General features: G+C 34.6%; 1 protein-coding gene and 1 long non-coding RNA gene across 2 annotated transcripts; both read left to right on the top strand.

Moving 5' to 3' along the window:
- Positions 1-41,124: 41,124 nt before the first annotated feature.
- LOC149572585 (ethylene-responsive transcription factor RAP2-2-like) lies at positions 41,125-44,297 on the top strand. Its single transcript, XM_089813678.1, has 2 exons — positions 41,125-41,459; positions 42,789-44,297. Exons 1-2 carry the CDS (start codon positions 41,222-41,224, stop codon positions 43,799-43,801), a joined length of 1,251 nt encoding a protein of 416 aa, XP_089669804.1. The 5' UTR covers positions 41,125-41,221; the 3' UTR covers positions 43,802-44,297.
- An 8-nt stretch (positions 44,298-44,305) lies between these two features.
- Positions 44,306-52,764, top strand: LOC149572584 (uncharacterized). Its single transcript, XR_016359937.1, has 2 exons — positions 44,306-44,445; positions 50,399-52,764. It is a non-coding gene; the product is annotated as an uncharacterized LOC149572584 (long non-coding RNA).
- Positions 52,765-72,089: the final 19,325 nt, after the last annotated feature.

The following is a 72,089-nucleotide window of genomic DNA, read 5'->3' as shown; positions in this document are numbered from 1 at the left end:
CAATGTCTTCTTCTTTACCTTTATCCTTACTTGAAACTTTAGTACTCAATTGAGACTTGTTCTCAACTGTCCTTGTACTTGCTATATATACACTTGGAATTGTAACAATAGTAGAAATAATGGGGCTAGCAACAAAAGAAGATATTTCACTGAAAAAATAAATAACTTGTTGTTATATTGCCAAACCTAATGATGGTGGAGGCACTGGCTAATCAGTAGATGAAGTGTTGATCACTTTAGTCAATATGGTACTCAGTTGAATAGGTGAAATATTGGTTGGGTGCTTAGTGTTACAATGGTTATCACAACCAACTTGGAAGAAGCTCTCCAAGATTGATGGCATTAAATATTTTATCAAAGAATGAGGAAATGAGGTCATTATTGCTATTGCAATCCTCTTTGGGTCAGTTTCCTCAATACTCTGAATCTTAGGGAGATTCTCCTTTGTAGCTTCTTGTTCTTCCTCCTCATCATCTAGATTTACATCATCTTTTGTTTCCCCATCTTCTTCTTCATCATTTTCATCATCTTCATTTTCATCTTTGTCATCTTTATCACTAACATGTAAAATGAAGTCACCCAGTTGATTAAGGTTTTAAATGTTCTTCCATGTGGTAGTAGTTGTCTCCACCATAGATTCTATGTCTTTCATTAACACAAGACATGTATTGAACTTAAGAGTGAGTTTTTCCTCATTTTTCTTCATGGAATCTTTCACCTCTTTGTCACTGAGACTCAGCATGAGTTGCCTCAAAGTCTGTTCATATATGTCTTTTGTAGTTTTCTTAGAATTTTTCCATCTTGGCTTGATTTCTTGCATAAGCTCATTTGGAATTTGTTGTGCAAGTTGACAAGAGAGTATTTCCATTTACCCAATTTTGACATCATCATGTCTTCAACTTGCTTTTTCTCATTTGTAGTTCTAGTTTCATATCTGAGTGCTTTAAACTTTTCCATTCCAGCTCCTCTTTCTATTTCATTTAACTTTTCTTCGAATGTAGGTGGAAGCCTTTTGAAAAATAATTTCCTCGGCATCCTCCTCACCTAACTTTAATTTAGATATTGATACTCTTCTTGTGAATACTGCAATGGATGACTTAGCAGGTCTAATTATGATAACCTTATCTTTCTTCTTTATTAGCTCTTCTTCAGGTAAAAACACAAACTTGTGTCACCTTTTATAAAGAAACAGGATATTAGAATGTGACAGTTTAACATTAATGACAAAAAAAATGGTATTAGTGTTTAGAATATGAAGATGATGTAAACTGACGAAATGTGTAGAATTGGATGAATTTTATGCCTATAATTTTTTATAATTTTTTTGAGTAAGAATTTATTCATTTTATTTTATTTTGAATTCCCTTTTTAAATTGTAACAAATATAAGGTGTAGTACCTGTCAAGAAAGTATATGGGAATCTTTTTTTTTTTGTTCCAATTTGAAAATATCTTATAGATGACATGTATAGCTAGGGAATAAAAAAAGAAATAATTATTTTTGATGTATATTTTCTTTGTTATAAGTACTCAAGTTCGACCTTATCAGAATCCAACAATTTTTTCCTCCTGTCAAAACTTCCTTATCAAATCTATACCTTCTTGAGAAAAAATTACATATTCATGAAGAGGATTCTCTCCTCTACAAATAAATATGATTTCTTTTACTTTTTTTATATGATTAACTATTTTTTTCCTTTTTTGAGGGAGCACTCTCTAAAATGTTAAAATATTTTGAGATTATAATGTATTATAACTAATCAAAACACTAAAAAATTTATATAATGATGATATTGAATCTGAGATCTATAAAAGGGTATTTTTAGTTTTTGAAAAAAATTAAGTTTTGATAGAGAAAAAAGATTTGACCAAAATAGGTTTTGGTATCCTAAACAGTGACATATATCTATGCTTTTACCCCTTGCTCAAACTTTGTTTCATCTACTTCATCCTCTGCTTCATCTTCTTCCACATCATCTCCTTTTCCTTCAGTCAATACGAGAGTAGAACTTGCTTGCCTCAGCTTTGTTATTCTCTTCTTTCCTTTGCTAACTACTTGAGGAAGCTTGATTTCAAGTTATATTCTTGCCTTGGCTTCTTCATAGGTATCAAAATATGTGGCCTTAGGATCCATCGGTCATTTAGTAGTGTCTCAATGATGTCCTTGGTGTCATCAATGTTAACCTCATAGCTTAGAGGCTTAACCCACACCACTCTAGGTCTGACCGCTTAAATATACATTTTGTCACAATCTACAATGAAACAAACATCATCCTTGTAGTCTTATACAAATTTATTTTGTATTTTATATATGTTATTCATCTTTTCCTTGAATGAATCAAAATAGTTGTCCATGATACTAATAAAGTTTTCACCTATCTCTGTTATATATTCATTAATATGATATAACACTAGTACATCTTTTCTCCATATGACTAAACCTTTAGAAGCGAACAATTTTTGCACATAGAAGAACAAACAAGTCAAAAGTGAACCAAACTTACATAGATTGTTCTTCGAATTCTTGATGCTCTCCATGTTCTTGTTGAACCTATTCAACATTAGCTTGACAAGGTTGAAGGACATGTTGTTCTTCACTACCTTGAGAGCCAGATCAACTGCCTCACATGACACACTATTGAGATGATTGGAGTTGTAGATCATATGAGTGATTGCATGAATTCCAAACTTTAGCTCCATTTTAATTACATTGTTGATCTTCATTCCTCTTCCATCCCACTTGGCAAGAGTCTTGTTTTCTAGTTCTACCCGACTTAGGGTTTTGGTAGTCTTGGCTTTGTTTAACATTGGGAGCCATGTGATTATATGAATCATTTTCTTTTTAATTTGAATAGGCTTCTCCAACTATAACTACCCACTATGTACATGGCTAAGGATAAATCTTATCCACTTTATTGGAAAATCTTGGGGTATATGTGGAATGTGTGTTAAACCCTTGGTCTCCAAATGTTGATGCTCAGGTTTCAACACACCATTCACACATAACTTCTTCAAATATTCATCCATCTAGGGTTCCAATTTCTTGTATTGAACAACAAAAATGTGAATGGATATCACTAATGAGTAATACCTTGGGTGGAATCTGTGATTGAGCTCCAGTTGGGTCAAGCGTTTTTGTAATTTCTAGACTCAACTTAAAGTCTAGTACCTTCCATTCGATTCCTCAAACCAACATCTTAAATCCTTTCCCAGTTTTGCTACTGGAAGATGCCATGCTTGGTAGGGTTTATGAAAACACAAAAATCTTTAGAAACAAACACACAAATTGCTTGGAAGCATAGAAATCACTCTTTGCAAATAGCTCTTTGAAAATTCATGGTGAAAAATGTATTCAATTTCCTCCCCTTTTAATAATTTTCACTTTTCAAGCACCATAAATTCTTGGTACAATCACTCATTCGATGACAGACTTTCTTCCACTCAGTTCAACCTTAATGCTTGGTAAGATCTCAAATTTATGCAATCATTCGGTGATCTCTTTGCACCTTGAATTTGAGATGGATCTCTTCTTCTTGCACGTTGCAACTAATGTGAGATGTCTACTTCAAAGTCTTAGTTCCAATTTTTCCTATGGGAATTCAAGTTGAGATGCTTGAGTTACCCAACTCTTGAGTGATATCTACTTCATGACTTAGATTTGTATTCTCATAAGATTTTGGAATCTATTGTTGTCTCATGTGCTTTCTAATATTGTCAGCTCTAGCTTTATTTTCATCCTCAACTCTTCTAGTGTTCATATAGTTCTTGGTAAGGTGTTCAAGTTCTATACAAATAAAACATCTTCTAGTGGTGTCTCTTTTCCTCATGTGATTTTTTACACAATTTGATCCAATGTGCCCAAATTCTCCACAATAGTGGCATCTACACCATGTGTTGTAGTCCCATCCAAATATCTATTCTCAAGACAATAAACTGAAGAAAGAATTGAAGATATCTATCCATAAAATGATTGAGAGAGTTGCTCCATTACTTTTGATCTTTTCTCAAGACAATAAACTTCTTCTCTAAGAACCATAATGCTCTAATACCAATTGTTGGAAATATGAGGTAGGAAAGGTTACTGAGAGTGAGGGGTGAATCAGGAACCAATAAACCCTTGAACTTATTTCATCTATTAATCCTTCATATAATATTTTGATCTAATTACATGTATGAAAGAATGAAAGTAGAAAACGTTCATAACACTTTGACACAAGATATGTTTACCCAGAAACCTTCCAAATAGAAAGTAAAACTAGGGTGGGGATGATACCCATAAGATTTAGTATTGTAGTATAAATTTGGCTAGTTAAGGCTTACAATTGATCACTTCTAATGATCTGCCCTATTAGGAGCAATAAGAATTGCTAAATCCACCTTGTGAAAGGATTTACAAAACATATAATAAAGTATGCACTCAGTAAAGAGATTTGCAAAAGACTATTAAGTCTACCTTGTTAAAGGATTTAGTTGATACACTAGTCAGGATGAACCAGTGGATGATCTTTGATCTACAACTCTGATTTTCTAGTTGAGATTCCTTTGAAATATAAAGATCACCTTGCTATAATAGATAAATCATCGTTGTCCCTTATATTGCTTGTAGCCTTCTTAATTCACACTTATTATCTTTATATACTTCCACTCCTTCATATTTGGATGTGATATAATGTACATTACATATGTATCAATCCAAGACACACTTCAACAAAGTTGGCTACAATACAAGTTTCCATTAAGATCACAAAATCAACTCAATTGTTGGCACTCAGGTTTGAAGACCAAATCAGTGAGGTTCTGATACTCGGCAATCATTATCAACACTTGGCATTGTCATGCTCTTGGTAGACATAGAAGCTCAGTTCATACTAATCACTTCCAAGTAGTCTGAACTTGGTCAACACTATTGACTCAATGAATACTAGGAAACTCAGTATGTAAGTTGAATCACTTGGTTGACAGTACATGGCTTGATCAACACTAAAACTATGAGCTTGGTATAAAATGAATCACCTGGTTGACACTCCTTGGATTGGTCAACACTAGATTCCCATCACTGATATTGCGAACTCAGTAAGCACTGGAGAAAATGGTTGACACTGTGCAACTCAATTAATACTATGAATCTCAGTTTGCACTATCACTGATGAGCTCGGTAGATACTGCTCGACATGAACTAAATATAGATTTTGAAACTTGGTAGAAACTATAGAACTTGGTAGTAATTGTATTACTCAGTTAACATTACAAACTACTAGATAAGCTCAATAGCTGCTAACCAATTGACTAAGTTTGAATCACTAATAAACAAACTTGACCTTAATGCCAACACTTCTATCTAGCTTCTAACTACAATTTACCTCTAATTATGCAATCATGATGGTTAACCCTAACAAAGAAAAACAATAAGAGGGAGAAAGGAGACACAATCATATATGGATAGTAAATAGAATTACAAGTGATCCCACAATAATGGGTTCCACTTTTTGACCAATTTTGACACTGAAATCAATATTTTTGAAACAAACCTCACATTCGAGTGACTATATCTCTAAAACTATGGATAATTTCAAGATGACATAAACTAGTGATTTCTAGTACTCTACTCCTACTTTGTACCCATTTTAAAAAAAAAAAAATTTAAAAATATTTAAGTCAAATTTTTCTTCTCCTCCGAAAAGTGGTACATATGAAAAATCAATATTTTTAAAGAGTGATAGTCTGTTTGACACACATAACATTTTTTTGTAGAAATGTTAATGAGGTAATTCTTTTGGTGTTGGATTTGTAACAACAATATCCAAGGATACATTTGGTCTAATGCAATTTTGTTGAATATTGTATAGTTTATGAAGTTTTGAAGTGATATTAATTGTAATTTAGACATACGTTCATTTTGACATAGATAACTTGAAATCAATTTATCATAAATCTAATTTATTTTTTAATAGAAATTTATCTCAGCAATCTATTTCCTAGATTTTTTCAAAAAATTTGACCTAATTTACACATTTTCCTGAAGTGTCGAAGTCAATTGATGTTCAACTGTTAATGAACCTATACTGAGTTAAACTCATATTTGAAAGTCTTAATGAATATAATATGTATTATATTTATAGTCATTGGAAAGCTATCTCTGAGCAACAAAAAATGGAATTTTTTATTTTATAGTAGGAGATCATTCACTCTCAATTTTAGGGGTCAAAAGAGCCAATTTCATTTTTTTCAAAAAATAACACCAAAATTTTGTAATTTGACATGTTCACGTGAACACTATGTTCACGCAAACATATTAGACATGTTCGCACAAACATACGAGAAAAATAATCTATCGGTTAGAAATTTAAGTTAACGTGTTCACACGAACATGTAAAATAATTTGTGTTCATGCGAACATAAAAAAAAGAAAATTTATCGAGATCTCAAATAGGAAAATGGAATTTTAATCGTAAAATCACTGTTAAAATATGTTTGCGTGAACATTTTAATAAAGTATGTTCCCATGAACATACCTTATTAAAACTCAATATGTTTACATGAACATATAATTGTTTATGTTCGCAAGAACATAGTTAGTACATTTACACGAACATACATAAAATTCAATATGTGAATTTTTCATCATTTCACGATTTTCTTCATCCCCTAAAATTGGTACCAATATTGTGGGTTCACCCTTACTTGTACTACTAACAATGATGAAACAGAATTCAAATGGAGATAACAGAGCCACACACAATTGTCTTTCAACTCTTCATGCGGAAACTATTTTAAAACTAAGTAGAACAACAAAACCTTAACAACAAACGTAGGTAGATGGAACTACAAGACCAATTCACCATCAAGTTTTTTAACCTTTACATTATCATCAGAAATTACATTTATAGTTTTGTTGTTAAACCCATTTGTCACTAGAAATCCAATAGTCATATTATTACAAATATTTAACTTAAGAAATCTAGGAATAAAATCTCAAATTTGAAGGCCGATTAATCCATTAATATCTCTCTTGATGTTAGCCTTGATCCTATGATGGCCCTGTTCTATTGATTCACTTGGAATTCAAACCCTTCATATCCTCATAAACTTGGAATTTGGCCTTTACAATCTTATGATTAGTTCACTATTGCATGATCGAGGGTTCCTTCAAGTTTTCTATGATATTATGATCAATAGCTTGTCATAAGATCAGAACATCAACTACAATGTCTTCTTCATAGCTATGACCTTACACTCAATAGTTTGTAAACCTTTCTGTAGCTTCATTCCCTTGCACATAGACCCTTACGATCATATGACCCCAACTTTGCAAAGCATTAGGATTTTTCTTTTCTTGCCTTACAATCTTATGATCACAATCAACTAACTCTTATCATGACTTTAGAAGCTTTCCTTTAACTGTTGCTTCTAAATCCTAACCATACATTAGCTATTTATCATGGCTTCAAAAACCCTCACCATTTTCTCCTACAATCTCATGATCCACTATTCTTTGTATCTTTGGAAGTTTTAATTGACATGTGCTCAAATTCTTCATGTTCAAGCATTGAGCCCCACTCAACTTTAACATTTCCCTACTTACAATCTTATGATCCTCACCATTGTAGCTTTGAAAGTCTCTTTATTGGCCTTTACGCTCATATGATCCTCATTTTATCGTAACATCATATCAGTTGTCATTTACCATGAGAAAATTACAATGACATGACAATAGGATGATCGTAAGATTGAAGACTTCAAAACACACACTCACAATACTATGACTACATGGTATATCATAAGATCAGGATACTCAGCACTTGCCTTTATGATCCTTAGCCAACCTTTACTTCATAACTTCAAAAAAGAGAAAACTGCTTAAAATACTTAAGGATATGACTTTTCAACCAACCAATGGTGTGTATTCCTTTTATTGATTGATTTTTCCAACCACCTACATAACTATTAAGATTGCATCCAGATCATTCATGTGACACATCAACGATGTATGTTTTCTCACCTTTATATTTTAGTATATCTGAGGATTTTAACTTTATTTTCTACTGAAACAACTAGTTTTCTTGTATTTTGAGCTTGATCACCTTTGATATCTTCCACTAAAATGCAAATCATTTTAGATCTTGGCCCTTAGAATCCTTTTGAATATTTAGATTATGAATCATTGGAGTTTGCAAACCTTCTTCTCATCAAGGAGATGCTTATAACTAACCCACCAAACCCTAAATCACCTAGCCTTTGACCAGTGCAATGCTTACATGATTTCTGACATAGGTTAGCTTAAAAAGGGGGTGATGAGAAGATATGGTCATCCTAAGGGCACTCTAGACATAGACCCAAAATATTGACACATTGACTTGACTTCAATCTAAAGAAAAATGAGACAAACTAAAAATTGGGCAATAACTAGCTCTATCTAGGGATTTAAGCATGACAATTATTAAAAGGATCCTAGCAATCTCTGGTTTCACAAAACAAGGTGACAACCTAGCAAAAAAAAGAATGGACTAATAGAGGAAAGTAACAACAACTAACTAAGAAAGCAAGCAACTAAGATAAAGCAAACTACATGAAAGAAAAACCTATGTAACTAGCTACTATGTAGGGATTACCTACTTCAATTTTCCATTTGATACAACTTCAAATCCTCACCATTATAAGAACATGGAAGGGGTTCTCCAGTGGGATATGCCAACTTGAAAGAGTTTTTTTGGTTCACTTGTATGATTTGAAATGGCCCTTTCCACAAAGACCAAAACTTGGAGTGCATTCCTCTTGGTTCATGCCTCTTATCCTAGAGGAGGACCAAATCACCTTCCATGAATTTCCTTGGTATTTCTCTTTAATCAAATAACTTTTAACTCTCCTTTGATGTTCAATGATTTTATCTATTATTTCTTCTCTTTCCTCCTGCAACTTGGTGAGATACAAAATCATCTTTTCCAATCCATCTCTGCATATACCATCTTCAATCATTGACTTCCATCTCTAGAGGCAATGGCAAGTGTATTTTACTCCATAAACTAACTCAAAAGGTGAGATACTAATAGGTCTTTTAGATATGGTCATATCTATCCATAAAGCATCATGTATCTTCTTGTGCCAACTTCTCTTATTATCTTAGACCAATTTCTTCAAGATATTAATCAGATTCTTATTGCTAGATTCAACCTATCCATTTCCTTGAGGGAAATAATAAGAGGAATGACCAACTTAGATACCATTATCATAACAAAACTCAACAACTTTTGAGGAAGAGAAATATGATGCATTATCCATTATTAATCTCACAGGAATTCCAAACTTGCCCAATATATGTTCTTTAATGAACTCACATACCACCTCTGATGAGGTCTTCTTCATTGGTTTGGCTTCCACCTATTTACTAAAATAATCTATGGCAATCAATATGTAATAGTGTCCTTGGCTTCAAGGAGGATTAATTGGCCATATGAAATCCAACCCCCATTTGTGAAAAGGAGCTTCAATCACCACTGACCTAAGAGGCAAGACATCTAGCTATGGTTTACCAGTAAACATATTTCATTTCTCACAATTGGAAACCCACTTATATGCATCCTTAAACATACTAGGCCAATAGTAGCATTGCCTTAAGATTTTGAATGCAGTGACAGTGGAAGAGAAGTGTCCTCCACATGCTTCATTATGAAAAGACTTTAAGAGCCTCTCTTTCTACTCCTTATCAACACATCTTAGAAATGTACCACCAATAGCTCTTTTATAAAAAACATCATCATGAATTACATACTTTAAGGATTTTATTTTTATTTCTCTCCTCTGCTTAGTACTTAATCCATCAGGACACTCACCATAAATAAGAAAGTATGCAATATTTGAAAACAAAGGATCTTGAAGGCTAACCATGAGAACCTTTGGAATATCTTCTACTTCAACTTGTTGATCTTCTACCAAAGCTTTACAAAGTGAATTTCCTCTAACAAGTTTGGTTGGCTTAATTTTGATATCATCTTCTTAGACCTTTTCTATCCAAACTCCTCTGTTATTGCAACCAACCTCTTGTTGTGTCAAGATAGTTTTAACTATAGGAGTAGGCACATATATCACTGAATGGGAATGCAACACATAGAATTTGAAATTCTTGAGTGCTCTCACTACTGCATATGCATGTTTCTCCATTTGTAAGATTCTTTAATGGCATACTCGTGAAAGAAATTGGGGCTTGTATTCCTTGTTTGTTTTCCTGCATCAATGTAGTTGACGTGGTATGCTCTGATGCATAACAATATATGATGAACTCCTTAGTATAGTATGGATGAACAAGAACATGGGCTTTGACAATAGCACCTTTAACGTCTTCAAAAGCCTTTTTTCCAATATCACTCCATTTGAAAACTTTATTACCCTTCAACATATCTACTATACACTTAACTATTTCAGAGAAATTAGGCACAAACCTCCTTAAGAAATTTACTTGGCCAAAGAAAGACTTTACTCCAATTTTGTTGAATGGCAGACTTAATTGTTGAATGGTTTTAACTTTGTCTGGATCAATCTTCACCCCTTCTTGAGAGACAATGTGACCAAGTAGTTTACCCTCTATCACACAAAATACTAATTTCTTGGGATTTGGTGAGACACCATGATATATAAACCTTTGTAGCACTCTTTCTAAGTCTTTGATGTGATCTTCTCTTTTCTTGGAAAATATTGTCAAATTGTTAAGGTACACAACAATGATTTTATCCTTCAAATCACCAAAAACCAAATTCATTACACATTGAAATATTGCAACAGCATTAAATAAGCCAAAAGGCATTCTAATATATGCAAAAGTACCTCAAGTTGTGATGAATGTTGTCTTGAACCAATCTACCCAATCTACTTAAATCTTATTATACCTTGAAAAACCATCTAACATAAACATCATCTCTGACCCTGCAACAGTCTGCAAGAGGTGATCCATGTTGGGGAGTGCAAAGTTACCTTTGAGAGAAGCTTGATTTAGATTTCCAAAATCCACATAAATCCTTATCTCTCCATTTGTATTCCTCACTGGCACAATGTTAGCTACCCAAGTAGAGTGATGAATAAGATATATGATCCTAACCTTCAACATTTTATCAATCTCCTTAAAGATTCCTCCTTCAACTATAGGGTTGTAGTTCCTTTCTTTCTATTTGAATGGTGTTTCTCCTAGCTTAAAGGGGGATTTTACGTTTGGATTTCCCATCCATGAAATTTTTTAGATCTTCATAGCTCCAAGAAAATACATCTTGATATTCAATGATTAATTTCTTAATTTCTATCCTCTCAATTTGGGTGCAACACTTCCCTATGTTTATCATTTTGGATTGATTTTTATCCCTATATTTATTCCATCATACTCACCACAAGTTTTTCCTTTCTTATCTCTTTCTCTCTTAATTTATGCATCATTTTTATCAAAAAACTTTTCCAAAGAAATGAGATAAGATGGGATCTTATTACCTTTCGATTGGATTATATTTGGATTTTTTTCCCTTTTATCATATATCAATGGATCACCACTTGGATTAGTGCTTCTTTCAAAAAATAGGCCTACAAAATGTTCTACCCCTTCAATGAATTGATGTATGTGTTTTTCATCATCAAACACCTACCAAGAATCTTCATTATTGGGAACATTGGATCTAAATAGAACTTCCACTTTATAGATTTGATCTTTGAAGTTGGGATGTGGTAGGAGCAAAGATGTAGAGACTGACAAAGAATCAACTCTTGAATTGAATTCACTTGGTACTACTATAATTGAGAAGGAATCCAAACTTTCAATCTCATCATAGTTTTTGAATCTTTGGTTCCTTATTGCATATTGGTTCTTCCCTTGCCTTACCACTAATTTTGTATCTCCTTGAGCTTTGTGTATCTTGACCCCTTTTTGTTTTTCTACAATTATGCCAAGGAGAAGGGCTTCATACTCTACAATATTGTTGGTATTCTTGAAAACTAACTTGTATTCCAAACAAGTCATTTCTCCACTAGGTGATGTCAAAACCACTCTTGCACCTGAACCAACATTGGCACAACTTCCATCAAATTCTAAAGTCTAAAACTATTCACCATTAGTCTTCTATGATTCTTCTTGAGTATTAGGGGTATCACAAAATAGCATATAGTTACCAGAATTCATTTCCTGATATAAGATTTGAGACCTAGGATCATCTGATTTTAGGACAACGAACTTTTTTTTTTCTTCTAGTTCTAGTTTCTCCCTTTTGTTCCTAACTGGGATGATAGCATAGGACTAGTCTAATTTTATCTCTCCTCCCATGTCCTTGCAAAAAAAATCTCTTAGCAGCATTCCATAACTTGTAGGGATGTGTGCCACTAGGATGGTGAGTTTTATCCTTTTAGTAGGATAGGTAGCTAGAGCAACTAGAGAAACTTGAGCATCCTTTATTTGTCCAAGAAAGGGTACTTGTTTTACATCCATTCAGCAACATCAACCAAAATTTTTAGTCAGGGGTAGACCTAGAGCTTTAGCTATAGAGGTAGGCATCACATTATCAAAAGCCCCTGAGTCTATGATGCAATTGCTCAACCTATTTCCATTAACAAACAAGGAAATGTAAAAAGGATCTAGTTTTTTATTGGGAGAAGTAGCTAAGACAATAGAATCTTCTTCTTGAAACAACTTTGGTAGTGCAAGATCTTCATCAGTCAGAGAGGTTCCACTAGTGATAGCTTTGCTATGATAATCAACATTAGCATTCATACTATCATGACCTTCATCTTTATTATTGCAGTGCTCAACAAGTCTTTGGAGTTGATCAAGGTTAGACTTCAAATAATCTAGTTGAGATATTTGAATTTTCACCTCTTCACAATATTGTATTATATCAAAGGAATTAGATAACTTACCTTTTTGTTCCTTTTGTGAGGTTGAAGGTAACATGCCACTATATCTAGCTACTTTTTTTGATGGTGCCTAAATTTTGGCAGGAACTAAATTGGATGTTTGATTCTTATTCTTTAGACCCCTAGTCATGATTGTCATCTAAGGTCCATCTAGAGTGACAAAATAGTCCCCTCCAATCTTTGAATCTAATTTATATTCCAAATAAAAAAATTTAGAGTTGCCACAAGGAGTATGATCATATTCACTTTCTAGATATTCCACTATCTGTTCTTTATTGTCCATGATCTTCCCTTAAGTGGAAATCACACATATTTTGTCTCTTTGCAGCAACCTCAATTGCTAACCTCTGTTGAGCAGGTTGTATTTGCAAAGTCTCTCCATTTGGATGTCTAGAATCTTCTTGATAAGGTTGGTGAAAATAATGAATAGGCCTATTGATTTGTTTCTTTAATGAAATAACCTCATTAACCAAATATTGGAGCATGACATCTATATTATTTGAAGTGCTAGCTATATTACCTATGGTTCTAGATTGAAGATCTCTTTTCCACTTACCAAAGGCTATCATGTCATCTTCCATCTCCATAGCTAGCATTTGGGTAGCTTGTAAATTTTCTACATTTTCTCTCCTAATTTGATATCCCATATTAGGAGGCATAGAGCTGATGTAGAAGGTCTTCTTATTGTCATTTGTTGGTGCACTTGTAGTAGGTATTCTTTTGATGAGTTTTTTAAACCTTGCATCAAAATCCCTCATAGAAATAGATGGTTCTTTCTTTATTTGTGTCAATTGTAGCAACAACATGTGTTCATCTTCTACACTTTTATAGTGTTCTTCAAACCTTTGCTTCATGTGATTCCAATCTATGATGCATCATGTAGATCAATATTGAAACCAATAAATAGCATTATCTACAAGAGTATCCACAAACATCCTGACTGCTACATCTTCATGTTAAGGATTAGCCACACCATAGGCTTTATGAAAAGCACTTAGGTGTTGTTCTATAGAGATTGTGACATCACCATTAAATCTTGGGAAATTTTTTCTTAATGCTCTTGACAAGTCATTATTAGCTCCAAGGTCTAGAGGACCAAATGCATTTCCCCAAGGGACTACCATAGCTATAAGTACAATGATATGACTTGTTTGGAAAGTAACTGAAACAAAGAGTGCTACACCATACAACAACAAAGAATCAAAGATTAGAGGAATAGAAGTGATAGAAATAGGAGGAAAATAATATTGAATTCTCGTTGTTCTAGTAGAAACAATTGCAGGCAAGTGAGTTTCTTGGAATTTATTAGCCACAGATTCCCTTGTAAGTGCTCTTCCCTTTCTAAAAATATATTCTAGAATATGAAAGTTGGCCTTCTTGAGTTCCTCATTTACTGGGTCAATCCTTCTTCTTTCCTTGGCAATCCTGGTATACTTGGGATCGAGGATGAATCAACTACTTAGAAAATGGTGCTTTGAGCTTACCTTAACCCTGGTGATCAAGGAAACTTTACCAGTCTTCAACTTTGAATTAGCTTCTCCTTTTCTACTAGGTTGAGGCTATAAAACTGGTATTAGGTTCTTATGCAAAAAACCTCACCTCGACAAGACCTAGCTTACAACTCATAATATATATGCAATTAGAGTGCAAACTAATTATGAAGAGAAATTCTTCAAAGCTCTTTCATTTTGAATTCTCCCTAGTAAAGTAGCCAAAAACTGTTGGTTAACAATTTGTTCTCCTATTGTGGTTTACAACCTAACTCTTCTGATACCCAAGGTTTGGAGAAACAAAAAGATGTCACCAAAAAATGGGTTAGTGTATGTACCACATTCTATCACTTTCGTATAAATTATAAGGTACAACTCCTTTAAGACTTGCAATGATGTGCAATGAATATGTCTTTCTTAGAGAAAAAGTTTATGACAAAATAAGCTCTTCACCTGAGTGCAATAAAGGATTACCAAATTGCTTGTAGACACAAATGAATCAAGAAAAATGGATTTGGATAACTCACAACCCCTAATGGAATGTTTTTCATGAATTATCTTGCAACACTTCTATCTATCTTCTAACTACAATCTATCTCTACTAATGCAATCATGATTGTTAACCCTAACAAAGAAAAACAATAAGAGGGAGAGAAGAAAAAAATCATATATTGATAGTAAATGGAATTACTTATACCGCTAACACCATGATGAAATGAAATTCAAATGGAGATAATAGAGCCACACACAATTTTCTTTCAACTCTTCATGTAGAAACTATTTTAAAACTAAGTGGAACAACAAAACCTTAATAACAAGTGCAGGTAGATGGTACAAGACCAATTCACCATCAAGTTTTTCAACCTTTACATTATCATCAGGAGTTACATTTATAGTTTTATTGTTAAACCCATTCATCACTAGAAATCCAATAGTAATATTTTTACAAATATTTAACTTAAGAAATCTAGGAATAAAATCCCAAATTTGTAGGTAGATTAATATGTTAATATCTCTCCTAATGTTAAGCCCTGATCCTATTTCTGTTGATTCACTTGGAATTCAAACCCTTCATATCCTGGTAAACTTGTAACTTGGCCTTTACGATCTTACAATCACTTCCCTATCATATGATTGAGGGTTCCTTCAAGTCTCCTATGATATTACGATCAACAACTTGTTGTAAGATCAAAACATCAATTGCAATGTCTTCTTAATAGCTATGACCTTACATTGAGTGGTTGCAAACCTTTTCATAGCTTTTTTCCCTTGCACATAAACCCTTACGATCATAAGACCACAACTTCGCATAGCATCGAGCTTTCTCTTTTCCTGTCTTATGATCTTATGATTACATTCAACTAAATCTTGAAGTGACTTCAGAAGCTTTCCTTTAAATATTGTTTCTAACTCCTAACCATACATTGGTTGTACATTGTGGCTTCGAAAACCCTCACTATTTTCTCCTGTGATCTTATGATCCACTATTCTTCATATCTTGAGAAGGTTTAATTAACATGTGCTCAATTTCTTCATGCTCATGCATTAGGCCCCACTCAACTTTAACATTTCCCTACTTTTGATCTTACAATCCTTACCTTCATAGCTTTGAAAGTCTCTTTATTATCCTTTACACTCATATGCTCCTCAATTTATCATAACATCGTATCACTTTTTGTTTATGATGAGACACTTATGATGACATGATAATAGGATGATTGTAAGATCAAAGACTTGAAAACACACACCTGTGATGCTACAACTACATGGTATATTGTAAGATCGAGATACTTGACACTTACCTTTATGATCCTCTGCCAACCTTTACTTCGTAACTTCAAAAAAGAGAAAACCACTTAAAATACTTAAGGGCATGAATTTTTAGCTAACTAATGGTGTGAGTTCCTTTTATTGATTTACTTTTCCAACTACCTACATAACTATTAAGATCACATCTAGACCATTCATGTGACAAATCAACGATGCATGTTTTCTTAACTTTATATTTTAGTATATCTAAGAATTTTAACTTAGTTTTCTACTGAAACAACTAGTTTTCCTATATTCTAAGCTCGATAACCTATGATATCTTCCATTGAAAAGTAAACCACTGCAAATCTTGGTCCTCAGAATCCTTCTAAATATTTAAATGATAAATCATTGGAGCTCCTAGACCTTCTTCTCATCAAGGATACACTTATAACTAACCCACCAAACCCTAAATTACCTAGCCTTTGACCAGTGCAATGCTTACATGATTTCCCACACAAGTTAGCTTGAAAAATGGGTTATGAGAATAGAAGGTCATCCTAGGGGGACTCTAGACATAGACCCAAAACATCGAACATTAACTTGACTTCAAACTAAAGCAAAATAAGATGAACTAAAAATTGGGCAACACATTGTTTTGTATATTTATTTTTGTTTTGCTTCAAGTTTGTTTATTTTTTTAAAATAAAATTGGTTTCTTATCAAGAAATGTGAATAATCAACCACCAAATCACAATCCTGATCAACAAAATCCTTTACAAAATCAAAATGAAAACCCTCCACAAGATCAAAATGAAAATCCTTCACAAGATCAAAATAAAACCTACCATGAGGAAGTGCAAGAGCCTCTGCAAACTCCACTGATTGAAAGATCTCCTCCTGGCACCCAAGACAATATAATGAATGAAATAGAAAGAGGAAAAACTCAATTAGAAGCAATCATTTGTAGGTTAAAAGCTTGCAAGAAAAATAATCCTATGAGAGCACAATTGACATCCTCCCTTGAGTCTGTTGTGAGCCAAGTAGCTTCTATTAGTGGTCAATTGGATATTTGGCATGTTAAGAAAGAAGAAAAAAGAAGATATTATGTAAATAAATTATCCTATGAAGATGTAAAAAAAAGGACATAATGAAAGGTAACATATGTGCATCATTTATTAAAGTTAGGAGAATAAGAAATTGTTAAAACTACGACTCAAAGGTTCCCCATACACTGGTGCATCCATGATGATATTAGAAATAACTTTTAGGATAGATGGTGGATGGTCTTTGATGCCCCTCCCTATAGTAATCATGAGGTTCCAATATATTTCTTAAAGAAATTGTATTGTGAATTTATCCTTGGGGAGATCCCCAATTATTTTGACATGTTAAATTTTTAGGGTAGAGATGGGGTTTCATCATTTGAGAGGTTAGGTCACATCATGACCCTAATGTAGTTAGGGCATCTACTGTCAAGCCACAGGGTGAACATGTCGTTATTCCTTCAGTTGTAAAGGAACATGTAGAGATCGATACTCTAGGGACTATCAATGCTTTGACACAAGCCCTCATTTATTGTGCTAGTCCATTAGTTGAGGAGGAGCCTTCTTTACACCACGGTCACATGTTCACATCATGTGGATCCTTATGCACATTTGGCAGTCACATTGGAGACACTATGGATGATTAGCTAGTCATTGATGACTTCCTAAGTGTGACATTTGGCATTGACACACTTGTAAATTATAGTTATAATAAACTAATTTGATCACATTTCATATGTATAATGAATGAATAATAAATTAGCATGTGTTAACATTGTTCAAAGTTTAGACTAAGAGTGTTGATGGCCCTAGTACAGATTCCTCGGTCCCTTTTTACATCCCGTCGATGAGTAAATAGGTATGCATTGATTTAATGATTTCAATTAATACATGTATTTATAAATTAATAATATGAAGGATTAACAAAAAAAATTTATCCATGTGCATAAGTTTTCTATTGGACCATCAACATTCACAAGAGATTCTGAGCTTAGGCATGATACGTGCTTCATAGAGGTACATTTGTTTCATGTTAATTTAATTCATTTGATTATATTATATTCTATAAAAACCATGTAAGTTGTATTATATGGTTTGCAGTTGATGAGGTTAGAGACTCCTCCTCATCTTTGCTAGTCCATCGATCATGGAGTTGTTGTCGCAATGGCTAGTTTAGAGCCATTGAATGAGGTATGAAAGAGTTTTCATAGTTTTAGTTGTTATTTATAATAGTTAGTAATGAAAATTTAGATGGCATCTATAAGTATGATTGAGTGATTATATTGATTGAATTGTTGTAGGGCCTTGTTACTCCTTATCATTTACGAGCCTTTGAGGTGGATGTACAGAGAGACTATTTGATGGCGATAAGAAGATAATTAATTTTCTGTGTACATATATTTTATTTCAATGTATAATAATTATTAATTCATATATACTTTGTTTGTATCAACTCTAGTTAGAGAGGAACCTAAACAAGAGGATGAGCGAGCATCTGAAGAAGACCCCATCATCCCCATCATCTCCCTCCATGCAATGATTGAAGACTTCTAGGGATTTGTTTCCTTCCCCTCGTGGGAAGGAGAAGATATAGGGATGGACACACGTATAAGCATTAGTGGACATTTATCTTGGATTTTATGTTAGTGGACATATTCAACATACATTTGATGTATACATGACATTATATATTTGATGTATGACATATATTTGATGCATGACATCATTAGACTTACAACTTTGATGCATCTTTTTGTTCATGTATGACATTATTGGTTATCATAATATATATTTTGGTTTTCTTGTTTATGTTATAAGTATTTCATATATTTCATTTTAAATATATTTGAATCCAAAATAAGGGTAGGAATCATTATAATAAGTTTTGATAGTATATTTTGACATGTGAATAAGGCTATGATATTAATTTGTATTTAGATTGTACAAGTTATGAGTACTTTTGATTATGAATAACTTATTTGGAGTTTTTGCTAGGATGAGAATAGTGAAACTTGAATTCTTATTACTGGTATACAATTAACATTGAAATTTGAATCTTGAGTTGGTTGCATTATGTAAATGTCTAAACTTGAATCTTATTCTCATCATAAACATGTCAAGAGTTTATATATGCTTTATCTTCACAATACAAGAACACTTGAAATAAAGTTTTTAATTTATTAATGGAATTTGATATCAATATTTCTTGCTTACCCATCTCTTCGAGAGCTTCATTCATGGAAACACATTATATATGCTCTTCTCATGGAAACACATTATATATGCTCTTCTTATGATTCCTATAGCTATAGTTGTTGCATTTTTTCTTGCATATCTTTTCTCTATCATTATCCACTATGCATTGACTACACTATCTTTGACTTCCTCTTTATGGTGATGGATTTTATACCCCTAGGATGTCATCTTCAACTTCTTGTATTTTTTTCATTCTTCCAAGTATCAACACACAATATTTAGTGACTCTTAGGGTTAATTTCGTCTGCTGTGCCCAAGAACATTCAAGTGGTCAATGAGATGGGAAAAAATTGGGACTGGGGTTTACCTGACCACTTAGGGCTAATGGAGTAGATAGTTTGATCCCATGATGAATGATTAGAGAGATTCACTAGTTGGCAACTTTGTACTAGTCAACACTACAAGTTTCACCACCATCCGAGATGGGGCAACAAAATCAAAATGAAATCCAATCTCCAAAAAGAGAGAGAGGTTATTGTAGCTGTCAACAACACAATCTTGTATAACCCAACATTGCATCCATACCTTGTGTGAGATCTATGATATGCCTTGTCAAAGATTGTTGCCCTAAGGCATTTAGTAACTCTCAAGGTCAATTCCATTCGGTGTGCTTAAGAATTTTTGAGCAGTCAACAAGAAGGGAAGAGCTTAGGACTAGGGTTTACCTAACAACTCATAGATAATGGAGCACACAGTTTGATCCCATGACGAATGGTTAGAGAGATTCATCAGTTAGTGATTTTGTACTGGCCAATACTACAAGTTTCAACATCACTCGAGATGGGGCCGCAAAATCAAAATAGAATCCAATCTCTAAAAAGAGAGAGAGGTTATTGTAGGTGTTGATAACACAATCCTGTAGCACCCAACATTGTGTCCATACCTCACCCAAACTCTGAGATATGCCCCATCAAAGGTTGCTTCCCTATGGCATTTAGTGACTCTTAGGGTCAATTCCATTCGACGTGCCTGAGAATCTTTGAATGGTCAACGCAATGGGGCGAGCTTGGGACTAAAGTTTACCTAGCCACTCAAACCTAACAGAGCTTATGACTAGAGTTTACCCAGAATCTCTCTCTCTCTCTCTCCCTCCCTCCCTCCCTCTCTCCCTATCCCACCTTCTCCCATACCCTACTCTCTCTCTCCCCCTCCCTTTCTCCCTATCCCATCCTCTCCCATCCCCTGCTCTCTCTCTCTCTCTCTCTCTCTCTCTCTCTCTCTCTCTCTCTCTCTCTCTCTCTCTCTCTCTCGCTCTCCCCCCCACTCTTTTGAACTCTATCTCTATTTATCCCACTCTCCTCCCTTTCTCCCTCTCTGTTCTCTATTTTCTCTTACTTTCTCACTCTACCTTAATCCCTCTCTCTGCATCCTATCCCATGCTCTTTCCCCATTCCCTTCTCTCTCTCTAGAATTCTCTCTCCATTCTCTCTCTCACTCCTCCCTTTCTCCCTCTTCATTCCCTACTTTCCCTTACTTTCTCACTCTACCTTAATCCCTCTCTCTACATCCTATCCCATGCTCTTTCCCCATTCCCTTCTCTCTCTCTAGAATTCTCTCTCCATCCTCTCTCTCACTCTACATCCTATCCCCTACTAATCCCCATCCTCTACTCTCTCTTACTCTCTACCCTCACCCCCTCTCTACTTCTCTTCTTTCCTCTCTCCCTATCCATCCTCTCTATTGAAATACAAGGCTTACAAAGTGTGTGCGCCTATTTAAACCTTGAATTTAAAAATGCTTTAAATAGTGCATAGGTTCAATATAAAGCATTGGATACCACCAAGCCTAAGGCTTGGATTTTCCTTGGGGATCCAATCCAAAGGTTTGGAGTCTCTAAACTGGTCTAAGACATGTTTTACAACAAGCATAAAAAAATGTTTGAATTTTCTTCTGTTCTCTCCTTCAAGTTTCCTCGTGGTTAAGCATCAATAAAATTAGGTTACATGATATTGTAGATCTCTATGTTAGCTATACAACTGTATAATTTATTTTGAATTCATACTATTTGAAGCCATTCAACTATAATTTACTTTGAATGTATATCCATATTCTCTCAAAAACTAACATGTACTAATTGGGGTGTATATTTTAGCTCATTCATCAAATTTTGTAACAAAGTTTTTTAGAAATTAGACTCCATTCTACACACTTTGAAAAAAAGAAGTTTTGATTTTGGATTAGTTTTCAATCATTTCTAGGGGGAGCACACAGATATTTCACATTTTTGGGATGTGTCCTATTACAAAATTCATTAAAAAAAATACACATTAAAAATTACTTTAAAAATTTGGGATAAACTACACGATGTTAGGTAAGTTTTGACCAGAGGAATTAAAGAGTTTCAAAAAAAGAAGTTAAAATTTTAGGGGGGAAACACTTTGCACTATGTTTTTTTCTTTTGAAAAAATAGTACCACTTTCATTGGCCCCTTTTTTTGAGGAACTAAAACTAAATCATTTTGAAAACAAAATAGTAGTTTAGAAACTAGATTCAAAGGACTGCTACTTCTTCTTTTTTGTCATATCTTAAAATTTTGAGTGTAAGTATCTTCAAATTCTTGTCGAAGTTCAAAAATTGTTGATTTCAGAAGGAAAAAAGGTGGCCACTTATACCCCCCTTTGGGCACCACAACTTGGTGCACTTACCCATGTCTTCTCCATGAATTATAATTGATATCCCTTATCAACCAACTATCCAACACTCAGAAGATTATGTTTTAGTCCATCAACAAAATAGACATCATCAATATTAGTTTTACCATCAAGAGTATAGATCATATTCCTCCTCTAAAAATTCCTCCATCACAACTATTGAATTCAACAAATTTATTCATGTCACCAATCATATGATGTGAACAACCACTATCTATGATCCAATTAGAATTTTTTTTTCAACTTGTGACACTAATGCCTTTTCTTCTCTATCTTCTTTATCAAGACTTTCTCCTTTAATTGCAATAAATCCTAGTTCATCACTATCATTATCACTTTCACTCAATAATCTTTCCACACTAGCTTCCAGATCTTCATCATTTGCATAAAGAAATTCTCTAGACCTCCTAGGCTTGAAATTCCTCTTATACTTCTTTACTTTCTTAGGACATTTAGAAGCATAATGACCAAATTCATTAGAAGTGCAATATTTAAATATTTGCTTACCTTCAGGTTCTCTTTTCACAAGTAAGACAATAATTTCTTCAATATTTATGCTGTCTTTAGTTCTTTTTCTATTATTGATAGCATAATCTCCACTAATACTCACACTCCTACATAAGGTAGGTTGAACACTCAATGTGTTGAATGTTGTCTCAATTCTAAGAAAATCTCCACTCTGTCTCAAACTCATTTCTACTACTTTCAATCTTCCAAGAAGAGTTTCTCTTGTAAACTTATCTAAACAAGGTATAACTTGTTCAATAATCTATGCTATTTTCTTATATGTAAGTATCAAGGTTTTCAAGATCTTCCACACAATTTCATCTTCATCCTTCTTCCCATCACATGCTTTAATTCTTGTAACAATCTCTAATATCCTACCAAAATAGTTTCTTACATATTCATCTTCCATCATTTTAGCTTCTTGAAAAAAACATATCTAATTTTGTAATGTAACCTTCATAGCATGCTTATCTCCTTCATATGTAGATTCCAAAGATTTCCAAATTTCATTAGATAATTTAAAAGATTTTACCTTATTATATTCATTATAAGGAAGGGCTAAAAAAATGATTTCATGGAAAGCATATATTACACATGAATAACTCTCTTTGTCTTTATGTACAATCTTCAAGTTTTTCTTCATGAATCACTTCTTAATTTCCCTTAATAATCAACCAATATCCTAGAACCATGATAGAAAATGTGTCTTCATCTTCTCTTTCCAACTGTCATAGTTGGTCCATCAAGCTTCAAACTATACTTTTTGAAATGAGTCGCCATAGATCTCCTTAAGCTTTTAATCTTTTCCTTCAAGGACTTGATGCTCTAATACCAATTGTTAGAAAGTAAATTCAACCAAGATTAATTTGGGTGGGGGGGTTGTGAATCAGTTATTCAATCAAAAGAACTTATTTTATCCTTAATAAATCTAAAACATGTAATCAACTAATGCAATAACCACAAGAAGATAACCATGCACAATAACACCAGATTTGTTAACTAGGGAAACACTTGATCAAAGGGAAAACCTTAGTGGGGATGGTACCCACAAAATAATGGACTAATATATAAATTCCTTATAAGATGATGGACTCTGTTAGGAGCCAATGAAATACATTAAGTACATATCAGTCCCTATTAGGAGACTTTGAATCCCTGTGAGGAGATTCCAACCCAATTAAAAGTTGTGGAAGGCAAAATGACCCACTATCAAAATAGCTTCAAGGGAAAGACCACCAAACTCACTATCCAACTAGCCTCTATATTATTCCTTTTAGAATAATAGCAAACAAGCAATTGTCCACTAGCACTCTCTGCCGAATATAATCTCTATGTTCATTCAATGTGCCTTTGCTACACCAAATGCTTCTCAAATCTCAATATCAGATCTACAAAATCACATCACAATAATCCCTTAGATTGCTTACTCGCATATAGTTCACACTTACTATTTTCTTTCTTTCTTCAACACAACACTTGCATCATATTGAATCATAAGGAAAACAACTTTCCTTTATACCAAGTCCTCAAAACAATTTATTGAGTCGGCCTTGAGGCTTTCCCAAATTACAATTACAATATAACCTCATTGAGATAAAATAATACACATTACATTGCATCTTTTCATAATTACACAACACTTTTGTCTCATAGTCTTCACAAATTTTTCATATGTGCAACCTAAGACTTTGTACATTCACTAACACCATCATTGTGATGTGTTTTATCTTTGTACAACTACACATAACTAGTTCTATTCCTATTAGGAGATATAATCCAATTACTAGAAACTTCTTCTCAAGAACTCTATATGTATATCATCTTTTGTAAATCTAGAATAACTATTACCAATCTTCGTCATTCTACATGTGCTCTTAGCCATAGTGTTAGGACACTCTGTAGAACATGTCCTCAACTATGTTTGCCCTCATCTTCAATACTCAAATCGTATAGTTTCAATCTTTGTCTATTGCTCTGTTAGTTTTCAATATGTTGGCATCAATGATAAACACTGTCATGAATGCAACATATGATTAGACAAAAAATCTACCAAATGCTTCTAGCAATGCTAGGATACTCCGCTATAAGAATATAATCAACATTCATGCTATCACAAGAACCATGTCTTTCACACAAGGAGCAAGCACATTGACGTGAGATTTCATTTCATTAGAGAATTGGTTAGCAATGGAGAAATTCATCTTGATTTTTGTAGATCTAAAGACTAGCTCATTAATATTTTCACCAGAGCCTTGCCTAAAGAAAACTTTGAATATTTAAGAGAAAATCTGGGAGCGATTGAAGTTAAAGAAATTAAGGAGGAATGCTAAAATGTGTTAATTTATTTTTCTCTTTAGTTAACTGTTGAATGCTACACATGCAATACATTCTCCATCGATGCCACAAATACATCACCATATGTGTTGACAATGAATTTGTATATTGATTGCACTATTTAAATAATTATAAAAAAAATTACTTATAGTTAGAACTCATCATTCACTGTAAGCATGATGTTATGCATTATTAATCTATACTTTCATGGGAGTATTGTGTTTAAGTTTCAAATGTTAAATTGTACTCTACATAAGAAGATTGCTGAGAAGTCAAGAACTTTCCCATACCATTAGCAACATTATAAATAAATAAATATATAAATATATATATATATATATATATATATATATAGATATAGATATATTAGAATCAGATTGTATGCCATCAATGAATATAATTCAGAGTTTTTTTATTTTGTTGTAGCAATGTAGTAATGTCATAAACTAGTTCATTAGCTATTGAATAAATCAATAATTCTTTGACACATGGAGTTTTCAAAAAAAAAAAGAGTTGGAAATTTTTCTTTAAAATAACATTAGACAATTACAATTACTTTAGGGTGTGGGAAAATAGGACGTCGCTTATAACTTTATCAATTATTGTAGATAGTAACTGCTTAAGGGAGGGCATGTCAAAGAGATGGGTTTTTCTTTCCAATTCTAGAAAAAAAATGTGGAGGGGGTAGCAACATATCAAAGGTAGTTAGAAATGAAAGGAGAGAGAACACGATTTCTTTTTGAAAGAAATAGACTCTTTAAGAAAGATGCTTCCTTTTAGGTTCCCTTCTTGTCCAACATGTAATTGGAAAATAATGTTCGAACCATTGAGTATAGTAGTGTTTCTTGGTTATAGATCTCTTAATTATATTACTAGCCATTTAAATATTTGGATCTCTATGTTGGATTCACAAATGAATGATTGTTAAGGAAACTTATTAGCATCACATGAGAAATTTTGTTATATTGGATTTTTTTTCATGCTTCCTTATGAGATAGGTAATGATTCTCCTCTTATTATAAAAGTCAAACAAGTCATTAGCTCTGATCTTGATTCATAGTTCAAGATATAATAAAGATTTGGATTGATAGTTGTTGCCTCCAACTTGTAAGACTTACTAGCTCATGTTTACATTTTTTTCTAGGAAGCTCAAAATGCCTTCTAACTATCCAATCCATTGAATTTATTAGGGTATGGGAATGTGTGATGACCCTATTGGTTTAAGCCATGTAAAAAAAGATATTATTTAATTATTATCATATTTATGATGACTTTAAATCTCATCATGATAGCTAAGTGTCTAATAATGATGAGAAATTAAGAGATTTCTATGTTATATATACATATATTAAAATGAAGATTGGAATAAACAAATGCATTCATCATTTGGATTAACATTTCAAAATGATACCTCACTGAACCTTCTAGGCAAATGACCATATTCAATTTTCATATTTAGGCATTGAAACAAAATGATTAAATGTTTGAGATACATTAAGTTGTTGATCAAGGGCTATGTAGTTGACTTTTCTTTGAAATAGTTCTTTCAATATGTTAGCAGTTGGGTGCATTCAAGAAGGGCCTCCATAGACATTATGTTTCAATGTTTCTCTTACTATTTGTGCATGGAAAATGTACATTAGCATAACAACAAATAAAAGAATGATTATTCTCATATCTTTATATTATTGTTTGTTGAGGTGAATAGTGATTATAGTTCAAGATATAATAAAGAGTTGGATTGATAATTACTGCCTCCAACCAATAAGACTTATTAGCTCATGTTTACATTCTTTTCTAAGAAGCTCAAAATGCCTTTTAACTATCCAATCCATTAAATTTATTAGGGTATGGGAATGTGTGATGACCCTGTTGGTTTAAGCCATGTACACAAAGATAATATTTAATTATTATCATATTTATGATGAATCTAAATCTCATTATGATAACTAAGCTTCTAATAATGATGAGAAATTAAGAGATTTCTATGTTATATATGCATATATTAAAATGAAGATTAGAATAAACATATGCATTCATCATTTGGATTAATATTTCAAAATGATTCCCCACTAAACCTTCTAGGAAAATGACCACATTCAATTTTCATATTTAGGCATAGAAACAAAATGATTAAATTTTTGAGATACATTAAGTTGTTAATTAAGGGCTATGTAGTTGACTTTTCTTTGAAATAGTTCTTTCAATGTGTTAGCAGTTGGGTGCATACAAGGAGAGCCTTCATAGACATTATGTTTCAATGTTTCTCTTATTGTTTGTGCATGGCAATAGTAGATTAGCATAACAACAAATAAAAGAATGATTGTTCTCATATCTTTATATTATTGTTTGTTGACACGAATAGTGATTATTGGGGAAACTATTCATATCTATTGTTTCAATTCCATGAAGGTGTCATAAGCATGATAAATGCCTCTTCATTTATGTCATTTTAATTCATAGATGGATAGTGTAGTATACCTTATTTTTGTTTTCCTTATGTTTACCAAATACATGAATTTTTAAACAATCAAAGAAATTTTTGAACTAATTTATGAAGTGATTATGTACTCATTCTTGGATTTAGATCTAAAGACTCTATCACACTATCTCTTGGAAATTACAAGCTGTAGAATAATTTATTTCTTGGGTATTGAAACGATAGAATTGGAGGTATACTTTCATATTGTAACAATATGAATTGTGCATTTAGGTTAAGTTGGACAATAAATTTTGTATGAATTCCATATTGGTTGATAATGAGAAATTTATCTGATGCAGCAATGGACAACAAAAGCCATCAAACAACAAGGAATGGTGATGTTTCCAAATCCCTGAACACCCAAGGTGAAGGGTCCAAGTGCCAAATACCTATCACAAGTATAGAAATGGGCTTTTAAAGAAGTTTATCACAACCCAACAAGGAAAGTTAACCTAATCACTAGGCTTACCAAGGTCCTAAGCACCAAAACTCATAAATGCATTGTAGGATTCCTTCAACAAAAGAGGGATCAAACCCCAAAAAGTGGATACAAAGGCCAGGGGTGGACTAAAATCACTATTATGGCCTATTTAGGTCTTACTCACAAGTATTCAATGGTTCTTTCCATCAAAAACAACCCATGACACCAAGTTGCTTCACAGCCCAGGGACTTGGCTTATAGCCCTTCCTAGAGGGAGTTTTGATCATAAGTTTTAATGTTTCTAAACAAGATGGTAACTTGACCAGAGATTTTGATACCCTTTTAGCTGATACAAAACATACCAAAGCACCAAAAGATGGAAATGCATAGAGGTTGTTGATGTTGCAAAATTAGACTGGGCTGATTGGCCTAATTAGGGCTTCGTTTACACTACAAGTGCTCTTTCTCCTATGAAAAAACTCAAAATAAGGATGGAGACATATGAAAGTATATGAAACAACCAAAAATCCAAGGTTTCACGCTTTGAAGAATCTCCAATCAAGATTTAAGGATGACAATCCTTAGCTTGTTGTTGGTGTACACATAGGGATGCACACCTAGGGTATGGCGACAAATCCAACCCTCTATATTTGAGCACTTATAAACTACATAATATTAAATTGAATTCATAAAACTTGTATTCCACCAAGGGTTATAAATTTCCCATGGTGGAATGTGCCAAAACAACCCAGCCCTAGGAGAATGTTGACTTTAAGGCTGAATTCTAGGCACCAAGAGTAAAAATTTGATATCTCTCAAAATATAGTAGATTAAAGCATGAAACTTGTTGCAAAATGAAGTAGATTCAATGCTCCAACTTTTGGAATCACTAACAGATGCCCTCACATCCATACCAATCCATACAATGGCTTGAAACATGAGTTTTGAAGAGAAATGTTGATTTCTTTATTAATTTGATTTGCCAAAAATACATTGTTCTTCCTACCACCCACCTATGAGGGCTTTGTAGGGAATTCCAAATGGTTACAAGACTAGTTCAAACTATTCTAGCCATTAGGAGAAGTCATTGCATGTTTTTGACAACTTTTAGGAAAGTTGCTCAAAAGTTGCTAACAACTTTTAGAGCAACTTTTGCAAAACTTGCAAAATTGCAAATCTAGTGACCAAACTTGGTCCAAATATTATGAAAGTGATCCAACATGGATCTAAATATTAAAAGCATGGAAAAACCTAGAATCATATGATTTTAGGCTTATTGACCATTTTTTACCTTAGTTACCCAATGGCTCATAATTATGCCTAGTCTCGAAACTAGGCCTTACAACTTGATCAATGTGCCTCACTAACCTAAGTAAAATGTTTAGGACTCTTAGGTCCATTTTTTGATGATTTTAGAGTAGGTTCTCCTGCACCATTATTTCATCAGGAGAACTAATCTTGGTAGATGCATAATATAAGTGTGAATTATTCTCTTGACTTATCATGTTACGATCAGTTATGTAAGAACTTGAATTAGAAAAGAAAATAGAGTTCATATATAAGGATTTCTTGAAAGACTCTAAATATGTTAAGAGCTTGTGTTAATTGCTATTATGTTATGTACTTATATTAGTTTTACTATGATGCATGTTTCAAACTCTAAAGTATTTTGGTTTCAAACTTCCAAATAGAGGGCTAAGTTCCTTTCTTAAAAGTAATGTTAATATAGTATGAGAGTTGTGGTTGAGAGCATTTCATTCTTTTGTCATTTTGAAATGCCATCCTTTGAAATTGAATGATGTTTTGATTGTTAAATTAATATTTGGATAACTTAAGAGGTGGTGTTAAAATTGAAACACCTATGTGTAGATAGGGCAAATAGAGTATGTGTTTATTCACATTTTATTAATTCTAAGTTAATAATCATGTCTTACTATTGAGGATTGATTGCACTATGATGTTTCTTATTAAAATAATTACCACTAAATTAACCATGTGTTGATATGGAGTGGATTCCATTGAATGTTAGAAAGTGGCAGAGATGGTTTTGTTGTACAAATATGGTAAACCATTGGTGGATGGCGACTTTCTGATTATATGGTAGATAATGTGTTGCACAAATTCCATCACTACTTATAGTTTTGCTTGGTTAGTCTTCCTCGATGTTGGGCTGGATATCTTTCATGTCAGGAAAGATTTTGGGGAAGCTTAACAACTTCATGGTAGAGTGGTAAAGTACTCCAACAATATTCTTGCCATTATTTTCATAGTCAAGTTTTGGAGCCTTTATGAAATTGGTTGACATAATCGATACATCTCGGTATTCTGGTAACTAAATTATGGTTTCTTTTAGACTTGAGCATGTATGTATCATTTTTGTTAAATTTAATGATAATTAATCAACTAATTTTGATTAGTCAATATTCAAATGATTTTGACTCTCTTTGACTTCCACATTTTATAGAGATTGTTGATGTGGCATTGGTTTTGCAGGGCAATCTTACATATGGTATCAGAGCAAGTTTCCACACTCAAGCCTTGAGTTCACTATGCTAGACACACACTGTAAGTCAACTAGCTTAATTTATGTTATTTGAGTTGATGACATGGGTTTCATGGTGTGTCTTCTAGTTATGATTTCTTTGACATGGAAGGATAAGATGCTCCTATGTATGTCAAGTTTTTGGGTTGACATTGCATTCTTTTAGAGATTGTCAAAATGAAAAGGTTATGGAATGGCTGGTAATTTGCATACCTCATATGGTTATGATTATATTTTGATTTAAATTATGTGATGGTGTAATATGCATTTTTTTGTATAATACTTGAAGTATTTATTTCTTTGCATGTGTGATGCAAGAACAGTATGAATTTTTATTAACCATTGAGATAGTCAAAGGGTGGTTGACTTTTCCAATAGACTATGAGTGCTTACCAAATCAAGAATTGGCTTGTGATAGAAAATAAAAATGTTTTTTTATTGTGTAAATAGCATGTGTTGCACATATGGTTCAAGAAATTTTCTTTTTTTTGGCCACCTTCATGTTGTTCATTGAGTAACCTAGTATGACAAGTAGGAAAAACATGGATTTCATTTGCAAAAATATTGCATGTTTCATTATGCATCTAGAAATGTGTGATTATCAAGATAAATTTCATGTTATGAATGTGAAGTTTGATTACATTCTTAGCGGTCCTTGGACGCAAGGTGTCATTAAACATCTACTCCCTCTTGGTGATTAGTAGGAGTCATTGTTCCTTATGCAAATTGGTTTTCATTGATTATGTTCAATTTCATGAACTTTGATGTGATGAGGGGCTAGCTTGAAATTTTTTCTTGTGACCACCTAGCCATTGATTTGTTATGCGACCTTTCTATTCTAAATCTTTTTCACCTTTATTTAATTGGTTTTGTACCTCCTTCGTGGACTTTGATTTTAGAATCGTGAATCTTGATTTCAAGATTTCTTTGATCTTGAGGTGGCTAGGGTGTGTACTTTGATGAAATTAGTCTCGTGTTTGAAGTGATGGCATCTATCATGGTCAAAGTAGAGCAATGATAGGATGTATAAGGGAGTAGATTGTGAAGAAAATGTCATTCTTCCTTTACCATTAATTAATTAATTTTATTTTATTTTAATTTAATTATTTTATTTTATTTTAAATTATGGAAAGCTTACCTTCTAGTGTGGGTATTGAATGTAGACAAACAGGGAGGGGTAGAAGTGATGCTTTCCTTTTTCACTCTATCTACCTGTTGGCTCCTGATTTAACAGTTTTGAAAATGACCAAGAAACTAGACCAATGCATCTAAGGTTAGAAAATTCCTATGACAGATACACCTGATTGCAGTCTTGGGCCAACTTTAAGGCATAACTCCTTCTTCACTTCAAGCTCTGCTAGACCTAGGCGGGTGGACCTCAGATTCAATTGATACCATACCAGTGCAAAAACATATCCCTAAATCTATTAAGCAAATGAAAACCCCTAAATATCCTAATAACCTATGCAATAACAAAGAAGTGCAGTAGCAAATTACAACTCTATGAAATGCACAAGCTGAGTGAGGGTTAAAATATTCTAGCTCTTCAACATAAAATGGAAAGAACGTTTGATTAATAATGTTGAATTCAGCAAAACCTTAGATATGCAGCAATAAGACTTTAATGATCCTATAGCTGACCAGTGCCTAATCCATTGGGCAAATCCATGAATCAAATGTGTGCATATGTATATCTGATACTTATGTATATATTCAGATATATGATCTATCTATTTACCTTGTAAATAAACATCTGTGCTCAATCCAAACCTCATTCTTACATGATATCCTTCTCAATAAACCTGCAACCCTATTGATTCACTGAAGCATTTACATAACTCTTTGAGTCATAAGCAACAATAAAACAACATACAGCCTTAAGGGACTGCAACTACAATCTAGGCTCTTTATTCAAAGATCGTAAAACATTGAAGCTCACTGAGATAGGAGACAAGATTCAAGATGAAACTCAACCTGCTATTCTTTGTATTAATTTCTTTGAAACAATACAACCATATGCATGAAATGAAAACATGAAAACACCTAACAGATCTGAACTATCTGTATTATCCTTCCTACTGCTATTCATACAAAAGAGAATATGCTAAAGAAAATGGTTTCACAGTAAAACACTAGAACCCTGCTAGTATTACCCAGAGAAAATTGCCAACAACCTATAAAAGAGAAGAAGGAAGGAAGATATAGGAAGGAAGCAATTCTTGGATTGAATTTGCAATTGACATGTGTGCCCTCAGAATTTCTTCCCAAGAAGATGAAAAACCTCTTTCTACCCTCTCTCTATAACTACCTATCAAATCCCATCATTCTGGCTCTACAAGGTATAAAGAATCTCAGATATTTGGTTCACCATCATAACTGATTTTTGATGCCAAGTTGAAATCACGGTAAAATTAAAATAAATTGAAAAGTAATTTCAAAAAGCCAATGTAACCTTTTCCAGATTGTTTTCTCCACATTCAGGCTTCAAAAGGTCTTCAAATCCACCCTCTAACAAACTCTGATGCTCAATGATCAAACTTGCTTGTTCTGCCACCAATGCCCTGAGAAACACAAACTGGCCTATAGCATGAACTAGTGAATACCTATGCACAAATTGACTTCAAAAATGGAAAATTTGGATTCTCCCAATTTCGGTGGTACATTGGAATGCCTATTTTGGATTAAAAAACGTCCCTGTTATGGCCCTCTGAAAATTAGACTTCTATTCATGGCTCCATGGCATTTGAAAAATTCAAATATTTGACATGTTATAAAGTCTTAACTATGTTATAAGTTCAAACTTTATTTAAAATGGGTAGGTATGTGCATATAAGACAAAATAAAAAATTAATTTTATAGCTTTGAAATTTCCTTCAATCTTCCATCTGGGTCAAACTTGGTTTGACCATTGGCGACACATGGCACATTTTGATTGGTTTGATCCTGCACAATGGACACCACATGGCATCCCTTGATTCATCCTTTTCATCGCCATGTAATTGTGCCACATCATACTCGCTATGTCGCTATACTAACGAGTGAGCAACTTCCCTATAGCGAGTTAACGACGGCTGCACGATATGCCATGTGGCACGATTTGTTGTGCTCTTGAGACTTGCTTGCCATGTCACAACCTGCCTCAGATTTTTTACCACATGGCACCTTGTGATTGGTCCAAATCTTGCCACATCACTGCCTAGTCATCCAACTAGTTGCCACTTGTCACATGTTGGTTCGTCAGAGGATTTGTAGGCGAGACCCACATCTACTTTTGTCTCTTGCCAATTTTTTTGAATTTTTCGGCTAGTCGCTATGTCGCTAGCCTAAAATCCTTGGATTTTCTGACTAGCAACATAGCAACTAGCCAGATTTTTTGACTTTTCTGGCGGCTTTGATTTGCATGTACATCATTCAAAAATCAACCTCTGGTTGCGTCCCCTTGGCACACAGGACCCACCTGCATGAGCTAGTAGCTTACAAAAGTGCATGTCTTAATACATAATGGCTTTTGTGTGTTTGAGTATTTGAAAAAAAAAAAAACCTCTCCTACGTTGGATGTGGGATAAACATTTTTAACGGTTCATTGCGCAAAGCTTGTATAAAAAAATTGCTTACAACTCTGCCATCATCGATACACATCCATGGACCATATGTATTGAAGACTAGCAATCTAAACCTCAACATTCACCCCCCTGTGGTAATCCATTTCCAAGGTCTTTGTTGTACGCTTCTATGTTCTGCCCCCTTTCGTTGAGGAACTTCTCTATCTTTCTTGCTTAGCGCTGGGTTTTACTCACAACCTTAGCCTATACAAAAGCTGCCCCTATCTTCTTCCCAGATCTAATGCCGTGTTGTGGTCTTCAATGGTGGCTCCCTTGTAAAAACTCCTCAATTGATAGCTACAGGAATCAAGTAATGGGGAATATGCGAGCATTTGTTCAATCTATTTGTGGAGTGGAGAAGAAGCGTCCCACTCATTATGAGTTTTTCTGGCTTCAACTACCTCTATTATCTTCTTCTTAGGTGTGGAGCTCTACTTCCACTGGTAGCTTCCCTCTTCAATTGTGTGGTTATCTGCCTTGGTAAATCTATGAATTCCTTTGGCATGGACTTCCAACACTAATGCTCCATGCGGTTCCTATGCTTTTATACTATTGCCTGATGACTATGCTCTAACATATTGTGGTCTTTTGTCAATGGATTACTCACTTTCTTGCATTCAAAAATGTAGTTCTTCTTGCGTGGCTTCTTTATAGCTGCTTCCCACATCAGCTAGTGGCTTTGATGGCTCTCTTATACGCATGAACCTCCCTTTTTCAATAAAGTCTTCTTCATCCTTGAATTGGTTTGGAAAAGATTCACTTTGCATATTCTTTTCTCTAAGATAAATTAGTTGAAGGGGTTCATCCTTTGAATCCAGGATGTCTTCGAGTCTAGTGATTTGGTCCTTGCCATCTGCATTTGAAGAAACACTCTTCCACATGACAAGTGATGCAATCATTCCAAATCCTTTTGGTTTTTGCTGAGATCCATAATAAAACTCTTTCATTAAATTTTCATATGAATGGTACCTGTATGCATGATGGCACTCATCAAAGATTAGCAGGTGAACTATGTCTATTTTTATAAAATTGTGCTGCAGGCCACCAATAAGATTTGAGTCATCACGAGCACCTCGTGTTTATATTTCTCCTTTCCAGCTTTTAACATTCCATATATTGGTATCTTTTGCACCATAATAAAGACCCACTTGCAAGTCCATATTGTATTTAGTCATATCAGATTGTTGAGCAACTAGTTGAACTGTTGGTGTAAGAAATATAGTTATATCTTTCTCACCTTGATCCCTTAATTTATGAACAATTTGCTTTATGAGAAGCACTGCAATGAATGTTTTCCCATATCCTATTTTTAAAACAACAATTGTATTCCTGCTAATAAAATTTAGCAAGTTCATCTCTCTATCACCATATGCTCCACATGAGATTCAATGGTTCCTTGAACAATAGGTATTTGACTTGGCTTGAAAACAATTTAGCCAGGCCCCAAAGTGGGTCCAACTAAAAAAAAAATTCATTTCTAGACAACTAAAATGTTGAAGTGATCTATTCATCATCTGATACAAATCCAAATCAGATTTGACCATTGAATCAACATTTGAAACTTAATTTATCTCTTTCTGCAACTAGTCAACTTCATGCCAGGAGGTCCTTTGACTGGCCTTAAAAACTGATCCGAATAGTAATTGGGCTCTGAAATCACACACATTGATTCTATGTTCCACACACTTACACCCTGTCAAATCTCGTCTCATGACAAATTTGGGGTCAAAAGATATTCACTATCGAAGTTGGCTTCTCAGAATTGCCTACAAGCAAATATGTCAGAAAACAATAAACTGGGTTGAGAATTGGCTTCAAAAATTGGGTAAACTAACACTTGGAAGGATGAAAACTAGGACGTTGGTTCTCTGCCATGAGGACATTACAAATTTGTGATTTAGGCTCATGACAAATAACTAGATGCAAATGACAAATGGTCAAAGTAGGCTACTCGAATTTGCAAATTGGAAACAATGGCAGAAAAGTGATTTTTTGCAAATGGAATTGACCTAGAAAAGTGTGCAAATAGATTCATCAAGACTTGAAAATCGACACACTTAAAGTATTTTTAGAGTACAACATAGTGGTATAATCCATTCAATCTCACCAATCATAGGTTTCAAGATATAGCATCACGAATAGGGGTCCTAACAAATTTGCAAATGCTGACATAGTAAAAGATAGAAATTCCATTTGGAATCACCTATGAAAACTAATCAAATAGATTCATAATAAGTTGAAACTTGAAACATAACAAGTCTTTGACATCTAAAATGCTGTGCAAAAAGAAATTTCACATTTCGGTCAACTGGGTCAAAAGTATAGCTCATCAAACAGGGCTTCCCAGAATTATGTGCAAAGTGCAAATGTATGAAAATAGTAACTAACCAACTTTGAGGGGTTCGAAACCTAATCAAATGAACTCAAAATGACTCAAAATCTGAAACATAGGTTTTCAGTTATAGACACTAGACACTTCCAAAGTGCCAAATTACAAAACATTTCTAGGTGCAAGATATTCAGATGTAAACATAGCCTCTTATCGTTGTTTGACATTTACGTGAAAAATGCAGATTAGGAATTTGCTCAAAATGGGACTTCATGAAAAGGCTCAAAATCTCAATTTAACTTCATAGAACAGTTAGATGTACTAAATGTAGGGTGTTAGAAACATTAAACACCTTATGGGGTTCAAAGGTACAATCGGGTACAAATGCATTTATGGGCAGTTAGAGGGCTTGAAATCTCAAAATTTTCAATATGCGACTCAAAATTAACCATGCAATTTTTAGTCCCAACACTACCAGTGTAACACTAGTACTAAAAAATATGCTTTGGCCAAAGCTATGTACATATGTTTATTTGATATGCTTGCCCATGTTTCATCTCCCTACCACATCCATGATTAGGGCTACTTGGACATATGTGGGAAGTAGCATATTTCATGGTCGGACCAGATACTTCCTGTTTTTTGCACTGTTGGACATTATTGGGCTGGGAATTCTACGTGTTAGGTAGGACCCCAAAGAAAGTACCTATTGTAATGTGTGGGCATTGCCAGATTGGGAATTCTACATGTTAGGTAGGATCCCAAAGAAGTGCATTTTGTATTATTTGGGCATTATAGGGTTGGGCATTTTATGTGTTAGGTAGAATCCCAAGGAGGTGCAAGGCTTCATGGTTGGGTAGGAAAGCACCTCAACTATATTTTATGTGATGATAGAATGGCGTGAAGGCTATACATCATAACTTATGCTTATATATTGGTTAAGCACACTATGGTAATGAGATGAGCTTGAGGGCCTAGGTCATAGAAATGATAAAAATTGGGTTTACTAATCCTTGCAGGTGATTACTGAGCATACCTAAATGATTTAGTTAATGGTGTAGATCATATGGTAGATGGTATTGCTCTTGTATGATGTGCGTATTATTCCATGTCCGATGTGTAGGTCAACATTTTCTATGATGCTCATTGAGGTATGCCACTTTAGATTATAGTTGATGTATTTATTGAATAATGCATTTTGATGGATGGATGACATCAGTATCCTTGAATAATGTCATGTGTTACATTGTTAAATGGATATTTATTTGTTAATCCTTGATTATGGTTAATGAAATAATTGTTGACTATTCAAACTAGGGTTTCACTTGATTATTTCCATATTTCTTGCAATTGATGTTTGATTATTCAATTTGACTAGACTTAGCCTTGTTTTGATTTTCTACTTTGTGCTCAGGTTGTTGGATCACATGAGATCTGTTAATTATGTTACCAACGATTTAAATATTTGGATCTTTGTGCTAAATTCACAAATGAATGATTGCTAAAGAAACTTATTAGCATCGCATGAGAAATTTTGTTATATTGGACCATTTTTCACGCTTCCTTATGATATAGGTAATGATTCTCCTCTTATTAGAAAAGACAAACAAGTCATTAGCTCTTATCTTGATTCATAGTTCAAGATATAATAAAGAGTTGGTTTGATAATTTCTGTCTCCAACCTGTAAGACTTACTAGCTCATGTTTACATTCTTTTCTAAGAAGCTCGAAACACCTTCTAACTATCCAATCCATTAAATTTATTAGGGTATGGGAATGTGTGATGACCCTGTTGGTTTAAGTCATGCACAGAAAGATATTATTTAATTATTATCATATTTATGATGACTTTAAACCTCATTATGATAGTTGAGCATCTAATAATGATGAGAAATCAAGAGATTACAACTTTATATATACACGTATTAAATGAAGATTGGAATAAACAAATGCATTCATCGTTTGTATTAACATTTCAAAATGATTCCCCACTGAACCTTCTAGGCAAACGATCACATTCAATTTTCATATTTAGGCATAGCAATAGAAGGATTAAATATTTGAGATACATTACATTTCTGATTAAGGGCTCTGTAGTTGACTTTTCTTTGAAATAGTTCTTTTTTCAATGTGTTAGCAATTGGGTGCATAAAAGGAGGGCCTTTGTAGACATTGTGTTTCAATGTTTCTCTTACTGTTTGTGCATGGTAATAGTAGATTAGCATAACAACAAATAAAAGAATGATTGCTCTTATATCTTTATATTATTGTTTGTTGAGGCGAATAGTGATTATTAGGGAAACTATTCATATCTATTGTTACAATCTCATGAAGGTGTTATGAGCATGATAAATGCCTCTTCATTTATGTCATTTGAATTCATAGATGGCTAGTGTAGTATATCTTATTTTTGTTTTCCTTGTGTTTACCAAATACATGAATTGTTTAACAATCAAAGAAATTTGTGTAACTAATTGATGAAGCGATTATGCACTCATTCTCGGATTTAGGTTTAAACATTTTATCACACTATCTCTTGAAAATCACAAGCTCTAGAATAATTTATTTCTTTGGTATTGAAATGATAGAATTGGAGGTATACTTTCATATTGTAACAATATGAATTTGCATTTAGGTTAAGTTGGAGTATAAATTTTGTATGAATTCGGTATTGATTGATAATGAGAAATTTATTCCATCAGGATAACTCATCTTGGCAGATGCAATAATATTAGTGTGAATTGTTCTCTTGATTTATCATGTTACGATCAATTATGTATGAACTTGAATTAGAATAGAAAATAGAGTTCACATACAAGGCTTTCTTGCAAGACTCTAAATATGTTAAGAGCTTGTGTTAATTGTGATTATGTTAAGTACTTGTGTTAGTTTTATTGTGATGCATGTTTCAAACTAGAGTATTTTGGTTTCAAACCTCCCAATAAGGGCTAAGTTCCTTTGTTAAAAGTAATGTTAATTCAGTAGGGGAGTTGTAGTTAAGAGCATTTCATTCTTTTGTCATTTTGAAATGCCATTTTTGAAATTGAATGATGTTTTGGTTGTTAAATTAATATTTGGGATAGCTTAAGAGGTGGTATTAAAATTGAAAGACCTATGTGCAGATAGGGAAAATATAGTATATGTTTATTCACATTTTACTCATTCTTAAGTTAATAATCATGTGCATACCATTGAGGATTGATTGCACTGTGATGTTTCATATTAAAATAATTAACCCTAAATTAACCACGTGTCAATATGGAGTGAATTCCATTGAATGGTAGAAAGTTGTAGAGATGGTTTTATTGTACAAATATGGTAAACCATGGGTGGATGGTAACTTTTTGATTATATGGTAGACAATGTGTTGCACAAATGCCATTACTGCTCATAGTTTTGCTTGGTTAGTCTTCCTCGATACTAGGTTGGGTATCTTTCATGTCAAAAGATTCCAAGGAAGCTTAACAGCTTCATGGTAGGGTGGTAAAGCACTCCTACAATAGACAGGTTTTGGAGCCTTATCAAATTGGTTGACATAATCGATACATCTTGGTATTCAGGCAACTGAATTATGGTTTCTTTTATACTTGAGCATATATGTATCATTTTTGTTAAATTTAATGATAATTAATTAACTAATGACTTTGACTCTCTTTGATTTCTGCATTTTATGGAGATTGTTGATGTGACATTGGTTTTGCAAGGAAACGTCTAAAGCCTAAACTAAAACGTAAATACTACCAAGGAAGACACACTATTTTTTTCCCATGTCTCCCTTGGTAGCCTATACGTTTTAGTTTAGGATTTATCCTTTATTGCAAGGGGGGTAGTCTTTACAAGTAATGATTTATATGGTTTAATATTCTTGCATTTATAAATTGATTATTTATAGAGTAGCAACTTACATATGTAATTTTTTTTTTGACGTTTGTGCTAGCATGATTGACTAATTTAAATAAACTATTGCACCTAATGAAAGGAATAGTTTTCCTACCCATGACTGAAACTAATAGCCTTGTGATAAACTCATTTTACTATGTACTATAATATTCAATAAATCATTATATAACAATTTTTAATTTTCCCAATATAAAAGTTCACGCAAAAAAGTGCACAGGATAGGTCGGTGGCGAGGAAAATGAAACCTTGAAATTCACAGCCCCAAATATCAAATACAATCCCAAAGATCGGTACATTATTTTCAAGTTAAAATCAAAAAAAAATAAAATTTGACGGTAATTTCATAAATTTACCCTTGCAAAAGTTGGGCTTGTGCCGTAAAAGTTCACGTGAAAAAGCGCACCGACTATCGAGGTAGGTAGCGAAGAAAACGAAGTTTTGGAATTCGCAGCAGTCCAAATTGTCTCTTTGATGACCACGTATAAGTTTCCATTTCTCAAAGCTGCCGAACAACTATTTACATAATAATTTCTGGGAGCCTCGAAGCTGCTTATCTTTGTTCGAGAGAACAAACTCGAAACCCTATCACCATCTTTCATATTAAAATCGCCGAATCAGGTGATGACGCGCAAAAGTCGAAGGTGACAGAGAAACGGATGCATGAATCTGATGACGCAATGGAGGCCTACACGTTTTAATGCAAGCGTTGGGACCGTATATGGACGCTCAGTCGAAAAAGACGCTACCTTTCCCTTTCCCTTCTACCAGATGCATTGCATTGTCCAATCACGTTAATGGAACATCTCCACTACAAAACCCTCTTCCTCCGGATTCCCTGCCGGGCTTCCTGTCGCAACTTGCCGGCGAACGGGAAAATAATTATTAAAATATATAATTTCCTGTGTCGGCTACAAAAACGCGGGCGATCCAGACATTGTTCAAATATTTCTTGAGCCTCAGCGTTGTGAAGGTTTTGCCTGCCGAGCTATTTGGTTTGAGAGTTCGTGACCTGCATTTGGTACGAAGGGAAGGGGAAAATGTGTGGTGGTGCAATCATCTCGGATTATATACCTACGAACCGATCTCGGGGAGTGACCGCCAAGGATCTCTGGCCGGACTTTGATCAGTTCTCTGACTTCATTAATGGCGTCAATAAGGCTTCTGAGAGTTTCGACAGCTTCTCTGATCATGATGATGATGACGATTCCGTGGGATTCGAGGATGAGCCCTGGTTTCAGCCTAAGCTGCGGGCTAAGGAGCCGCATAGGACTTCAGGTACCGTACAATATAGTTTTTGTGTAAGATTCGCTTCTTTTTGGATTTTTTTAAGTGGATGCTTTTGACATTTGCATGAATATTCGCTATTGGAGAGATATTTGCGTTTATACATTAGGTACAGTGAATTTTTGAACTGTAAATTACCGCTCTCTGTGGCGCGGCCAACAAATTTGAGGCAGTATTTACATACATGAGATCTGCGGAAACTTTTGAGTTTTTTGCTCCTTCTTTATTCCCTTTGAAATGTGTATGTCTATGGCACTGGTTTTCTTTTTTTAGTGTATCGTAATTTTTCGGAGCTTTCCGAAAAAATAGAAATAAATACCAGCACATATTATTTTGTTGGTTAAACTATTGAAACTTGAATCTTAATTCCAGATGCTTAATATATTAAAAGAAATTTAGAACCGCTGATCTTTACAATTTTCTGAACTTTTGTGTTCTCTAGGTTTTGGTAGAATTTTACACTAGGAAAATTACAGTAGTTCCATCTGTGTTGCCGCTTTACCAAGTCTACATCACGAGGCAGGTGCCGTACCTGCGATATATGCTCCTCACAATGCTTACATAATTAGGAACTTGGGAAATCTAGTAAAATGAGTAAGATTGCTTATATATCTAAGAGCTTCAGGAAAACCAGAAAAATGTGTAAGATTTGCTTAAATATCCAGGATCTTCAGCTAAATTAGAAAAAAAGATTAAGATATTTCATAAAAATACTTTTGACACTTTCCGAACCATTTTCCGTCACTGATTATCAGGATGATCATGAAGGGCGTGAAATATTTTTCCAAGTTGCATCCTAGCCATTATCTGTAGAAGTTTTGACTCTGATGCAAATGGATTACCGAAGCTCGAAATCTCCAACTAGAGCTATGTTTTATCCGTATAATTATTCCGGGACGATGATGCTAAACTGAAATTCCTTAATCTAAATAAGCCGGGAACTATATGATTATTGACGCAGCTAAACTCGCATTTTGCAGTCATAAGCTTGTATATTACAGTCAGAAAAAACTGCGACTAGAAATCTCAGAGTAAATATTTGCGGTAATAATTTTAAGTCAACATTACGGTTATATGTTATTACGATTATATGATATGACGCACAAGCATTCAGATGTTATACAGTTCCATCCCTGCTTATAAAAACCCAAGGAAATTAAAAGAATATTTCTTAATTCTGGATTCCCAATCTGCTAAGTAATTAGAGAGATATTCTTTAAGAATTGCACTTGCACAATACAAAATTATTTGTTAAGATTTTCAATGAGAGGTGAAATTATCTCATCTTATTCATCGCAAATGTTTTACATTTTTTTTCAGGAGGAAATAACTCTGTGAATTCTTCATTTAAACCGCTGGAATACGAAGGGGCTGCAGCGAAAACGGCAGGACGCAAGACAAAGAATTTGTACAGAGGTATCCGACAGCGCCCATGGGGGAAATGGGCTGCAGAGATAAGGGATCCGAAGAAGGGCGTGAGGGTTTGGCTAGGCACTTTTAACACTGCGGAGGAGGCAGCGAGGGCTTATGATTCAGCTGCCAGGAAGATCAGAGGAAAGAAAGCCAAGGTTAATTTCGACGAGGACTCGGCCCAAAGCAACAATAGACCCCAGGGGAGAGACAAAGACAAGGTTCAACGCAAGAAAACAAAGTCGTGTGGCCCGAAGACAGATTTTTTGCGGGATTTTAGAAAATCTAATTTCAAAAATGCCTTGAAGAGTAAAAATTTTGATATCAATCAAGGTTCTCTAAACCGTAAATGCGAAAGTATAGGGTATGTAGACGAAACTCCTTCGCATCCTGAGCCGGGGGGATATTGTCAAAGTTTTCCCGACAGCCAGCCAATGAAGTCTGCTGGTAAGAATCTCACGGGTGCTTTTGAAAACAAACCTGCTGTGTTTAATAGCTCCATGAACGGTAATTATGGAGGCGGGATGTATTTTGAATCAGAAACCAGCAGCGTATCCTTTGATGGTTCTCACATGCCATGGATACCTAATGCCACATCCCCTGATATTGAGTCAGCACAACAGAAATTCACTAGCTCCGGTGAGTCTGATCTTTCGGTTACCGGTGGTTCTGAGGACATACAGCATCCTCCAGTTGAGGACAAAACCGCACAAAATGGTGACATAAAATCAGAGCTGCAGCTGGTGGAGGATCTTCCATCTATGGAGCCCTACAACTGGTTATATCAGTTGCCGTATTTTGAAGGAAGTATGAACATGAACATGGATCAGTCACTGCAGGGTATGGTGATGGGTGAGGATAATGACAATTCTCTGCAGCTCTGGAGTTTTGATGCCGTGCATGTTTCGGACCCTGTTTATTGAGTGGGCCCTCGTTTGTTCTGTCTGTAAATATAATGTAGGAAATTGAGGAGACTTTTTTTAATAATACCCCCTCAGTGAAATAGGTAACTTGCTTTTTTTTGGCTTTTGGTTTGTTTGAAACTGCAGAATATATTTCCTGAGAGTTTTAGAAGTATTTGAATTAGGTTTAGGAGTTTAACATAAGAATCATACTAATAATGTCCTATATCTGATTGTGGAGAAAGTAGCTTGTCATCTTATGCTAGGTAAGTAAGTATGATCGCAAAGTTTAACTGTTACAGCTGGATCAGTCTAAATTACATGTGTCGTATAAGTTCGGGAGGTTCACTACTTATGGGGAATAAGTTTCAGTATTTAGATCTAGAGGTTAGATACTGACCGTTAAATGCTCTGTATGTGAAATAATGTTTCCTTGAACATATATGGATATGTTTTTGTGAATCGCATCCAAGGAACTACTGTACTTATGTAAATGAAGTGAAGTTGTTGGATGCTACATTCCGAATGTTTGATATTCTCTTACATATGCAGACTTTACGATACCAGGAGAAAGTAGTGACAAATGTTATATGTGATCTCTTGTGGTTTGTTTATCTGGTTATGTGCAGGAAATGCATGCTATATAAGTTGCTACTTTCATGCAGGTAAGTAAGCAATGATTGGGATAATCTCTATGGTAAATTTCTTTTTGATTTTCCTTTAAGTGTTGTCATGCTCTTCATAATGATACACAATGAATTCATCTAGAATAATGGCAGAGTTGTGTCAAATTTTCAGTAGTTTGTGCCGCACAGCTGACATGATTCAGATGCTTGTATATAACGAACAATTCTCAAGGTCTGCTGTTGGAGATAAACGTCCAAATTCAAATTATATCAAGAATATGATAAATAAGAGGTTAAGATCCTATTTTTTTTCTTATTGAAAACCCTTTTATATTCCCTTTAATTTTTGCTAAAGGTATGGATGAATATCCTTTCAAATAATGTTAATAATGATTAGGAGCTCTACACATTAGGATGATTATCTTTTAAGATTCAGAGACATAGAATTCATTGTGTCTCGTGATTGAGCATTCGAGTTAGGACCCCTTTCCCTGACCGACCGCTTTTGAGTATTTTCCATTCTCCAAACAACAAAGATCGCAATATTATATGATATGTATCCCCCAAAGTCCCTTTGATACAATGAAGTCCCTAGTGTTGCCTATGTCCCACTGAGAAAGTGGCAGCATCTTCCATTTTTTTTAGAAAGCATGCAGGAATGGTCGATAGCTTAGGCTTAATTTCTGAATGGAGGCATAGAACAGGCTCGCTCAACAACCCGAGTAAGGAAAGACACCGTTTGAGCTTCAATGGTGCTATTTAAGTAAAAAGTTCTTTGCTAGTTGAAGACTGCAAATTTTGGCAAATGGTATGGAAAAGCTGTATGCTAATTTAATGGGAAAGTTCTTACTGGCTCATGCTTGTAAAATTACAGTAGGCACCCTGTATCGGGAAAGTAAAAATTGATAGATTTTTTTTTTCTTTTATTTTGATTAAGTTAAATAGGTTATAGAGGGGTGTCTGAAATCCACCAGTTAACAACAAAAGATGATAAAAAGTTTAGAGCAAGCTACAAAACAACAATTAACAACAAGCTATATCAGGCCGCCATAATCAAACTAAAGAAAAAACAGCCACAAAGAGGAATAGGCAGGATAAAACAACCAAAAGCCAGGGGCAAGACAAAAAACCAGGAATGCCAATCAGGGCACTGTTTCTTTGATCAATGCTGCAGCCTTGGGCTCCAACTTTCCCATGGTCTCACCAGCAACAGTCATCAAATGAATGTCATCCGAAGAATCCTCCTCTTCCCTCTTCCTCTTGCCTGCTCTCCTTCTGTTGCTTGGGCTCTCTGCCAGTAGGTAGTCATCTTCTTCAGTGTCCCTGATATCCTCATTGTCCTTATCCTCTTTCCCCTAGTGCTTTCCTTCATCATTGAATCCAGCTATTTTATATTATCATTCAAACCTTTGATAATGTTGAGGCTCTGGTTAGCCGAGCCGTGGAGGGTGCTCTCCATCCTTTCCACTCTTTCTTCCATCTTGGTTGCCCTTGCATCCAACTCGCTAATTCTGTTAGTCCCATCCTCCCCTTCCTTTCCTGCCCCTACATCCTGATCTTAATCTCTTCTTTTTCATGAAAAATCCACTTAATAGACCGGAAATTGTCCACCATACTGTTGCGGGCATTGTTTAGGAGGTTCATCCCCACCTCTTTTGCATTATTGCTTAGAATCACCAAAGCCAGGTTGATGAGTTCCTCTAAACGAATCCTATCATCACTTCCCTCCAAGACCTCCACCTGGATATGTTCTCTCACCAGGCCCATTTTTGTTGTACTAGTAACAAAGTTCCTCCAAGCTGTTCTCCTGCCCTTAGCACCAGGAGTACAAGTGGGTTTTTTCGAACCGTAATCGTCTTTACCCTCCTCCTAAGCATCGGGACGGGTCTCCTTTCCCTTACCATGCGCCTTCTCAGCTTCCTTATCTCCTCCTCTCCTCCTTTTGTCGGGGCTGTCATCCTTGTTGCTTTCCTGTACCTTACTGGTACCTGCGTCTTTCACATCATCCTCATCATCCATTTCCATCCCCTCTTCCTCAATTTTTTGGCATTCAAATATAAAGCAAAATGAAAATTGATTAATTTTTTGGCTTTCAAATATAAATCTGGAATGGATCTTAGGATGTCCAGGATAAGGTAAGGGTTAATTGTAATTTCTTGATATCCCTTTCGCTTCATAGTGCTAGCAAGTATTTTGATCCAACTGCCAGATGCATCCAGTCTGTTTTGATAAAACATCACATACTAAGACTTGATTTCTATACTAAAAGTATTAAATAATTAAAATTCACTTATTTTTACAAGCTTAATTTCTTCCTTACTAGTGACTGGAAAAAACTAGGTGACTGCAATACATAGCTTCCTTAGTAGCGACCGGAGAAAACTAGGTGACTGCAATACAAATGCTATGCGATTGACTTTTGTACCTACCTTACTCTATGTTCCAACATAGAAAGCTTTGGAGCTTTGATTGGTTCTAGTATTATTTCTTTTAAGAACAATCTCTGCTGTCTATAACACCTTTTGATATTTCGTCAAGCACTGCATATCCGCCTGTGGCTATACAGCCACGAAAATGCACTTCCTTTACATTGCTTTTTCCAACTTTTCAAAAAAAATTCCGAGTCCTCTCCTTCGTAAGAAAGTGCATTTTCGTATCTGTATAGACGCTGCCCTGCATATCCTTAATCATCACTTCTCAAAACAGTGGCCTCTGACTAGTAAACACCTTCTACTGACATTTCCTCAAGCATTGCTTGCTTTTATTATTCATTCTTCAAAAGAATGACCAATTTCTGTGCTACACTCTTTTTATATCTCCTCAAAAGGGTTTTTAAACATCAATTTGGTGAAGAATTGAATTGGTTTTTACAAAGAATGGTTGAAGAGATCGAAAAAGGTGTTGTAGACACATCAGCCACTCTTGTAAAAACCATTTTAATTCTTCAGTATATTTCTATTAAAAAGCTGTTAAGTCATTCTTTTGAAATATCAATGTGATCAGGTTATCAGATTTTTACAGTTTATGTTAGAAATCTGTTGAGTCTTTCTCTTGAAAAATCAATGTTATCAGATTCTTACAGTTCAATGTTAATATCATCTAATTACAGTTCAATGTTAATATCATTTAATTATTTTTAGATTTAATTGACATTTTTATCATCAATGTTTTGAATCAAACTGACGATGTTTAGAAATGTTAAAAATCTCAGTTGAATCTATAAGCAACCAAACGATAATAATATCTATATGACATTTCTTAAGCGTTGCACTGTTAAATCTTCCTTAATGAGAATGGTACTCTATATGCTATAATTTTTGCGCTTCTTTCAAAGGAAAATTACAATAGATTTTGAGGATGAATTTAGTGGTTGATGCTTTAGGCGCTTCTCTAGAAACTGCTGGCTGTATTTTGACATATATTTGAATATCTGGCAAATGAAGAGAAAATTCTAAAAACGGAACTTAAAATCGTCCTCCCATACTTATGCGGACCTCTGGTGATAGATTCATGTTCTTCATTTACGCCGTCCATAAGCTTTAAGGAAATTTCCACTTGGTTATTTCCAGTTGATTACTACTCTAGTGTAAGAACAGTATCAAAATAGACGCACAATGCTATTCTCAAGATTGTTGGAAAACCGGTACATTGAAGATCCAGGTTAGATCAGATTTTCACAATTCATTAAAATTGTTTTTAATTGTTTTTGGATTAGATTATTTTCACAATTCATTAAAATTGTTTTTAATTGTTTTTGGATTAGATTGTGTTGGGATTTTTTACCATCAATGTTTTGAATCACACTACATGATTCATCATCCCAACACAATATTTTGCCGCTCTTGCTCTCTCATCCTGATGATGAATCACGTAGTGTGATTCGAAATATTGATGGTAAAAAGTTCCAACACAATCTAATCCAAAAACAATTAAAAACAATATTATATAATCTTCAAACAGCACATCTTACCCACAGATGAACTGGGCCAAGATGCACTCCACACCTTAACAAATTCAAATTACAATGAAAGAAGATACATAGATTCCCTTCAATTAGAATGAAATTAATGCCATTCCAAAGCAGATTTCGGAAAAAACTCAATATGACAAGAGCGCATTGGATATTGAGTTTAAAAACATAGCACATTGTTTGTGATGGCAAGTTTAAAGCATATAATTTCTTTATTATAATTTAAAAAAAAAATATTGCAGTGAGAAGATGCTTAATATTATGTAGTTTATGTTGAAATTTTTGAGGACATAATAAAAATAACAAGAGTTATGTAAAGCTTGAGTCCTTCAGTAAGAAATTTTAAAATAGAATAAGATACAATCTAAAATGATCTACTGTAAAGCAGGTGTGGAATTTTTTAAAAAAAATTGATTGTCAATTTTTTTGAGTTTTATGATAATTTGAAAGATCATTTTAAATTTAAATATTTTATAAATGAGATTAACAAATATTAATTAATAATATGTGCAAATTTTTTAATGAATAACTTAAAATTATAAATTATAAATAGATACAAAAAATTCAAATAAAACAAGAAGTTTCTAAATTAGTAATATAATAATATATATAAATTATTTTAAAAATTCATTATATTCTTATTTCAACAAAGATTTTGAATTAATATAAATATACAATCATCAAAATAGAAACAAACAAAACATAGAAACATATTGTAATATTCTAAAATTGGCACATTGCCATATTAACCAACTTTGGTTTATTCAATTATTCTTAGGTCCTATTAAATTAGACAATTCTAATTTTGATAATCATTACTTGACTTAGGTGTCAAATGTAGAAAATCTTAATTTGCATTAATCACATTATTTACTTAATTTCGAAGTATCGACTCAAATTAGTTACATAAACCTATTGATTTAACTTAATTATAAGTGTTCTACTTTAATTAAATTAAAATAACCTTTTTAGCTAATGTACAAAGGAATTAAATACATTTAATTTAATAAGATAGTTCCTCTTTTTAATTATTGAATTTAATTATTCAATTAATTAAAGTTATCAATTTATAAAGACATTTTATTTTATTAAATTAAATATTCTTGAAAAGGGATTAATTCCTTTTATCATTCAAAAGACAATCAATTAACTCCTTTTATCACTCAAAAGGCAGCTAGTCAGCACCTTTTATTACCCAAAGACAGATAGTTAGCTCCTTTTATCACTCAAAAGACAATCGATTAACTCCTTTTATCACTCAAAAGGCAGCCAGTCAACACTTTTTATTACCCAAAGACAAACAGTTAGCTCCTTTTATCACTCAAAAGGCAGCTAGTTAGCTCTTTTTATTGCTCGAAAGGCAGTTAGTCAGCTCCTTTTATCACTCAAAGGCAACTAGTTAACTCCTTTTTCATGAGGAAGTTTCCTTTATGACTGACTCTCCTCTTCAATCTTGATCGTCCATTCCGATTAATCTCGATTGCCGATCACCTCTTGGATTCTATAAAAGAAGCTATCCATTCCTCATTACAAAGGTTGAAAATTGAGAATTTGCGTCAAACTTATGCAGAAATATTGACTCAATTTATTCTTGCATTCTTAGTTTAATTCTTACATTGCAATCTCATATTAGCTTAAAAATGCATTCTTTTAGCATAGCATGTTTCTTCATTTCTTAGATTAACAATTGCATCTCTCATCTAGATTAATTGCACTTTCATTTAGTTACATAAATCATTTGTTCTAGAGGTGTGGTTGCCCACTTCTCGTTCTGAAAGTAAAGACACAATCCTTCTAGTTAGAAGGCAACAAGTCGCTCTGTTAGAATTTTTGAATAAATAATCCAATGTTTATTTTAGGATAATCTTGTAGGTAATGACCATGTTCAAGTGTTTGTTTCTAATGCTCGCATTTCACACATTTTTAGTGCCCATTGTGGGGTAGGAAAAATCAATTATTCTGGCCTCATTTTCTATATTTTTTGCATTTTTTTTTATTGTTCTGTTGCATTTGTTCATATAGGTTTCCAATTTTTCGTGCGAGAAATCTCATTTTCACGTGAGGACTTGAAGATTTCACATTTTTCTCTACACTTTCTTGTGCAAAAAAGTACATAAACGCATGTTTTCTTGCACAGTACACTCTATTTCTTCGTGCAGGTCTATGCAAGATTTCGCACGAAATTCTGTAGCAGCACACTTTTCAAATTATAATTTTTAATGATGTTTTGACTAACAGTTTTCCTCTAAAGTATATTTTTCGGATTTTTGTTTTTCTGCAACATAACAATAGTTTGCAGGACATTTATATATATTTTTAAAAGTATAAAACAAATTTTGACTTTTGATGTTTTTATACATTTTGACTTATTCTAAGTTGTTTTATAGGTATAAAAAAGAACAAAAAAGTTAAATTTTATTTTCCCATAGTTAAACTTATGTTTGACTAATGGTGTTTTCTGAAGCATCTTAAAACTGATTTTTGGTTTTTAACAGCTTAACAGTGGTTTGCAAGACGCTTGTCAAAGATACGCATGATGAAGACTTGTTTCAAAACCACATAAATGTTGTCTTCTTTATTTACTTTTCACACATAGTATAAATAGGGCTTGTGAACTTCATAGGGTGCAAGATAGGGGAATAGGGGAGTATGTTCTTTACCACTTGGAGGTCTTGACCAAGGGTAAATCAAAAACTTAAGGGCCTTTGAAAGATGACATCTGAGAGAGGCAAGCAAGTTAGTGGTTCTCCCAAACGAAGCTTTTAATGAAGAGATGATGATTTCCTTTTAGGGGATCAAAGTCTTGGAATAGGCCAAGGTGGGATCAATTAAGCTAACTCTATGATTAACATGTCGTGTGTTTGGGTGAGGAAATGAGGTAGAGGAGTATGCTCTTTCCCCTTGAGGGAAATCATAAACTTTTGACCCTTAGATCCGAACCACTAGTTCGAGTCAATCTTATAGAGGCCTTGTTAGAGTGATCCAACCTCTGGGGATGACCCAAGTGAGCACACTCCTTTTGCCGGAGATTCCACCTCACTATAATAAAGAAGCTTTGTTGAGCGAAAGACTCCAAAGCCATATTAATTTCCTCTTCTTCATTCTGATATCACATATCAAGAAGAGGCTCTGTAAATTGCATTGGTCGACGTTGGCCCTAGTGTTGCTAGTCAAGTGTGTGCACTTATAGATGTTGGTGTGGGCTGCTAGCCTCAACTTCACTTGTGAAGCCACCGAGGATTAGTATGAATGGAAGCCAAGTAAAAACTTCTTAGTTAGTTGCTACCCGGTTCACCTCCGAAAGGAGGCATAATCTTTGTATAAGGAGGGGGAAGAATATCTCCTGTAGAACTCACCATAGGCATGCAACTGGGCGTTGGAAGGTGGTATACGCACTTGACCCCTACCACAAGGGTGTTCATTTAGCATATATGTTATTGAGCCCTTTGAATACACCAAAAACATGGGCACCCTCTAGGGGGTGACACAGTTGTGTGAGGTGCACGCATGCAGATAAGTTGTGGGACAAAGCTTTTGCCTTCTCTACCAATTTTTTGTTTTAGGGATAAAAGCGTGTTTGTTATTGAGTCTTTAAACATTGTCCAAACTTGTCAAACAAACTAAACATCAAGACTCCCCCACCCCTCCGAGTTGCTTTGTCTTCGGTTGGGTTGTTTGAAACTACTGCTTGCTTCCCGTGTTTATTTGAAAACCAACAATCTTGTTCAAAACAACCAAAATGTAGTGCCTTCCCTCGTTCACATCTTTTCTGGACATTGTTGTTGTTATTATCAAACTATGATAGACTAGTTTTATGTTGATGGATTAGTGGTATTGTTTTGAGACTATCAGACATTATGTTATGGATTTAGTTGGTATATGATGAGATCATTTAGACTTTACATTTCATGTATGCATGATGATCATTATATTGCTTTCAGTTATTGTTGATGATTAGTTAGATGGTTTATTATCTCATGTGTTTTATTATGGATACTTACCCCATACTTGCATGTGTATGGTGTGCGTGTTTTCTTATTGTATGGTGTTTCTGATATGGTTAAGGAAGGGAGTCGTAGTCATCTGCTTAGTCGAGATCTACACGATGCACCACTTCCTGCCATTGCCTGTTTAGCTTAGCATTATATATATTGTATGTACATGCATGATTTTTCTGCAGGTTGCAGGTACCGGGTATTGACTTCCCTAAATTGCCAGGATGAGCGTACCCTATTATACTATCTCAATGATAAGAGAAGGGAGATAAACTCTCAAGTCCAAATCCCAAACTCTTAAACCAATTGTCCTAGTGAGGTAGGACAAGTATTTGGATATTTTACCCACCGAATGTGTCAGATGACATATTTCGTGATTTTTAACCCCTTAGATTGATTTTGTGTGAATTGCTCTATGATGGGTTTTCATATTTTATCTTGGAGGTCTATGGTGAATTTTCAATTAATTAAAGTCTTAATAAATAGATTTAATTAATTAATTAATTATTTTGGAGAAAATTAATATAAAATATCATGATATTTGATATTTTGATTATAATTAATTAAATGTGAATTAATTGAGGAAAAAGGATTAAATAAAAGAAAATTAGAAATTAAAATTAATAAGAATTATAAATAATAATAAAAGTAATAAATAAATAATAATAATAAAAGTTATAAAAATTAAAATGAAAGTTATAAAAATTTAAATAGAAATTATATAAAGAGTAAATTGGAGTTATAAGCTTGCCTAGGAGTTAACGCACCTTTCTATTTCTCTTATGTCAACAACATGGAGGTTAGTGCATCAATTAAGCACATGGTGTCTACAACCTTATGATTCATCTAGAAGGTTGGAAAAGACATATGCTTAGTTGGTGACACCTTCTAGCTGTTTCTAGAGGCATTCTAAGTGTTTCCTGAGAGCTCTTTATATTCAGGCATTCCTAGAAGCTTAGAGATAGCGTTTGGAGAGCAATTGGAGCATTGGAGAACTCGAGAACTCTGAAGAAGGGAGGAGCTTGCTCTGCGAATTTTCTAAGGAAGAGCGAATTAGCATCAGAATTCGGGTAGATTCTTGTGGTTTTTCTTATGCTATTTTTGCATCTTGCATTCCTTGTCTTCTTCGTGTCTTCCATATGTTTTCTAAATATTTTTCTATTTAATTGTATGCATTCTCAATATGGGTAGTTACATTTATTTGAGAATCTTATATGCATAGATTGAAAAGAACACGGGGCTAGGGTTTAAATTGTAGCCAAGCCATTAGATAAATTATTGGATAAATTTGAGATCAAAAGTTTATAGGAAAATTCTAAAAATTGAAATTTTTAAATAAACTGTGTATATACATGTTTATATTTTTTAATCTGCACACACACACACACACACACACACATATTTACCTTAATATATATATACACATACATACATATGTATATATACATATATATTTATTTAATTAAAGGTCGAATATCATACTATTGATCGAATACGTTTTAAAAACGTTAAACTTTGTTAAAATCGAAATCGCATATAATAATCGGCGAATGAAATCGCTTATGCAATTTAAAAGAAAGTAATATGCATAAAATGGGGGGGGGACGAGACCTGCGCCCCCGTGCCCACTGTGGTCACAGTGTACCAGCTGTCGCAGGTATTGCGACGACAGGGGTACATAGTACCCACTGACGTCACAGGCCCTGCGATCGCAGGGTCCTGCGTACCGCCGGTGGTACATACTTATGTATATGTGTTATAACAGTCATTTCATATGAAATCGATTTTTATTGTTATTAAATTTTCATATGTTATATTGTATCAGTCGAAATTATTAATTCAATTTTATAAAATGCAATAATAATAATTATTTATATATTTATATATGTATGTATATATATATCTATATATATATATACATATATACATATATATATATATATACACACATATATACATATATATATATATATATACATATATATATCTATATATATATATATGTATGTATATATACATATATATATGTATATATATATACATATATATATATATATATGTATATATATACATATATATATATATATATGTAATATGTAATATGTAAATATGTTATTACTAAATTTGAATTATTATTATATATTTGATAAATGATTTATATCAAAGGTTCATTTTTATAATGGTGAACTCTTGTATAATTTTCAACTAATAAGATTTAATTAATTATTTTAAATTATTAAATAAAGTATATGAAATTTAATTGATAGTTTGGTGGGGGACGTTTTCAAACAAATATTATAATTGGAAAATGGATTTTAGTCCTATTGAGGAAAACTTTTATCCATCCAAAACAATACATGTGTTAGAAAAAAAAAATGTACAAAATGTTCCTTCATTCATTCTCTACATTTAAATTCAAGTTTGTAAATTTAGCAAAATCAAAACATGTGTTTACATTGTGTATTCTTTATGCTATTGTTTTGGATTTTGGGTTGACTAGTGTTGACCAGTTATAGGACGTCTACCAGAGGCTTGGGGGTTATGTGATTGTGATGTCATGATGATGTTTTAATCTCAATCTTTATAAACCCAACCATGGTTATGTGATGGAATGCTCTATGAAATGTGTGTAATTACTGATTGTTATAGTTGAGATTCTTATGTATGAGACACTTGACTTAACCATTTTTGGTTCTTCGATCAATTATCCTTGGTTATTTTTTAGTCGCCATGATGGGACTGTAATGTGGATTTATTTTTGATGTTGTGACATGTTTTAACTCAACCATTTTGGAGTCTTCGATCAGTATGATTGAGATATATTTTGGTTATTGAGAACCAATGGATATTTTTTATTATCAGTGATACTTCAGTTGCCAATAGAGAGCTGTTGTGATCATGATTTTCTATGGATGATTGCTCATGGAGATTTGATGCTTTTATGCATATTTGATGATTTTATTATGGATTATCTTTTGTGGTTTTGAGATTTATGATTCCATGAGCTTAGGGTAGGATATATGCATGTAGTGTCAGGAAGTGGCTTGCAATGGGGGCCGGGGCCCTAAGAGGCTGCCAGGGTAACTCATTGTAAGTTGGATTAATAAGTGAAAACATTCACACCTAATACTAATTGAATGAATCTAAAAAGATAAGTGTTTTGTTCTCGCCCATGCCTTGAGTGCTTGTATAGACTAGGATGGGAGTAGAGAGAACGCATGGTTGCGACCTTATATTCCATAGTATGCCTCGTCAGTATGAGAGGATACTAGTGGCCGCATGAGATCAATATGGACCGGTGGAGTTTAGCTAACTGACAGGGTAACTTGTACGTGATAAATGCGATGACACTTTCCCGCTTGCATAGTAGGTTCCTACATGTCATTGTGTGCCTCTGGGATTAGATGTCAGTTTTGTGATTGGAACCTTTGAGTTAGTATACTTTTAGGATTCCTAGACTTATAGAGATTTATGCTATGTGTTATTGGATAGCCTGTTTAGGACTTGAGATTATCTCCTCAGCACAGTGGGAGTGGACCACTTAGGTACCACGCGGTCGGGTGGTAGTGTTTTTTCACTCTTATCATTTGAGATTTATTGAGACATCATGGTTGATGCATCCTTCATGATGGTGGATATGTATCCTTTCATTGATGATTAGTATATGTTAGATGATGTTATCTTATGCTTATATTTGCATGTTAGATTACTTTCTGCATATGATATAGAATATGTTAGGAGTGACATTCCTACTATGTTAATACCGATGATCTCTTCGGTGATTTGGAATGTTATGTACGGAGGGATGGCTAGGGCCCACGATGGTCTAACGATGCTATTAATGGTTGGGAGGAACCGTGCACTTAGTTTATTATGTTTAATTTTTTATGATGGATGTATATCTTCTATGATCATGTATCATGTGTATCACGTGATTATCTTTACTTTGATGTATCATGGATTAGAATAGGATGATGTACTTTATTCTACATATGTATATTCTTTTAAGCTTTTCATACCCTGTGACATGTATAGTGGATGATTGAGCATTTGGAAATGTAATGTATAAACATTGGACTTATCATTGTTATTTCATGTGGTTGTTATATTAGATAGATTCAATAATGTTAGTTGATTCAGATGTTATTCAACATTAAGGGATCTTTAAAGAATGTAATCTGTTATGTATGTTATGTTTACTTTCAGATAGACATTGCTATTGCTTCCGTTATTGTGCATAAGTTATATGTGGTATTTACTTTCATATTTAAAAAAATAAAAATAAAAAATGCTACCAAACTTAGTGAAATTTTAGGTTAATTCTTTGGATCCCTTGGTGGGGCATTACACAAAATGTTATTCAAAACTTGAAAAAAGTCTTACTACCTGTTTGAAATCTGTTAAAACAACCAACAATCTATCCAGAACAGTCTGAAACTTGCAAAAATCTCTTTGAAATTCAGTATCTTGTCTATTAGAGCTACCTGCACTCTAAATCTGGTATGTTATTTGCAACATTTTACCTCTTTTATGTCTACAAACAATGTCAAACAACGACTTCTTGCTTAGTTAATGACTTGCAACCTACACATAAACTAGTCTTGTCTCTTGTTCACTTTGTCTTTGGTATTTGGTGCTTGTCATGATAGTCATAATCTTTGACTGTTCTAGCCATTACTCAGATGAATTCTACCTTAGTATACAGTACCCTTATCTTGCTTTGTTTTTGAGACTATGTTCTAGCGTGGTCCTTGCTTAAGCTTTTTCTTTTTCTCCTTGTCTATGACTGTGGCAACAAGAAGTGACAACATGTTTTATCCCCAAAGACGTAGACGAGGTAGAGCTAGGGGTACTAATCGTGGCAGAGGTCACTCTTTAGTCCATACACAGTCTATCTCTAGTTCATCTAGTGAGGAATCTTCATGATCCCCCTCACTTGTCAAATCATCTCATGTTTGGAGAACATTCTCTATAAACTTACAACAAATCAGGAACCCCTTGTATCAAGAGGATCCTGAAACTATCAAAGGTCATACATCTCCAAACAAGACAACTAAATCCTTATTTAGACAACTTTTTCAACAAACATATACTGAAACTTATCACATCCCTAAAATGGCTGAACTAGAACTAGAACATGGAGAACATAATAGAGACCAAGATCAACACAGGATTGAAAGAGATTGGGAACCTTTTACTGATGAGAATGAAGAAGAGGTAGAAATACTCCTTGAGCATATCGAAAAATGTCGTAAAGACAAAAACTTCCATAAGGTCATGGAGATCTTTCTTCATGAAGAGAAAGAGAAATACTTTCTCAAACTTGCCCAAGAGGGAGCCAAGCTACCTCATCACTTTAACATTGAAACTATCATTACACATGAAGAGGAAACTGAGACTTCCAAATTGTAAAAGCAATTGAAAATCATGCAAGAACAGTTAGCTCTAATGATGCGTGATAAGGAAAAACTTTATTTCCTTTTGACAAGAGTATAGACACACCTCCTTTTCCAAGAGGAGTTGAGTTGCCTAAGTATGATAAATACTTTGGAACCATCGATCCCCAAGAGGATTTGCAAGAATTTGGTGCCTTGTCTATGGAATTTATGCATAATCAAACATGTCTCATGTGCTTATTCTCAAGAAGTCTAGGTGGTCAGGCTATGGAGTGGTTCTCACACTTGCCTATTTATATCAAAACATTCGATGAAATTGCTAACTTGTTTGTCCAACATTACTCTCACAACATACAACACTAAGTTAATATTTGAGACTTGTGCAACCTGAAATAGAGAGTTGGGGAACCTTTCCTCACATTCCTTTAGAGATGGAGACAACATTACACCAAATACTCATGCAAAATCCTGGAAATAGAGAAACTTGACATCTTTATGGATAACCTCCTACCTGATTTTGGGTATAGAGTCTAACTTCAAGGTCCACGTACCTTTGAAGACATGGTTACACAAGCTATCCGGATAGAGGAATTCATGGTCAAAAAGGGTGAAATAACCCTTCAAAAGGACACTAAACAAGGGTCAACCTCTCATAAAGACAAGTCCAGATATGTGAACAAAAATCGAGAGGTTGTACATGACGGAGTTGTTGACAACATTACTCTTAAACCTGTTAAGGTAGTGTTCAATCTTACAAATAATCTCAGAGCATCCAAGAATGTTGAGAAACCTCCTGACAATAAGACACTGAGAACAAACCAAGGAATATGGGCTACATGCCCTAAATGAGATTTTACACCTCTTGGTGAACCTTTGGATGTGGTTTACAAGACCTTGTTACAAAAAAAACTCATTTCTCCATCGGACAATTCTCATCCTTATGCTCTGCAACCACGACCACCATGGTGGAATGAAACTTCATTTTGTGAATACCACCAAAACAAAGGTCACAAAACCAATAACTATATCAACTTGCATCACAAAATCCAAGACCTAATCAACGATGGTGACATTGTTGTGGATGGACATAACTAGAACTTAGATCACAAGGGTTTCAAGGAGCCATTCCCTCTCTACGAAAAAGGAGAAAACTCGAAACCAAAACCTAACAACAAGGCCAACTATACATACTCTAACAATGATGAGATAGTCCATATGGTTGAACCAGTTGGTGTTGAGTATTGTGAAGTTATCACCATCAAGGGTAAACAAGACAAAACTAAACCTAAGCCACCATTTGTCTTAAGGGGTCCTACTTGGAACACATCTGACAATGAGTCATCACAAACTTGTGCAAACGTTGTTGCGCATTCTTGCACCAAGTTAGTACTCAAAGGCCTTGCACCTTCTACTCTTGAGATAGAACAACACAAAGACAAACCTCTTGCTAGTCCATCCGGTAAAGGAACAAAACTTGCTAGTTACAACATACTCGATCAGTTACAACGAACAAATGCTCAAATCATGATCTTTGAATTGCTCAAAATCTTGCCTGCTCATAGGCAGATTCTCAACAAAGCCCTCACTAAGGCAAGCATCCCTCTAAGATCTTGATATTGAGAGGTTCCAATCTATGGTAGGCCATTTGACTTCACCTTACTATATGACCTTCTCTGAGGAAGATGATAATTCACTAAATCACCCACATAATCAACCTCTAGACATTGAGGTTATGATACACTAGAAACGTGTTTGGTGTGTGCTTATTGATAATGGAGCTAGTTTGAATATTGTCTCTGTTGCTTTGCTCAGACAATTAGAATATTTTGAAGAGTCCGTTGACCCTCGACGCAAGATAATTATCAAAGCATATGATGAAGTCGAGTGAAAATCTTTGGGTCTTGTGTTACCTCTCCAAGTTGGTACTGTCGAAAGGGATGTTACTTGTCAAGTCTTGGACATTCCCTTATCTTACAATATTTTGCTAGGAAGACTGTGGATACATGAGATGAAGACTATGCCTTCCACTTATCATTAATGCTTAAAGTTCCCATTTCACGGCTCTAAAGTCACTATACCTGCAAGTACTAGCTATACCTGTAACATGGTGAAATTTGCTAAAAACTTCGTGCTCGCTAATAGAGAGTCTATAGATAATCATGATAACAAGCTGAAACAAATCGAGCATTCACTAAAGCTTAAAGAAATTGGAATGGGTGAATATCAAATGGAACTTGTTCTGTCATTAAAATCTCTTCCTGAATCTCCCTGTCATTATGGGAGACCCTTCGAAGCAAAGAGACGTTTTGTGTTGAAACCTCAAACCAAGTATAATGGTACATTTGTCAAAGCTATAGTTCCACTTGAGGAGGAAAGTGAAAATAGAGCTACTACATGGATCTACAAAGAGGAAACTCCAGTTGACCTCAAAGAACAGTCTCATGAGATTACTCAAGAGAAGTATGGTCTAGGTCTTAAACTGATGAAATGCTTTGGCTACAAGGGAACTGGTCATATTGGATGTAATAAAAATGGTCTAATTGATCCCGTCAAAGCGATAGCTAGGAGGAATCAAGATACATCTGGTCTAGGCTTCAAGAAGATTCCCTTCCATCTAGGGATCAACAAATTTGTACTAGAACCTGAAAATTCATTTGAAAATGAGTCACAAGCTGAGTTTGATGATCATGAAGATAATGTTGATGATGAGGATCCTTATCCTTATCCCATTCTTGATGATCTTGCTAAATTCTTTACTGAATCAGATGATTTTATACCACGTATCAACACCATGGATGGTGATAGTGATTCTTTTGATGGTACTACTAATTCACATAATACCCAACAAGAACCAGAAGAGTCTAGTCATGCTTTGCACATTGAGTATATTTGTAAAAATCCAAATGATGAAGGAGAGTTTATCCCTATCACTGTTGGAGAATTTTATAGTCTGTCACCATGTAGCACAGATTCTAAGGAATATGAATGTGACTCTCTCTCAGAGGCAACGAAAAATAGATATAGATCAAGTTCATGTCTATGAAAACTTCCTCAAAGTAGGTGAATCGTCTATGATTAGGTCGAATGAGTCTTATCCAACTGGTGTCATTGAGTCTTCGATTAATGACGTTAGAGATATTCAAACACACTTACGGACAAAGGCACTCTAGGTCTTGAATTACTTGTCTGAGCATTTGATGATTATACAGTGAATGCTAGTGAACCCATCACTTCTCTTTCACTCACCTACCCCAAGCTCATAGACTGGAATTCTAATGCATCTAGTGAAGTCCCTACATTCCAAAATGACTATGCTCTTGCCTATTACTTAAACGCTTTCGAACCTATAACATCTTTCACCATCAAACAAAGTGTCAACATGACTGAAGTTGATATCAAATATCTCAGTCATTCAATCAAAAAGAAAAGAAATAAAAGGTCCAATGGTGAATACCACATTGTGGCAGTATTAGAACCTCAAAAAGTAAAGAGAAAAGACATATCCAAGGGTGAAAACCTCTTTGAGGCACCTACGGATGAGATATTTGATGCACTTCCTAGTCATTTTCAGGAATGATCATCAGTGTTGATAGAGCCAATGCAGTTGATCAACTTGGGAACAAAGGAACATCCTCACATGATACATCTTGCACAGTCATTGTCTCTAGAGGAAAAGGAAGAACTCATTGCCTTCTTCCAAGAGAAAAAGATAAACATTGCATGGACATATTCAAACATGTTGGGATTAGATCCTGATCTCATAATGCATTACTTGTCCATTACACCAAGAGTTAAACCAGTCAAACAAAAACTTAGAAAAATGCATCCTCATGTTGCATTGTTTGTCAAAGCTGAACTGGAAAAGCTTTTGAATGCTAGTTTCATCCGAGCTATTGATTATGCTGAATGGATATCAAACATCATTCCAATCTCCAAGCATGACAAATCTATCAGAGTCTGTACAAATTTTTGAGATCTAAACTTAGCATGTCCAAAGGATGATTTTTCATTCTCCAACATTGATATGATAGTGGATATGACGACAGATATGAAATGTACTCACTCATGGATGGATTTTCTAGTTATAATCAGATCAAAATTGCACTAGAAGATCAAGAAAAGACTGCTTTCACTTGTGCATGAGGAACTTTCTGCTGGAATGTGATGTCATTTGGCTTGAAAAATGTTGGTGATTCATATCAAAGGGCAGTTACTACAATTTTTCATGACATGATGCATAAAACAATGGAGGACTATGTTGATGATACCCTGGTTAAGAGCACAAAACGCAACACTCACCTTCAAGATTTGGGACCTATCCTAGATCGTATGGAAAAATTCAGTCTGAGACTTAACCCCAAGAAGTGTGCATTCGGTGTGACATCCAAAAAACCACTTGGCTAGATTATGTCTACAAAAGGAATTGAGGTTGATCCAGAGAAAGTTCAAGCAATTATGGACATGCCTCCACCTTGTAATATCAGTTAGATGAGGGGCTTACAAGAAAGACTTCAATCCATCTGTAAATTCATCTCATAGCTAGTAGATAGGACACAATCTTTTACCAAAGACACTGCATAAAGGTGTGAAATACAATTGGAGTCAAGATTGCAAGCAAAGCTTAACACAGATAAAACATTACCTTGCTAATCCACTGATCTTGATGCCTCCTATTCACGGGAAGTCTCTTATCTTGTATATTTCAGCAAAAGAATCATCTCTGGGTATATTACTAGCACAAGAAGATAGTGATAACAAGGAAAGAGCTATCTATTGTCTAAGTCATACGTTGATTTCTTATGAAATGAATTATAACATCATTGAGAAGGCTTGCTTGACAATTGTCTTTGCTTCTCAAAAGTTGAGACACTACATGCTCACTCATACTACACGACTGGTTGCTAAAATTGATCCGCTAAAATATTTACTCAACAAAGCAGCTCTAACAGGAAGATTGGCTAAGTGGGTCATGATACTAAGTAAGTTTGATATTCAATTTGTTGAACAAAAGGCCATCAAAGGACAAACAATTGCTGATCAATTAGCAAAAGCATCAATGGAGAGTCTTCTTCCACTTAGCATTGACATTCCTGATGAATCAATTTTAACAATGACACATCAAACTTGGATTATGTTCTTTGATGGTTCATTCACACAATAGGGATCAGGTGCTAGACCCTTGTTCATCACACCACAAAGATACTCACTACCTAAGGCATACAAGATTCTATTTCCTTATACAAATAATATCGCAAAGTATGAAGCTCTCATTAATGGCATGAAGATTGCAATTGAGCGGAGAGTAGATCAATTAAACATCTTTGGTGATTCACAACTTATAATCAACCAGGTCAATGATGTATATCAAACAAAGGATGAGAAATTGCTCCCTTATAAACACATGGTGGATGACTTGAAGAAATACTTTTCTCATATAACTTTTCAATAGATTCCTCAGACAGAGAAGAAAGTGGCTGAAGCCATGGCTACTTTTGCTTCCTTGTTACAAATGTCAAAAAATGATCTCCGACATGAGTTCCTGCTGGAAACGTTACTCTACCTTGCCTATGACTCTCCCGAATCTAAGATGATCTGTTCTATTATATGACACGACTCATCTCGCTACCACCAACATATACTCTTACTTATGTGACCAAACCATTCCGAACAATCTAACCCAGAATGAAAGACATCACCTTATTTGTAATGCTTCACGATATGTCATTATTGCTGACGACTTGTTTAGGAGAGATCTCGACAGAACACTGCTTAGGTGTCTAGAACTCGATGAGTCCAAACACGCATTAATAGATGTACATGAGGGCATTTGTGGATCTCACTCAAATGGCTTGACACTAGCTCATAAATTTATTAGAGCTAGTTACTATTGGTTGAATATGGAGCAAGAGGTGATCAAATATGCTAAGTCTTGTAAGCAATGTCAGATCCATGGGAATCTAATTCACGCTCCAGCTAGAGATCTAATTCAATTTGTTACACTATGGACATTTTAACAATGGGCCTTCGATCTTATAGGTCAGATTCACCCATCCTCTTCACATGGACATAAGTTTATCATTACCGCTATAGACTACTTCACTAAGTGGGTAGAGGCAGTCCCTCTTTCCATAGCAAATGACAAAAGTGTAGCTTTGTTCATTATGAATTACATCATATGCAAATATGGTGTACCTTCCTCCATTATTACTGAAAATGGAGGACAATTTAAAAACAAGGATCTTAAGGAGTTATGTAAAAGGTTTAGAATCATGCAACATTGGTCTTCTATTTATTACCCCTAGGGTAATGGTCAAGCAAAAGTATCCAACAAGGCGATCCTTAAGATTTTGCATCGCATAGTTGTATGTGTGAATTGTGGCCTATACTAACACACACACTTCAACATGGTCATTATGTGCGGATTCATCCTAGAATGAACATGAGATTGTTCATCCGAGAGAAATCCTGCAAGACGACCTATTGCCTTGTATCTAGAAGGATTTTGTCTGTTAATATCCTCAGAATTGAGGTGTAGGCAACCAGACCCTCTAAGAACGAAGGATTTGATGAATGCAACTAGTCTAAATGAATGTGCAAATTATTTTAAATGAGATATGCAATGTAATCCAAGAACAAAAGAAAGCGAACTAGATTAACATATGCATAGTTAAGCTAAATGAAATTAAACAAAGGATGCAAGTGTATGCAAAATGTGAGCAAATGTGAGCAAATGTGAGTATGAATTTCAACAACACTTCGATAAAAATTCAATTCATCCTCCAAAATGAAGAAATGAGGGTCTCTTAAACAGATTTTCTTGAAATACTCCAATAGTTGAGATCAATTTCAATCAACAGTCAGGATTGAAGATGAGGTTCAGTTAAGGTGGAAGATTCCCAAATTAGAGGAAGTTAACTGGCTCAGATCTGAGTGTAAGAGTCAATCAGCTCAGATAAACTTTAATGTGAGAGTAAGTGATCTGGGTCACTTCTAATTTGATCAGCAGTGAACTAGGAATTTTCATTTTTGAACTGAAGAGAAAATTAGGAGAGATATTTAATTTAATAAAATGAGATATGCTAAATATATTTTCTATTTAATTAAATAATTTGATTTAATTAATTAGAGACACTTTTCTGTTTAATCAAATAACTTTATTAATTAATTAGGAATAACTTCCTATTTAATTAAATAACTTTGCTTAATTAATTAGAAGTAGCTTCTCCATTTAATTGAATAATTTCATTTAATTAATTAGAAATACCTTCCCCATTTAATTAAATAATTCCTTTTAATTAATTGAGATAGGTATATTTATTAAATTAAATAAATTTAATCCCATAGTACATTAGCCTTAGGAGATAATTTAATTGAATAAAGTATGAATACTTTAGATTAAATTGAATTGAAATCAAATAGGTTTAATGTGGCTAATATGAGTGCGTACTATAGGGATTAAATAATGAGTATGATGAATGCAGATTAGGGTTTTCTGCATCTGACAATTAAGTCAAGTAGCGAGTAGCAAAATGAGAATTGCCTATTAGAATAGGTCTTATAATTGGTCAAAATAGACCAGAATTGGTGATCATGGCAATGAGCCAATTTTGGGGTATTACATTTTGCCCCTCTTTGAATGAATGTGCGAGCATCACATTCAATTCAAAGAAAATCAGAAAGCATGATGCAAAGATCAAGAGATAAGATTGGTTCCAAAGTTGATGATACGGAGACCAATTGATAAGCTTTTAAGGACTATCTCTAGAACATAGCTTAATCCCAAGGAATCCAAGCAGAATACCTAGATACCCAAAATTGATAAGCATTTTAAAAGTTTCCTTTAGAACAAAGTTTAACCTTTAAGGATCCAAACAGAATGTCTAGATACCCGAGATTGATAGCATTTAAAAGATCATCTCTAGAACGAAGCTTAATCTTTAAGGATCCAAACAAAATGTTTAGATACTCGAGATTGATAGCATTTAAAAGATCATCTCTAGAACGGAGCTTAATCTTTAAGGATCCAGATAGAACACCTAGATACCTAATTTGAAAGCAGTTAAAAGATTATCTCTAGAACGGAGCTTAATCTTTAAGGATCCAAATAGAACACCTAGATACCTGATTTGAAAGCATTTAAAAGATTATCTCTAGAATGAAGCTTAATCTTTAAGGATCCAGATAGAACACCTAGATACCTGATTTGAAAGCGTTTAAAAGATTATCTCCAAAATGGAGCTTAATCTTTAAAGATACAAACAAAACGTCTAGATACCCAAGATTGATAGCATTTAAAAGATCATCTCCAAAATGGAGCTTAATCTCTAAGGATCCAAACAAAACGTTTAGATATCCGAGATTGATAGCATTTAAAAGATCATCTCCAGAATAGAGCTTAATCTTTAAGAATCTAGATATAACACCTAGATACCTGATTTGAAATCATTTAAAAGATTATCTCCAGAACATAGCTTAATTTTTAAGGATCCAGATAGAACACCTAGATACCTGATTTGAAAGCATTTAAAAGATTATCTCCAGAACGGAGCTTAATCTTTAAGGATCCAGATAGAACACCTAGATACTTGATTTGAAAGCATTTAAAAGATTATCTCTAGAATGGAGCCTAATATTTAAGGATCCAAATAGAACACCTAGATACTTGAGATTGATAAAGGATGGGTTATAGAATCATCCCCAGAACGAGGCTTGATCCTTAGGATTCGGGGTTCAAACTATCCTGATACGTATAATTGACTGATGACTAGATGAAATAGATGATAAAGATGCCAGAAAGAAGGAAACAAGATGACCTGAGTGATGAGATGCCCCAAGTGACGAGGACATAAGATAGCAACAAGATGCCCCCAAGCGATGAAGATTCAAATTGATTTAAAATTCAAGTTCAATGATGTAATCATCCTACCCCCTTAGGAGCGAAATCGAAAGATGACACACTAGAAATATGATGTAAAGCAGTAGAAGAAATATGAGATTCAACAGAATGTAGAGAAAATCAAAAGAAGATTCAGAGTTAATTCGACATAGTTTTGAGGTCTAGAAGACCAAATTTGACCAAAAGTTGGCCAGATTTGACCATAGTTGACTTGAGTTGACTTTTTCAAACATAAATTTTGAAAACATGAAGAATTTTGAGTTGAAAAGATTCCAATAATTAGAAAGTATCAAAAAAATTTGGACTGCATAAGCGTTCGATCGCGTCGGTCCCAAAAATTTTAAATGCATTTTTTAGGCACTGAGGTGTGTCAAATTTTGAATTTGATCTCGAAAATGGATTCAGACCAATCAAAATAGCCATGAGGGTGATTTTCACACAAATCGTAACACTTTGAAAAATTAGGTCAACGTCTATATAAGGGCCCAAGGGGTCATTTTCAATTCATTTGTGCTTTTTTGTCCTTTAGTGAATTGAACTCTGAGAGAGACATGGTAGTGAACATGAGATATCATCGTTTTGAGCACTCCAGACGATACAGTCGGCCAGCAGACTATGGACCACCGGTGAGTCATCAATTTTCCACCTTTGTACTTTCACTTTTACATAGTTTGAGGTCATTTATTACATGTTTTAGCACATTTTAGGGTTGTCCAATCGGTCTTCACGTGAGACTGTCCTTTCTCGCATGAAGATTTTCTCTTCTTGCGTGAAGAAATAGGGTTCGCTATTTCTTCGCGCGTGTTGGTGAGGTTTCTCACGCGAGAGATATCCACCTCTCGCGCGAAGAACGAGATTCTTCGTGCACAAAAATTTCATTTCTCGCGCGACGAAGAGATTCTTCGCGCGAAGGAGAGAAAATTCGCCCAAGATCTTGAAATCTTCGCACGAGAACCCGTGATAACAGAGTTTAAAATTTTCAATTTTGTACGTAAAATTTGCATTTTTATTAGCTTTGTTCCACCATTTCATTTTGGTATTGATCGTTTGCTTGTCATTGTTGGTTATGTGTACAGGAGGTCTTTGGTGATATGTCGTTCAGGTCACACTACTCGCCTTACAACCCTTACTTTGGAGTCTCGATGCCACTGACCTAGCACACATTAAGCGATTGGGCTTGTCCTCTCTATGCCAGATCCCACCATCATGGCCTACTCACAGCTTTGGTGGAGCGTTTCCATTCGGAGACAAACACCTTCCATCTACCAGTGGGAGAGATGACGATCACCTCAGAGGACATCTAGAGGATATTGTGGATCCCTTTTCACGGAGCATGAGTTGTTTATGATACGGTGCCTCAAACAGGTACGGAGGCACTTTCTATTGTGTTTGGGAGGGAGCTACAAAGAGGTCGAGCCATCAGTTGGGATGAGCTAATGCACACATATGGATAGATGCACAGACTAGCATCTGTGTTAGCGATCTTTCTGAGCTGTTTTTTGATGCCTAACAGAGGACAGCATGGGCTAGAGTGCGGGTAGGGATTTATGCTTCACTGGATGGTAGAGGCACTTGAGATTTTTGGGTGGGGTCAGTGTATGCTAGCCCACCTACTCCATGAGATGCAAGAGATAGTTTTCCATGAGAAGAAGACTATGGTCGCCGATGTTTATGTGTTGCAGATCTGGGCATGGGAGCATCTTCCCGTATGTAGGCTCATTCACGAGGATGCCTGAGAGCCGATGGAGCCATATATCTACAAATATTAGGGGCATATTACCTAGGTCTTCCTAGGTAAGATAGAGCATTGGAGGACATGTCTTGATGATGTGGTCTTTGTCATATGGCGGCCCTGGTGAGAGACAGAGGATTGGGATGACGCTAAGAGAGAGTTGCTCTTGATGTTTAGCTTGGGCAACTATTGGGCAGGACCACGCAGATCATAGAGCGGTTTGCAATTTCACGGGTGTGGCGGCAGTACGATCGACCACAAGATCTCTCAAGAGTATTGCGCTTACGCCTGACTACAGAGGGACGTAGAGCGGGGGTGGTCTCCATGTATGGATCTAGGCTGATCCATAATAGATGTGTGCAATCTAGCTGTGGTTCAGTGGGACTACCTTCCGAAGGTGGTAGATGCAGGGATGAGGCCTACCTATCAGGCTCATTTGATTAGCCATCCATTCTCACGATTTACTAATCCACTCGGGATGGTAGGTCAGGCACAGAAATAGGTGCCTCAGCAGTAGCAGGCATAGCCACAGGATCCAGTACCAAAGGTATGACATAGGGTGAGGTAGGTAGAGATCCCTGCATGATAAATGAGATCAGATCCAGGGGCTGGAGGTAGCAGGGTAGAGCATGATCAGTGATGGAGGCCGAGGATCGAGGAGCAGACACCACCACAGCAGCAGGCACCTGAGATGTTGGATGGGGATATGCCTGATCAACCTATTGCTAGGACATAGGACATAGTGTGATGCCACCGAGAGTGGATTCATCAGGCCTCCCAACAGTTGGGAGATTTGCGTATACAAGTAGCTGTCTGTGATGCACAATTGGCTGAGCGACAGTGGGAGATTGATTGATGGAGAGAGCATGCTAAGACTGCTGAATAGAGGTCAGTGATGTTGTAGGAGAGGGTTCGATTATAGTCAGCCTAGGCAGCCTACTACTTTGCTGCATATTCGACAGTGGTGCTTGATGAGGATCTACAAGTGCAACGATTTTCACAGTATGCACAAGAGTTTGGAGGTGCACAACCTCTTGCGAGGCTGGACATGCCACCACCTCCTCCTCCACCTGTTGCTCCCACTCCTACTCCTCCTAGAGACAAGAGTACAAGACAGAGTTAGATGCTATGGCATCTGGCTCTTGATTTTGATCTCTGGCTATGTATTGATTGGTGTGCCAACACCATTTTGTATCATTTTGATCGATAGCACTCGAGTAGTGACCATTTTTGTACTAACCCATTTTTTTAAAGATATATATATGAGATTTTTGAGCTGAGTATCAATGTGTACATGTCATTGTCTGTGTCTGCTTCACCTTGATGTACATGAGATGTCAATATGATGATTATGAGATGTATGTTTTACTTTGATATGAATGTGTATGTGTTTTGATGTGATGTGATGTGATTATGAGCATGTAGAGTAGATATTATGAGTATATAGATGCAATGCATATGGAAATGGACTGACATCTCATGTCGTGTTGCATGTTTTTGCTTGACAGTGATAGGGATTCCATTGAGGAGCGTGAATCGATGAATCAAATGCTTGTGCAGTCGTGGAGAAACTTGATAGGTTTGAAGATGCCCCCAATCCTTCATCACACAGGGGAGAAATAGAATCACAATCGAATTGTGTGCTTATGCAAGTGAAGCACTATAATGAAAGACTATATTAAGTGCAACCCTAGGTCTGGTTACCAAGCCTCGACAATTTATCATCACTGGATATAGAACAAAGCTCGTATGTTATACAATTCCCACTAACATTGCAATCATGAGAATATGAATAGAACATATGTTATAGGTTTTTCAGGATTAAATGTAAGCATTCGAGGCACAAGAAGCTAGGATGACCAGAACATTTGTCCCTTTTAATATAGAAAGTTAACATAAGCTTCAAAGCATAAATGCTAAGATGACCAGAATGTTACTTGCATGAAAGACACACCAAACACATGGGAGATCCATCTTATGCTAAGTAATCAGTATTTATTCTGTCCGCAATGACCCTTGTGTTTGTAACCTAAGACAAAAGTGTGCTAGATATACTCGTAGTGACCCGTACGTTCACTCAGTAGGACAAGTATCAGTATTTACTATAGCATGAAGAGTTCACTCCAACAAACAAGGAGAAGAACCAACGTTATTGGCGTATTCATATAAAAGGAGTCGAGGTACACACGACCATCCAATACAAGATGGAGGCTCTTATAGTGGACACCCCTTTTATAGGAATATATCAACTTATTGGAACTAAACCACATATAGAAAGAAAAGAAAAGATCATGCCCCCTGTCATTACTTCTCTAGTCAAAGATGACATCATCGAGTTGCTCGAGGAGATATGATAAAATAAAACAAAGCAAAAAATGCTCAGCATATCCAAACAAGTATATCATTTTTGAGTGCAATGTTTTTGGGATTAATGTTAAGTGTTAGTGTCCAGAACATGTTTGAAAGAAATCTCTTCAATAGGGTGACAACAGTAGGCAAACACAGTCATAACGACTGGTGACTGAGGTCAAAGGGGAATCTTCATGATGAAGAACCTAAAGAGGACTAAGTGACAGTAGATGGACATAGCCATAAGGACTAGTGACTGATGCAAGAGAGATCTTCCATAAAGGAATCTGGAGACGTGATCCAAGCAATAGTAGGCAGACATAGCTGAAACAACTGGTGACTGTCACAAAATGAATGTGCACTAGAAATGTATGTGTGTAAATGTGGCCTCTATTTAACCCACACACTTCAACACGGTCCTTATTTGCGGATTCATCCTGGAATGAACATGAGATTGTTCACCCAAGAGGAGTCCTGCAAGACGACTTGTTGCCTTCTATCTAAGTGGATTTTACCTGCTTATGCTCTCAGATTTGAGGTACAGGTAATCAGACCATCTAGAACGAAGGGTTTTGAATGCAACTATATGATTATGCAAATTAATCTATATGAATTGCAAGCATTAATCTAAAAAGAAATAGAAGAAATTAAGCTACATGTATGCATTGTTTAATATAAATAATACTAAGATATTAAGAAAAAGCACATATAAAGCTATGAAAGTGAGTATGCAATCCGACAAAAATTCAATAGCATGAGAAACAACCTCTTTGATAAGGAATTAGGAGTCTCTTAAATAGAATTCCTGGAATCCATCAACGGCTAAGATCAACTCGGATCAACAGTCAGGATTGAAGCAAGATTCAGTTAAAATGGAAACTTCCTTAAGAAAGGAGAGTTAACTGAGATTTTCATGAGTGTGAGAACAAGTTAACTAGATTAATTCCAATTCAAGAGATAGTTCACTTAGAGTTTCCATTTTGGAACTGAAGAGATGATTTTGAAGATATTATTTAATTTAATAAAGTGAGACATGACCTCATAAATGCCTTTTTCATTTAATTGAATAATCAAATTCAATTAATTAAAGTGAGCATAATTATTAAATTAAACATTTTTAATTCCTTAGTACATTAGCCTTAGGTGACAATTTAATTTAATTAAAGTATAAATACTTAATAATTAAATTAAATCTTAATCAATAGGTTTAATGTGACTAATATGAGTCAATACTATAGGAATTAAATAAAGAGTCTGATTAATGCAGATTAGGGTTTTAAGCATTTGAAAATTAAGTCAAGTAGCAAGTAGTAGAATAATAATTGCATATTAGAATAGGTCTTAG

Source organism: Cupressus sempervirens, chromosome 2, assembly GCF_028749045.1.
Source record: "Cupressus sempervirens isolate cs-2001-9-10 chromosome 2, ASM2874904v1, whole genome shotgun sequence".
In the NCBI taxonomy this organism is placed as follows: domain Eukaryota; kingdom Viridiplantae; phylum Streptophyta; class Pinopsida; order Cupressales; family Cupressaceae; genus Cupressus; species Cupressus sempervirens.
Note: the sequence above shows the minus strand (reverse complement) of the source record. Positions and strands in the feature narration are given on the sequence as shown.

Coding starts and splice junctions, on each gene's coding strand:
- LOC149572585 (XM_089813678.1), top strand. CDS start 41,222: ATGTGTGGTGGTGCAATCATCTCGGATTATATACCTACGAACCGATCT. Junction 41,460..42,788: donor GGAGCCGCATAGGACTTCAG/GTACCGTACAAT, acceptor ATTTTTTTTCAG/GAGGAAATAACTCTGTGAAT.